This window comes from Lipophrys pholis (assembly GCF_963383615.2).
Source record: "Lipophrys pholis genome assembly, contig: SCAFFOLD_41, whole genome shotgun sequence".
NCBI lineage: Eukaryota > Metazoa > Chordata > Actinopteri > Blenniiformes > Blenniidae > Lipophrys > Lipophrys pholis.
Window position 1 is genome coordinate 16,229 of NW_028291851.1, and position 72,089 is coordinate 88,317.

The window sequence follows — 72,089 nt, forward strand, 5'->3', positions numbered from 1 at the left end:
ATGTGTTCACCGTATGTTCACCATGTGTTCACCGTGGAGGACTGACAGGGTTCATTTGTTCACCATGTGTTCACCATGTGTTCACCATAGTAACACCAGCAGCCAGGAATCCGACCCCAAGCTGAATTATGCAAACGGCCGCAAAACCCTGCATCATTGATGAGCAGCGTCGTCTTCAACCACTGACCAGGGAGAGACGGGCTGGGAGCCACGCTTCAGCTAGAGGAGCGCCACTTCCTGTCTGGACGGTCACATGACCTACAGGTCGTGTTCAGTTAGAGGAGCGCCACTTCCTGTCTGGACGGTCACATGACCTACAGGCCGTGTTCAGTCAGAGGAGCTCCACTTCCTGTCTGGACGGTCACATGACCTACAGGCCGTGTTCAGTCAGAGGAGCTCCACTTCCTGTCTGGACGGTCACATGACCTACAGGTCGTGTTCAGTTAGAGGAGCGCCACTTCCTGTCTGGACGGTCACATGACCTACAGGCCGTGTTCAGTCAGAGGAGCTCCACTTCCTGTCTGGACGGTCACATGACCTACAGGCCGTGTTCAGTCAGAGGAGCTCCACTTCCTGTCTGGACGGTCACATGACCTACAGGCCGTGTTCAGTCAGAGGAGCGCCACTTCCTGTCTGGACGGTCACATGACCTACAGGCCGTGTTCAGTCAGAGGAGCTCCACTTCCTGTCTGGACGGTCACATGACCTACAGGTCGTGTTCAGTCAGAGGAGCGCCAATTCAAGTGAACACACATCCGGTTCCTAATTAAGTGGTTAAGTTGCTGGTGATGAAGTTGCTGGTGGTTAGGTTGCTGATGATGAAGTTGCTGGTGGTTAGGTTGCTGATGATGAAGTTGCTGATGGTTCGGTTTCTGATGATTAAGTTGTTGGTGACGAAGTTGCTGGTGATGAAGTTCCTGGTGATGAAGTTGCTGGTGATTAGGTTGTTGGTAATAAAGTTGCTGGTGATGAAGTTGCTGGTGGTTAGGTTGCTGGTGAGGAAATTGCTGGTGATACAATTAATGGTGATTAAGTTGCTAGTGAAGTTGCTGGTGTTTATGTTGCTGGTGAAGAAGTTGCTGATGATGAAGTTAATGGTGATAAAGTTACTGGTGATGAAGTTGCTGGTGGTTAAGTTGTTGGTGATAAAGTGGCTGGTGATGAAGTTGTTGGTTGTTAAGTTGCTGGTGATGAAGTTGCTGATGGTTCGGTTTCTGATGATTAAGTTGTTGGTGATGAAGTTGCTGGTGATGAAGTTGTTGGTTGTTAAGTTGCTGGTGATGAAGTTGCTGGTTGTTAGGTTGCTGGTGATGAAGTTGTTGGTGATGTAGTTCCTGGTGATGAAGTTGCTGGTGATGAAGTGTTTGGTGATGAAGTTGCTGGTGATGGAAGTGTTTGGTGATGAAGATGCTGGTGATGACGTTGCAGGTGATGAAGTTGCTGGTGATGGAAGTATTTGGTGACGAAGTTGCTGGTGATGGGAGTGTTTGGTGATGAAGTTGCAGGTGATGAAGTTGCTGGTGATGGAAATGTTTGGTGATGAAGTTGCTGGTGATGGAAGTGTTTGGTGATGAAGTATTTGGTGATGAAGTTGCTGGTGATGGAAGTATTTGGTGATGAAGTTGCCGGTGATGGAAGTGTTTGGTGATGAAGTTGCTGGTGACCTACGAACTCTTGATATAACCCTAACCCTATTGAACAGTTTGTCCTCATCAGATCTGCATCGCCGCTGCACTCTGACCTTTTAACGATGGATCAGCTGCCAGACTCCAGTATTGATCCACCACAGACCGTATCGATTTAAATTTACTTTCAGTTCACTGTCATTGATTTATAAACGGTTCCTGTTTGGAAAAACGACTTTATAAAATACCTCAGAGGGAGATCAGGTCGGTCAAACTAAATGTTGCTGCGCTCAGGGCAATGACCGCAGCTAGGGTCTGCAGGGTGTCCAGGGTGTCCAGGGTCTGCAGGGTCTCCAGGGTCTGCAGGGTACCAGGGTCTGCAGGGTGTCCAGGGTCTGTAGGGTGTCCAGGGTCTCCAGGGTCTGCAGGGTGTCCAGGGTCTGTAGGGTGTCCAGGGTGTCCAGGGTCTGCAGGGTCTCCAGGGTCTGCAGGGTGTCCAGGGTCTGCAGGGTGTCCAGGGTCTGTAGGGTGTCCAGGGTCTCCAGGGTCTGCAGGGTGTCCAGGGTCTGTAGGGTGTCCAGGGTGTCCAGGGTCTTCAGGGTGTCCAGGGTCTGCAGCGTGTCCAGGGTCTGTAGGGTGTCCAGGGTCTGCAGGGTCTGCAGGGTCTGCAGGGTGACCAGGGTCTGCAGTGTGTCAAGGGTCTGCAGGGTCTGCAGGGTGTCCAGGGTATGCAGGGTCTGCAGGGTGTCCAGGGTCTGCAGTGTGTCAAGGGTCTGTAGGGTCTGCAGGGTCTGCAGGGTGTCCAGGGTCTGCAGGGTGTCCAGGGTCTCCAGGGTCTTCAGGGTGACCAGGGTCTGCAGGGTCTGCAGTGTCTCCAGGGTCTGCAGGGTGTCCAGGGTCTCCAGGGTCTGTAGGGTCTGCAGGGTGTCCAGTGTCTGCAGGGTGTCCAGGGTCTCCAGGGTGACCAGGGTGACCAGGGTCTGCAGGCTGCTGAGGGTCTGCAGGGTGTCCAGGGTCTGCAGGGTGTCCAGGGTCTGCAAGGTGTCCAGGGTCTGCAGGGTCTGCAGGGTGTCCAGGGTCTTCAGGGTGACCAGGGTCTGCAGGGTCTCCAGGGTCTGCAGGGTGTCCAGGGTCTGCAGGGTGTCCAGGGTCTGCAGGGTCTGCAGGGTAGCCAGGGTCTGCAGTGTGTCAAGGGTCTGCACAGAGTCCAGGGTCTGCAGGAAGTCCAGGGTCTGAAGGGAGTCCAGGTTCTGCTGGGTCTCCAAGGTTTTCTAGGGTCTCCATGGTCTCCAGGGTCTCCAGGGTGTCCCGGGTCTCCATGGTGTCCAGGGTGTCCAGGATTTCTAAGGTCTCCAGGATGTCCAGGGTCTACAGGGTGTCCTGGGTCTCCATGGTGTTCAGGGTGTCCAGGATGTCCAGGGGCTTCAGGTTGTCCAGGTTGCCCAGGATGTCCAGTTAATCCAGAATGTCCACGGGGTCCAGGGTCTCCAGGGGTCCAGGTTTTCCAGTTGGTCTAGGGTGTTCACGTTGTCCATGGTGTCCAGGGTCTGCAAGGTATCCAGGATGTTTAGGCTGTCCAGGTTCTCCAGTGTGTCCAGAGAGTCCAGGGTTTCCAGGGGGTCCCGGATTCCAGGGGTCCAGGGTTCCAGCTCTACAGGGTTCCAGGGAGTCAAGGGTGTCAAGGGTGTCAAGGGTGTCAAGGGGGTTCAGGGTGTCCAGGGTCCCAGGGTTTCCAGGGTGTGCAGGGTTCTATGGTCTCCAGGGATCAAGGGTCTCCAGGGTCTCCAGGGTGTCCAGGGTTCCAGGGATCCAAGGTCTCAAGGGTCTCCAGGTGTCCAGGATTCCAGGGTCTCCAGGGTGTCCAGGGTTCCAGGGTTTCCAGGATTCCAGGGTGTCTAGGGTTCCAGGGTCTCCAGGTTTCCAGAGTGTCCAGGGTTCCACGGTCTCCAGTGTCTCCAGGGTCTCCAGGGTTCCAGGGTTCCAAGGTTTCAGGGTTCCAGAGTTCCAGGGATCCAGGGTCTCCAGGGTCCCTAGGGTTCCAGGGTGTCAAGGGGGTTCAGGGGGTCCAGGGTCCAAGGGTTTCCAGGGTGTCCATGGTTTCATGGTCTCCATGGTTCCAGGGATCCAGGGTCTCAAGGGTCTCCAGCGTGTCCAGGATTCCAAGGTCTCTTGGATTCCAGAGTGTTTAGGGTTTCAGGGTGTCCAGGGTTCCAGGGATCCAAGGTCTCAAGGGTCTCCAGGTGTCCAGGATTCCAGGGTCTCCAGGGTTCCAGGGTGTCCAGGGTTCCAGGGTCTCCAGGGTTCCAGGGTTCTAGGGATCCAGGGATCCAGGGTCTACAGTGTCTCCAGGGTCTCCAGGATTCCAGGGATCCAGAGTCTCAAGGGTCTCCGGGGTCTCCAGGGTCCCCAGGGTTCCAGGGTTTCAGGGATCCAGGGTCTCAAGGATCTCCAGGGTCTTCAGGGTTCCAGGGTTTCAGGGTTCCAGGGTCACCAAGGTTCCAGGGCGTCCAGGGCGTCCAGTGCCCTGGTGCAGAGGGAAGTGGACTGTGGACTGTGGACTGTGGACTGCGCTCTTTGTTTTATCATTGAAACCAGTCCAGTGAAGGACCACTGTCTGTGGTAGTGAGGTGAAAGAGAGTACCACTGTCTGTGGTAGTGAGGTGAAGGAGTGAAGTACCACTGTCTGTGGTAGTGAGGTGAAGGAGTGAAGTACCACTGTCTGTGGCAGTGATGTAAAGGACCACTATCTGTGGCGGTGAGGTGAAGGAGTGAAGTACCACTGCCTGTGGCGGTGAGGTGAAGGAGTGAAGTACCACTGTCTGTGGCAGTGATGTAAAGGACCACTATCTGTGGCGGTGAGGTGAAGGAGTGAAGTACCACTGTCTGTGGTAGTGAGGTGAAGGAGTGAAGTACCACTGTCTGTGGCGGTGAGGTGAAGGAGTGAAGTACCACTGTCTGTGGTAGTGAGGTGAAGGAGTGAAGTACCACTGTCTGTGGCAGTGATGTAAAGGACCACTGTCTGTGGTAGTGAGGTGAAGGAGTGAAGTACCACTGTCTGTGGTAGTGAGGTGAAGGACCACTATCTGTGGCGGTGAGGTGAAGGAGTGAAGTACCACTGCCTGTGGCGGTGAGGTGAAGGAGTGAAGTACCACTGTCTGTGGCGGTGAGGTGAAGGAGTGAAGTACCACTGTCTGTGGCGGTGATGTAAAGGACCACTGTCTGTGGCGGTGAGGTGAAGGAGTGAAGTACCACTGTCTGTGGCGGTGAGGTGAAGGAGTGAAGTACCACTGTCTGTGGCGGTGAGGTGAAGGAGTGAAGTACCACTGTCTGTGGCGGTGAGGTGAAGGAGTGAAGTACCACTGTCTGTGGCGGTGAGGTGAAGGAGTGAAGTACCACTGTCTGTGGCAGTGATGTAAAGGACCACTGTCTGTGGCGGTGAGGTGAAGGAGTGAAGTACCACTGTCTGTGGCGGTGAGGTGAAGGAGTGAAGTACCACTGTCTGTGGCAGTGATGTAAAGGACCACTGTCTGTGGCGGTGAGGTGAAGGAGTGAAAGACCTCTGCTGATTGGTCAATGACCAACGTCACTCTGGACAAGCAGCAAAACACAGAACATTTACAGTTCAATGTGAAGTATAAACACTTCATTCTACTTCAAAGTGGTAAAACCTGTTTGACTAAAGTACTCTGAACATAGTACTCTCAAAAGCTTATTCAGAATATCCCAGTCTCCCTTCAAACTAGAGGAACCTTCTGGGTTCTTGTTTCACCATATCGCCCCCCTGTGGGGACTGATCCTTTATTTTAAAATCCTTTATTTTAAAGTCCTTTATTTTGAAATCCTTTATTTTAAAATCCTTTATTTTAAAGTCCTTTATTTTGAAATCCTTTATTTTAAAGTCCTTTATTTTGAAATAAAGAGTTTGCTGCTTGGCTGCAGCTTTTCCTTCAGTTGTTGTAAACTGAGGTAAACTTTGTCCTCCCTGGCCTTCTACCAACAAACCTCCGTCAGCAGCTCAAGAACCAGGTTCTAGTCCTGGTCCAGGACCACCCTCAGCACCAGTTCTTAGTCTTTCCACTGCCAAAGCCCCGGCCTATCAGGGGCTGAACTGCTGCTACGCTGGTCCCACTTCATAGCTGGACCAGAGAGGAGCCAGAGTGGGACCCGACATGTCATCTCCACATGGTTCTCTACAGTCTTGGCTCCGCCCTCACGTAGCTCTGGTTCTCTACAGTCTTGGCTCCGCCCTCACGTAGCTCTGGTTCTATACAGTCTTGGCTCCGCCCTCACGTAGCTCTGGTTCTCTACAGTCTTGGCTCCGCCCTCACATAGCTCTGGTTCTATACAGTCTTGGTTCCGCCCTCACGTAGCTCTGGTTCTCTACAGTCGAGGCTCCGCCCTCACATAGCTCTGGTTCTCTACAGTCGAGGTTCCGCCCTCACATAGCTCTGGTTCTCTACAGACTTGGCTCCGCCCTCACGTAGCTCTGGTTCTCTACAGTCGAGGCTCCGCCCTCACGTAGCTCTGGTTCTCTACTGTCGAGGTTCCGCCCTCACGTAGCTCTGGTTCTCTACAGTCTTGGCTCCGCCCTCACGTAGCTCTGGTTCTCTACAGTCGAGGCTCCACCCTCACGTAGCTCTGGTTCTCTACAGTCGAGGCTCCGCCCTCACGTAGCTCTGGTTCTCTACAGTCGAGGCTCCGCCCTCACGTAGCTCTGGTTCTCTACAGTCTTGGCTCCGCCCTCACGTAGCTCTGGTTCTCTACTGTCGAGGTTCCGCCCTCACGTAGCTCTGGTTCTCTACAGTCTTGGCTCCGCCCTCACGTAGCTCTGGTTCTATACAGTCTTGGCTCCGCCCTCACGTAGCTCTGGTTCTCTACAGACTTGGCTCCGCCCTCACGTAGCTCTGGTTCTATACAGTCTTGGCTCCGCCCTCACGTAGCTCTGGTTCTCTACAGTTGAGGCTCCGCCCTCACGTAGCTCTGGTTCTCTACAGTCGAGGCTCCGCCCTCACGTAGCTCTGGTTCTCTACAGACTTGGCTCCGCCCTCACATAGCTCTGGTTCTCTACAGTCTTGGTTCCGCCCTCACGTAGCTCTGGTTCTCTACAGACTTGGCTCCGCCCTCACGTAGCTCTGGTTCTATACAGTCTTGGCTCCGCCCTCACGTAGCTCTGGTTCTCTACAGTCTTGGCTCCGCCCTCACGTAGCTCTGGTTCTCTACAGTCTTGGTTCCGCCCTCACGTAGCTCTGGTTCTCTACAGACTTGGCTCCGCCCTCACGTAGCTCTGGTTCTCTACAGTCGAGGCTCCGCCCTCACATAGCTCTGGTTCTCTACAGTCTTGGCTCCGCCCTCACGTAGCTCTGGTTCTCTACTGTCGAGGTTCCGCCCTCACGTAGCTCTGGTTCTCTACAGACTTGGCTCCGCCCTCACGTAGCTCTGGTTCTCTACAGTCTTGGTTCCGCCCTCACGTAGCTCTGGTTCTCTACAGACTTGGCTCCGCCCTCACGTAGCTCTGGTTCTCTACAGACTTGGCTCCGCCCTCACGTAGCTCTGGTTCTCTACAGTCTTGGTTCCGCCCTCACGTAGCTCTGGTTCTCTACAGACTTGGCTCCGCCCTCACGTAGCTCTGGTTCTCTACAGTCTTGGCTCCGCCCTCACGTAGCTCTGGTTCTCTACTGTCGAGGTTCCGCCCTCACGTAGCTCTGGTTCTCTACAGACTTGGCTCCGCCCTCACGTAGCTCTGGTTCTATACAGACTTGGCTCCGCCCTCACGTAGCTCTGGTTCTATACAGTCTTGGCTCCGCCCTCACGTAGCTCTGGTTCTCTACAGTCGAGGCTCCGCCCTCACGTAGCTCTGGTTCTCTACTGTCGAGGTTCCGCCCTCACGTAGCTCTGGTTCTCTACAGTCTTGGCTCCGCCCTCACGTAGCTCTGGTTCTCTACAGTCGAGGCTCCACCCTCACGTAGCTCTGGTTCTCTACAGTCGAGGCTCCGCCCTCACGTAGCTCTGGTTCTCTACAGTCGAGGCTCCGCCCTCACGTAGCTCTGGTTCTCTACAGTCTTGGCTCCGCCCTCACGTAGCTCTGGTTCTCTACTGTCGAGGTTCCGCCCTCACGTAGCTCTGGTTCTCTACAGTCTTGGCTCCGCCCTCACGTAGCTCTGGTTCTATACAGTCTTGGCTCCGCCCTCACGTAGCTCTGGTTCTCTACAGACTTGGCTCCGCCCTCACGTAGCTCTGGTTCTATACAGTCTTGGCTCCGCCCTCACGTAGCTCTGGTTCTCTACAGTTGAGGCTCCGCCCTCACGTAGCTCTGGTTCTCTACAGTCGAGGCTCCGCCCTCACGTAGCTCTGGTTCTCTACAGACTTGGCTCCGCCCTCACATAGCTCTGGTTCTCTACAGTCTTGGTTCCGCCCTCACGTAGCTCTGGTTCTCTACAGACTTGGCTCCGCCCTCACGTAGCTCTGGTTCTATACAGTCTTGGCTCCGCCCTCACGTAGCTCTGGTTCTCTACAGTCTTGGCTCCGCCCTCACGTAGCTCTGGTTCTCTACAGTCTTGGTTCCGCCCTCACGTAGCTCTGGTTCTCTACAGACTTGGCTCCGCCCTCACGTAGCTCTGGTTCTCTACAGTCGAGGCTCCGCCCTCACATAGCTCTGGTTCTCTACAGTCTTGGCTCCGCCCTCACGTAGCTCTGGTTCTCTACTGTCGAGGTTCCGCCCTCACGTAGCTCTGGTTCTCTACAGACTTGGCTCCGCCCTCACGTAGCTCTGGTTCTCTACAGTCTTGGTTCCGCCCTCACGTAGCTCTGGTTCTCTACAGACTTGGCTCCGCCCTCACGTAGCTCTGGTTCTCTACAGACTTGGCTCCGCCCTCACGTAGCTCTGGTTCTCTACAGTCTTGGTTCCGCCCTCACGTAGCTCTGGTTCTCTACAGACTTGGCTCCGCCCTCACGTAGCTCTGGTTCTCTACAGTCTTGGCTCCGCCCTCACGTAGCTCTGGTTCTCTACTGTCGAGGTTCCGCCCTCACGTAGCTCTGGTTCTCTACAGACTTGGCTCCGCCCTCACGTAGCTCTGGTTCTATACAGACTTGGCTCCGCCCTCACGTAGCTCTGGTTCTATACAGTCTTGGCTCCGCCCTCACGTAGCTCTGGTTCTCTACAGTCGAGGCTCCGCCCTCACGTAGCTCTGGTTCTCTACAGACTTGGCTCCGCCCTCACGTAGCTCTGGTTCTCTACAGTCTTGGTTCCGCCCTCACGTAGCTCTGGTTCTCTACAGACTTGGTTCCGCCCTCACGTAGCTCTGGTTCTCTACAGACTTGGCTCCGCCCTCACGCCTCCTCCGTTGTGTGGTCAGCAGGGTGAAGATGAAGATTGACAGCAGCCTGACGATGCCGCTCCCCGAGGCGCTGGGCCTGAGCCAGGCCGGCCTGACCTTCTCCGTGGCCACTGAGGACGACTTCGAGGAGATTATGGCCATGAGCCAGGACATCTATGGAGGCCTGGATTACCTGCCCACCCGCTACAGCAGCTGGCTGCAGGAGAGCAACCGCACCGTCATCCTGGCCCGCAAGCAGGACAAAGTGGTGAGTTAATCCAGCAGGAGGAAGTGGTGAGTTAATCCAGCAGGAGAAAGTGGTGAGCTAATCCAGCAGGACTGGGGAGTTAATTCAGCAGGACTAGTGAGTTAATCCAGCAGGAGAAAGTGGTGAGCTAATCCAGCAGGACTGGGGAGTTAATTCAGCAGGACTGGTGAGTTAATCCAGCAGGAGGAAGTGGTGAGTTAATCCAGCAGGACAAAGTGGTGAGTTAATCCAGCAGGAGAAAGTGGTGAGCTAATCCAGCAGGACTGGGGAGTTAATTCAGCAGGACTAGTGAGTTAATCCAGCAGGAGAAAGTGGTGAGCTAATCCAGCAGGACTGGGGAGTTAATTCAGCAGGACTGGTGAGTTAATCCAGCAGGAGGAAGTGGTGAGTTAATCCAGCAGGACAAAGTGGTGAGTTAATCCAGCAGGAGAAAGTGGTGAGCTAATCCAGCAGGACTGGGGAGTTAATTCAGCAGGACTAGTGAGTTAATCCAGCAGGACAAAGTGGTGAGTTAATCCAGCAGGAGAAAGTGGTGAGCTAATCCAGCAGGACAAAGTGGTGAGTTAATCCAGCAGGAGGAAGTGGTGAGTTAATCCAGCAGGAGAAAGTGGTGAGCTAATCCAGCAGGACTGGGGCGTTAATTCAGCAGGACTGGGGAGTTAATTCAGCAGGACTAGTGAGTTAATCCAGCAGGAGAAAGTGGTGAGCTAATCCAGCAGGACTGGGGAGTTAATTCAGAAGAACTGGTGAGTTAATCCAGCAGGAGAAAGTGGTGAGCTAATCCAGCAGGACAAAGTGGTGAGTTAATCCAGCAGGAGGAAGTGGTGAGTTAATCCAGCAGGACAAAGTGGTGAGTTAATCCAGCAGGAGGAAGTAGTGAGTTAATCCAGCAGGACAAAGTGGTGAGTTAATCCAGCAGGAGGAAGTGGTGAGTTAATCCAGCAGGACAAAGTGGTGAGTTAATCCAGCAGGACAAAGTGGTGAGTTAATCCAGCAGGAGAAAGTGGTGAGTTAATCCAGCAGGAGAAACTGGTGAGTTAATCCAGCAGGACAAAGTGGTGAGTTAATCCAGCAGGAGGAAGTGGTGAGTTAATCCAGCAGGAGAAAGTGGTGAGTTAATCCAGCAGGAGGAAGTGGTGAGTTAATCCAGCAGGACAAAGTGGTGAGTTAATCCAGCAGGAGGAAGTGGTGAGTTAATCCAGCAGGACAAAGTGGTGAGTTAATCCAGCAGGAGAAACTGGTGAGTTAATCCAGCAGGAGAAAGTGGTGAGTTAATCCAGCAGGAGAAACTGGTGAGTTAATCCAGCAGGAGAAAGTGGTGAGCTAATCCAGCAGGACTGGTGAGTTGATTCAGCAGGAGGAGGTGGTCTTGCTGACCACAGCTTGAGATAGAGTCCTCCTACCCTCCTACCCTCCTGACCCCCCCTGACCCTCCTGACCCTCCTGACCCTCCTACCCGCCTGACCCTCCTACCCCCCTGACCCTCCTACCCCCCTGACCCTCCTGACCCTCCTGACCCTCCTGACCCTCCTACCCGCCTGACCCTCCTCACCTTCCTACCCTCCTACCCTCCTACCCTCCTACCCTCCTACCCTCCGGACCCTCCTACCCTCCTGACCCTCCTACCCCCCTGACCCTCCTCACCTTCCTACCCGCCTACCCTCCTACCCTCCTACCCTCCTACCCTCCTACCCTCCTGACCCTCCTACCCTCCTACCCTCCGGACCCTCCTACCCTCCTGACCCTCCTACCCTCCTGACCCTCCTAGCCGCCTGACCCTCCTACCCCCCTGACCCTCCTGACCCTCCTACCCTCCTACCCCCCTGACCCTCCTACCCTCCTGACCCTCCTACCCCCCTGACCCTCCTACCCTCCTGACCCTCCTACCCTCCTACCCTCCTGACCCTCCTACCCCCTGACCCTCCTACCCCCCTGACCCTCCTACCCCCCTGACCCTCCTGACCCTCCTACCCCCCTGACCCTCCTACCCGCCTGACCCTCCTGACCCTCCTACCCTCCTGACCCTCCTGACCCTCCTACCCCCCTGACCCTCCTACCCTCCTGACCCTCCTACCCCCCTGACCCTCCTACCCTCCTACCCTCCTGACCCTCCTGACCCTCGTGACCCTCCTACCCTCCTGACCCTCCTGACTCTCCTACCCTCCTGACCCTCCTACCCCCCTGACCCTCCTGACCCTCCTACCCCCCTGACCCTCCTACCCGCCTGACCCTGCTACCCTCCTGACCCTCCTACCCTCCTGAACCTCCTACCCGCCTGACCCTCCTACCCCCCTGACCCTCCTGACCCTCCTACCCTCCTGACCCTCCTACCCCCCTGACCCTCATACCCTCCTACCCTCCTGACCCTCCTGACCCTCCTACCCGCCTGACCCTCCTACCCTCCTACCCTCCTGACCCTCCTACCCTCCTACCCTCCTGACCCTCCTACCCCCCTGACCCTCCTACCCTCCTGACCCTCCTGACCCTCCTACCCTCCTGACCCTCCTACCCGCCTGACCCTCCTACCCCCCTGACCCTCCTACCCTCCTACCCCCCTGACCCTCCGACCCTCCGACCCTCCTACCCTCCTGACCCTCCTACCCTCCTGACCCTCCTGGCCCTCCTACCCTCCTGACCCTCCTGACCCTCCTGACCCTCCTACCCTCCTACCCTCCTACCCTCCTACCCTCCTGACCCTCCTGACCCTCCTACCCCTCCTACCCTCCTGACGCTCCTGACCCTCCTACCCGCCTGACCCTCCTACCCCCCTGACCCTCCTACCCTCCTACCCTCCTGACCCTCCTACCTCCTGACCCTCCTACCCCCCTGACCCTCCTGACCCTCCTACCCCCCTGACCCTTCTACCCTCCTGACCCTCCTGACCCTCCTACCCTCCTGACCCTCCTGACCCTCCTGACCCTCCTACCCTCCTACCCTCCTGACCCTCCTACCCTCCTGACCCTCTTGACCCTCCTACCCGCCTGACCCTCCTACCCCCCTGACCCTCCTACCCTCCTACCCTCCTGATCCTCCTACCCTCCTGACCCTCCTACCCCCCTGACCCTCCTGACCCTCCTACCCCCCTGACCCTTCTACCCTCCTGACCCTCCTGACCCTCCTACCCGCCTGACCCTCCTACCCCCCTGACCCTCCTACCCTCCTACCCTCCTACCCTCCTACCCTCCTGACCCTCCTACCCCCCTGACCCTCCTGACCCTCCTACCCCCCTGACCCTCTTGACCCTCCTACCCCCCTGACCCTGGAGGATCAGGGGGGTAGGAGGGTCGATTGCGGCTGTTATTTTCTTCCCAATTCGTGATTCGTATTTTGGTCATTTGTTCTAGGCCAGAAAATCCGATAACATGGTGTAATTCCTCTGAGTTCCCTGGAATGACGTAGTCAGGAAACTCCTCGTCCTCCATTTTGAATGTTTCACTTCCCCCAACATTCAGACCTTCTGTCTCCAGGACAGATTAAAACTCACTGGGGTTAGGGTTAGGGTTAGGGTTAGGGTTAGGGTTAGGGTTAGGGTTAAGGGGTTAGGGTTAGGGGGTTAGGGTTAGGGTTAGGGTTAGGGGGTTAGGGTTAGGGTTAGGGGGTTAGGGTTAGGGTTAGGGTTAGGGTTAGGGTTAAGGGGTTAGGGTTAGGGGGTTAGGGTTAGGGGGTTAGGGTTAGGGTTAGGGGGTTTGGGTTAGGGTTAGGGTTAGGGTTAGGGTTAGGGTTAGGGTTAAGGGGTTAGGGTTAGGGGGTTAGGGTTAGGGTTAGGGTTAGGGGGTTAGGGTTAGGGGGTTAGGGTTAGGGGGTTAGGGTTAGGGTTAGGGTTAGGGGGTTAGGGTTAGGGTTAGGGTTAAGGGGTTAGGGTTAGGGGGTTAGGGTTAGGGGGTTAGGGTTAGGGGGTTTGGGTTAGGGTTAGGGGGTTAGGGTTAGGGGGTTAGGGTTAGGGGGTTAGGGTTAGGGTTAGGGGGTTAGGGTTAGGGTTAGGGGGTTAGGGTTAGGCTTAGGGGGTTAGGGTTAGGGTTAGGGGGTTAGGGTTAGGGTTAGGGGGTTAGGGTTATGGTTAGGGGGTTAGGGTTAGGGTTAGGGGGTTAGGGTTAGGGTTAGGGTTAACCCTCAACACATAAAAACAACTTCAACAGATTCAGTGACGCTTTTGAAAGGTAAAACTACGTATTTATACCTCTATACCTATACCTATACCTCTATACCTACACCTCTATACCTATACCTGTATACCTATACCTCTATACCTCTATACCTATACCTATACATTTATACCTATACCTCTATACCTATACCTCTATACCTATACCTCTCTACCTATACCTCTATACCTATACCTCTATACCTATACCTCTATACCTATACCTCTCTACCTATACCTCTATACCTATACCTCTATACATATACCTCTATACCTATACCTATACCTCTATACCTATACCTCTATACCTATACTTATACCTCTATACCGATACCCCTATACCTATACCTCTATACTTATACCTTTACCTATACCTCTATACATATGCCTATACCTCTATACCTATACCTGTATACCTATACCTCTATACCTATATGTGTATACCTATACCTCTATACCTATACCTCTATACCTATACCTGTATACCTATACCTGTATACCTATACCTCTATACCTATACCTGTATACCTATACCTCTATACCTCTACCTCTATACCTATACCTGTATACCTATACCTGTATACCTATACCTGTATACCTATACCTACACCTCTATACCTATACCTGTATACCTATACCTCTATACCTATACCTCTATACCTATACCTATACCTGTATACCTATACCTGTATACCTATACCTCTATACCTATACCTGTATCCCTATACCTCTATACCTATACCTCTATACCTATACCTCTATACCTATACCTCTATACCTATACCTGTATACCTATACCTATACTTCTTTACCTATACCTGTATACCTATACCTTTATACCTATACCTGTATACCTTTACCTCTATACCTATACCTGTATACCTATACCTCTATACCTATAACTATATACCTATACCTCTATACCTGTATACCTATACCTCTATACCTATACCTCTATACCTATACCTGTATACCTATACCTGTATACCTATACCTATACCTCTATACCTGTATACCTATACCTCTATACCTATACCTCTATACCTATACCTGTATACCTATACCTGTATACCTATACCTATACCTCTATACCTATACCTGTATACCTATACCTCTATACCTATACCTCTATACCTATAACCCTATACCTATACCTGTATACCTATACCTCTATACCTATACCTATACCTGTATACCTATACCTGTATACCTATACCTGTATACCTATAACTCTATACCTATACCTATACCTGTATACCTATACCTGTATACCTATACCTCTATACCTATACCTGTATACCTATACCTGTATACCTATACCTCTATACCTATACCTGTATACATATACCTGTATACCTACACCTCTATACCTATACCTGTATACCTATACCTCTATACCTATACCCCTATACCTATACCTGTATACCTATACCTTTACCTCTATACCTGTATACCTATACCTCTATACCTGTATACCTATACCTATACCTTTATACCTATACCTGTATACCTATACCTGTATACCTATACCTATACCTGTATACCTATACCTCTATACCTATAACTGTATACATATACCTGTATACCTACACCTCTATACCTATACCTATATACCTATACCTCTATACCTATACTTCTATTAAGGATGAGTAGTAATTAGTTCTACTTCTACTCAGAGCTTTCTTATAAGTTTTGAAGCTATCCTTCCAGGCTATATAATCTATGTCTGTTTTTGTTGAACGCCAAGTTCTTTCTAATCTACGGGAGCGTTGTTTAAGCTGGCGGGTTGATGAGTTAAACCATGGGGAGGACTTTTCCTGTTTTTTCAGTTTCATTTTTTGAGGAGCTATGTCGTCTAGCGTTGTTTTTAGCATATCTGTCAGACTGTTTGTTAGGTATTCAATGTCTGAGCTAGCAACAGTATACGGGTCAGGAAGATCCACTACTGATTCTATAGCAGAGGGAATTCTTTCCTTGAATTTAGTTACTATGTTATCAGAGAGAGACCTGGTTAACACGGCTTTAACCGGAGGGTTAGAACTATTTAGAACAAAGTCAAAGGTTATTAAGAAGTGATCTGACAGGAAATCATAGTGAGGAGAGATGGTCAGATGCTCTATATTCAAACCATAGTTAGAATAAGGTCTAGGGTGTGGAGATGTTTCTGGGTAGGCCCGTCTACTACCTGAGAGAAACCTAGAGAGTCAAGTGTAGATCTAAAGCTGCACTGAAACTATCATTTTCTAGGTCAACATGAACATTGAAGTCTCCTACCATGATAACCTTATCTTTAGTCAGGTCTAGATCTGACAACAATTCAGAGAATTCAGTTAGAAAAAGTACCTCTACCTATACCTCTATACATATACCTCTATACCTATACCTGTATACCTATACCTCTATACCTATACCTCTATACCTATACCTCTATACCTATACCTCTATACCTATACCTCTATACCTATACCTGTATACCTATACCTCTATACCTATACCTGTATACCTATACCTCTATACCTATACCTCTATACCTGTATACCTATACCTCTATACCTATACCTGTATACCTATACCTCTATACCTATACCTCTATACCTATACCTGTATACCTATACCTGTATACCTATACCTCTATACCTATACCTGTATACCTATACCTGTATACCTATACCTCTATACCTATACCTGTATACCTATACCTATATCTGTATACCTATACACCTATACCTGTATACCTATACCTCTATACCTATACCTGTATACCTATACCTCTATACCTATATCTGTATACCTATATACCTATACCTGTATACCTATACCTCTATACCTATACCTGTATACCTATACCTGTATACCTATACCTCTATACCTATACCTGTATACCTATACCTATACCTCTATACCTATATCTGTATACCTATACACCTATACCTGTATACCTATACCTATACACCTATACCTATACCTGTATACCTATACCTATACCTCTATACCTATACTTGTATACCTATACCTCTATACCTATACCTGTATACCTATACCTATACCTGTATACCTATACCTGTATACCTATACCTGTATACCTATACCTCTCTTCCTATACCTATACCTATACCTCTATACCTATACCTCTATACCTATACCTATACATCTATACCTATACCTCTATACCCATACCTATACCTCTGTACCTATACCTCTATACCTATACCTCTATACCTATACCTCTATACCTATACCTCTATACCTATATACCTATACCTATATCTCTATCTCTATACCTATACCTATACCTATACCTATACCTATACCTATACCTATACCTATACCATATACTCTTTAGCCTCGTTTCCACAGTGCCCCTTGGTGCCGGTGCCGGTCGGGTGGGGTCGGCTATCTGTAACCAGACCCATATCAGTGCCGCGTTTCCATTACACGGGGTTCGGTTTGAAATGTAGGCGGGGTTATGAACGGTTGTGTAATCACGCAGGATGTGACGAAGTAGCGAGAAATGGTTACCAATGGTACTGGTTGATAACGGTTCTGAGTCAGTGGAAACGCACAACAACCGGTTCCGAACTGACCCGTACCGGCACCAAGGGGCACTGTGGAAACGAGGCTTTTCTTTTGGAACCTGGTGGTTCTTGATCCAAGAGGAGTACAGAAGTCCCTTAACAAGTCACCCTTCCCCCCAATCTAACCCTAACCCAAGGGTGAGGTGTGGACAAGTTGGTCTGGGCCTTCACCCTAGGCCTGTCCACCTTTGGTAATCCTACCAGGACTATGTGACCCCACCAGGTGATGCTACCAGGACTATGTGACCCCACCAGGTGACGCTACCAGGAGTATGTGACCCCACCAGGTGACTTCACCAGGTGATCCTACCAGGTGACCCCACCAGGTGACTTCACCAGGTGATCCTACCAGGTGACTTCACCAGGTGATCCTACCAGGTGACCCCACCAGGTGACTTCACCAGGTGATCCTACCAGGTGACCCCACCAGGTGACCCCACCATGTGACTTCACCAGGTGACCCTACCAAGTGACCCCACCAGGTGATCCTACCAGGTGACCCCACCAGGTGACTTCACCAGGTGACCCTACCAAGTGACCCCACCAGGTGACCCCACCAGGTGACTTCACCAGGTGACCCTACCAAGTGACCCCACCAGGTGACCCTACCAAGTGACCCCACCAGGTGACCCTACCAAGTGACCCCACCAGGTGACCCTACCAAGTGACCCCACCAGGTGACCCCACCAGGTGACTTCACCAGGTGACCCTACCAAGTGACCCCACCAGGTGACCCCACCAGGTGACTTCACCAGGTGACCCTACCAAGTGACCCCACCAGGTGATCCTACCAGGTGACCCCACCAGGTGACCCCACCATGTGACTTCACCAGGTGACCCTACCAAGTGACCCCACCAGGTGATCCTACCAGGTGACCCCACCAGGTGACCCCACCAGGTGACTTCACCAGGTGACCCTACCAAGTGACCCCACCAGGTGACCCCACCAGGTGACTTCACCAGGTGACCCTACCAAGTGACCCCACCAGGTGACCCTACCAAGTGACCCCACCAGGTGACCCCACCAGGTGACTTCACCAGGTGACCCTACCAAGTGACCCCACCAGGTGACCCCACCAGGTGACTTCACCAGGTGACCCTACCAAGTGACCCCACCAGGTGATCCTACCAGGTGACCCCACCAGGTGACCCCACCAGGTGACTTCACCAGGTGACCCTACCAAGTGACCCCACCAGGTGACCCTACCAAGTGACCCCACCAGGTGACCCTACCAAGTGACCCCACCAGGTGACCCTACCAGGTGACCCCACCAGGTGACCCTACCAAGTGACCCCACCAGGTGACCCTACCAGGTGACCCCACCAGGTGACCCTACCAGTAGCATGGCTCTGGAGGTCAGTAGGCCACAAAAGCAGGGCCAGAGTCCAGGAAGGAATGATAAGGAGAATATTGATCCTGGTTGTATTAAATCTTTTCAGTTGCCCCGTCAGGATTCACCTGGTTAGGAATTAAAGTTCCCCTCAAAGTTAATCAACTCTATTAGAAACTATTGATCCCCTGACACTAGACCTCAAACTTTAACCAGCTGGAGGAACCTGCCGGTTGTAGAATCAGTCTCATGAAGAGTCTTCCATCCCACGTCTCTGCTGTGTGTGGTTCTGAACCCAGAGGAGGTTCAGGTTGGTGTGAAGCCTTGCCTCCTCTTCAGGAAGCCTGAAGCTGCGCAGATCAACACTTAGACCTAAACCAAATGATTCCAGGTCCAGGGTCTCGGACAGTCGCCCCCTGCTGTCCTAGGTTACAAGGAAAAGCACGAGACGGTGGCAGATCATCTCCAGTCGTTATGCACCGTCACCAATATTGATCCGCGCTGCTGCACCGTCACGTTCTCTCACCAATCCGTCAGGAATGTGGTGGATTTAGTGATGAGCGATGTGGGCAGCCGCCCAGGGCTCAATCTGTGAAGGAGCGTCTGATGGAGGCGCTGGTGTTCGCCTGGGGCGTAAAACAAGTCCGGTCCACCACTGGGTCCATATGTGGCTTCACACACACCCACTGGGTTCTACCATCAGTGGCTGAACAGTTCACACGCCCCAGATTGCTCCACAGTGGTTCCTCAGTCGGTTCCTCAGTCGGTTCCCTACTGGTTCTGGTAATTCTGGTTCTATGCTGGTTCTGGTAATCTGGGTTCTCTTCTGGCTGTAGTCATCCTGGTTCTCTCTGCTGGTTCCAGATTGCTCTGGAGTCGGTGTGTGTGATCGACGATGGCGAGACGATGCTGGTGGAGGGTCTTCGTGTGGCTCCTCAAGAACGAGGTAAAGGTGTGGCTGGGGTTCTGCTGCGGTTCTGCTCGGACCTGGTCAAGTCCAAGTACCCCGAGGTGAAAGTGACCCGCCTGACCCGTGATGACCAACTGGGACCCAAAGACTTCCAGAAGTACCGGGTCATCACCAAGCAGGTAGGGTGTCACCGCCCTTCAGGTCTGGCCTGGTACTGCCAGGCTCTGCCAGTTTCATGTGGTCTTGATGTGTCCAGGGGATCCTGCTGGTGCGCTTCAGGGCCGAGGAGGTCCAGGTCCGCCTGTCTGAGCTGGGTCCTGTGGGGGACCTCCAGTCCTCCCGGTCCGGCCGGTCCCCTGTGCGTCTGGACCCCTCTGCGGTGCAGCGGCTGTACGTGACCTCTGACCTCATGCAGGGCGTCCTGCCCAACGCCACCATTATTCAGGACTGGCAGCCCTTCAAGCCGTCGCTTAGCAACATGAGCATCCTGCTGAAGAAGGACATCGACTGGCTGGTGGACGATGAGCAGCGCCCCTCGGTGGCCAGCCTGTGCACCTTCCCCTTCAGGGTCCCGATAGGAGACGACTGGTGAGTGTCGGTCCGACTGTTCCTGCAGGACTAGTCCAAACTCTAACCCGAGGGGGGAGGGGTCATTGCAGTGCGCCTGTTGCTTAGCAACGCTGGCTTCAGGACCCTGGCAGGAGGAAACTTCCTGCAGCTCGTGTTTGGTGAAGTTCTGCTGGAGACATTTTATTCTGGCGAGATGTCAGAAATTCTTCCTCCATCAGGTTTAGCAGCTTCATCACTCTGAGCTGAAACTGAAACACAATCAGCTGATTGGTCGTTTGAAGCACCTGGAAGGATCGTACCGTCAGGTCGTTTGAAGGTCATACCATCAGGACGTTTGAAGGTCGTACCGTCAGGTCGTTTGAAGGTCATACCATCAGGACGTTTGAAGGTCGTACCGTCAGGTCGTTTGAAGGTCGTACCGTCAGGACATTTGAAGGTCATACCATCAGGACGTTTGAAGGTCATACCATCGGGACATTTGAAGGTCGTACCATCAGGACGTTTGAAGGTCATACCGTCAGGACATTTGAAGGTCATACCGTCAGGTCGTTTGAAGGTCATACCATCAGGACGTTTGAAGGTCGTACCGTCAGGTCGTTTGAAGGTCGTACCGTCAGGTCGTTTGAAGGTCATACCATCAGGACGTTTGAAGGTCATACCATCGGGACATTTGAAGGTCATACCGTCAGGACGTTTGAAGGTCATACCATCACATTTGAAGGTCATACCATCAGGACGTTTGAAGGTCATACCATCAGGACGTTTGAAGATCGTACCGTCAGGTCGTTTGAAGGTCATACCATCGGGACATTTGAAGGTCATACCATCAGGACGTTTGAAGGTCATACCATCGGGACATTTGAAGGTCATACCATCAGGACATTTGAAGGTCAAACCATCAGGACATTTGAAGGTCATACCATCAGGACGTTTGAAGGTCGTACCGTCAGGACGTTTGAAGGTCGTACCGTCAGGACATTTGAAGGTCATACCGTCAGGACATTTGAAGGTCGTACCGTCAGGACATTTGAAGGTCGTACCATCAGGACGTTTGAAGGTCATACCATCAGGACGTTTGAAGGTCATACCGTCAGGACATTTGAAGGTCGTACCGTCAGGACATTTGAAGGTCGTACCATCAGGACGTTTGAAGGTCATACCATCACATTTGAAGGTCATACCATCAGGACGTTTGAAGGTCATACCATCAGGACGTTTGAAGGTCGTACCGTCAGGACGTTTGAAGGTCGTACCGTCAGGACATTTGAAGGTCATACCGTCAGGACATTTGAAGGTCGTACCATCAGGACATTTGAAGGTCGTACCGTCAGGACATTTGAAGGTCGTACCATCAGGACGTTTGAAGGTCATACCATCAGGACGTTTGAAGGTCATACCATCAGGACATTTGAAGGTCAAACCATCATGACATTTGAAGGTCATACCATCAGGACATTTGAAGGTCAAACCATCAGGACATTTGAAGGTCATACCATAACATTTGAAGGTCATACCATTTGAAGGTCATACCATCAGGACATTTGAAGGTCATACCATCAGGACATTTGAAGGTCAAACCATCAGGACATTTGAAGGTCATACCATAACATTTGAAGGTCATACCATCAGGACGTTTGAAGGTCGTACCATCACATTTGAAGGTCATACCATCAGGACATTTGAAGGTCAAACCGTCAGGACATTTGAAGGTCGTACCGTCAGGACATTTGAAGGTCATACCATCAGGACATTTGAAAGTCATACCATCACATTTGAAGGTCATACCATCAGGATGTTTGAAGGTCGTACCATCACATTTGAAGGTCGTACCATCAGGTCGTTTGAAGGTCGTACCATCAGGACATTTGAAGGCCATACCATCAGGACATTTGAAGGTCATACCATCAGGACATTTGAAGGTCATACCTTCAGGACATTTGAAGGACATACCATCAGGACATTTGAAGGTCATACCTTCAGGACATTTGAAGGTCAAACCATCAGGACATTTGAAGGTCAAACCATCAGAACATTTGAAGGTCATACCATCAGGACATTTGAAGGTCAAACCATCAGAACATTTGAAGGTCATACCATCAGGACATTTGAAGGTCATACCTTCAGGACATTTGAAGGTCATACCATCAGGACATTTGAAGGTCAAACCATCAGGACATTTGAAGGTCATACCATAACATTTGAAGGTCATACCATCAGGACGTTTGAAGGTCGTACCATCACATTTGAAGGTCATACCATCAGGACATTTGAAGGTCAAACCGTCAGGACATTTGAAGGTCGTACCGTCAGGACATTTGAAGGTCGTACTGTCAGTACATTTGAAGGTCATCCCATCAGGACATTTGAAAGTCATACCATCACATTTGAAGGTCATACCGTCAGGATGTTTGAAGGTCGTACCATCACATTTGAAGGTCGTACCATCAGGACATTTGAAGGTCAAACCATCAGAACATTTGAAGGTCATACCGTCAGGACATTTGTAGGTCATACCGTCAGGACATTTGAAGGTCGTACCATCACATTTGAAGGTCATACCGTCAGGACATTTGAAGGTCATACCGTCAGGACATTTGAAGGTCATACCATCAGGACATTTGAAGGCCATACCGTCAGGACATTTGTATGTCATACCATCAGGACGTTTGTAGGTCATACCATCAGGACGTTTGAAGGTCATACCATCAGGACATTTGAAGGTCATACCATCAGGACATTTGAAGGTCATACCGTCAGGACATTTGTAGGTCATACCATCAGGACGTTTGAAGGTCATACCATCACATTTGAAGGTCATACCATCAGGACATTTGAAGGTCATACCGTCAGGACATTTGTAGGTCATACCATCAGGACGTTTGAAGGTCATACCATCACATTTGAAGGTCATACCATCACATTTGAAGGTCATACCATCAGAACATTTGAAGGTCGTACCATCAGAACATTTGAAGGCCATACCATCAGAACATTTGAAGTTCATACCATCAGGACATTTGAAGGTCATACCATCAGAACATTTGAAGGTCATACCGTCAGGACATTTGTAGGTCATACCGTCAGGACATTTGAAGGTCGTACCATCACATTTGAAGGTCATACCGTCAGGACATTTGAAGGTCATACCGTCAGGACATTTGAAGGTCATACCATCAGGACATTTGAAGGCCATACCGTCAGGACATTTGTATGTCATACCATCAGGACGTTTGTAGGTCATACCATCAGGACGTTTGAAGGTCATACCATCAGGACATTTGAAGGTCATACCATCAGGACATTTGAAGGTCATACCGTCAGGACATTTGTAGGTCATACCATCAGGACGTTTGAAGGTCATACCATCACATTTGAAGGTCATACCATCAGGACATTTGAAGGTCATACCGTCAGGACATTTGTAGGTCATACCATCAGGACGTTTGAAGGTCATACCATCACATTTGAAGGTCATACCATCACATTTGAAGGTCATACCATCAGAACATTTGAAGGTCGTACCATCAGAACATTTGAAGGCCATACCATCAGAACATTTGAAGTTCATACCATCAGGACATTTGAAGGTCATACCATCAGAACATTTGAAGGTCATACCGTCAGGACATTTGAAGGTCATACCGTCAGGACATTTGAAGGCCGTACCGTCAGGACATTTGAAGGTCATACCGTCAGGACATTTGAAGGCCGTACCGTCAGGACATTTGAAGGTCATACCATCAGAACATTTGAAGGTCATACCGTCAGGACATTTGAAGGTCATACCGTCAGGACATTTGAAGGCCGTACCGTCAGGACATTTGAAGGTCATACCGTCAGGACATTTGAAGGCCGTACCATCATCGTACCGTCTTGACTCAAGGTGCCTCTGTAAGTGAGACTTTGTCTATGTTGTCTTCCTCCACCAGACCCTGAATAACTGATGTTTTGGTTCCACGCTGATGATTCAGATGACCTTTGACCTTGGTTTGAATGAATGTCTCAGAATACTAACGCTGATGTTTGTGATGCAGGACGTTGATTCCCTGTCTCCCACTGAAGCTCTGTGTTTGAACCAGGTACTACCTGAATATCGACATGTTCGGTAAAGACCTGGTCCTGGTCCGCCAGCAGTTCCTGAGCCACCTGCTTCGCCACACCTCCACCCTGAAGGGTCACGTGATGTGCCAGATGTTCCTTGAGCCGGCGCTGTGGCAGCCCATGGTGGAGTTCTGCCAGAGCGTCCTGAGCGTGGAGCTGGTGAAGGAGTACACCGAGCAGTGCGTAGTGGAGTCCGACGTGGCCTAGTGGCCGGAGGCGGCGGAGCGGAGCAGCGATGAAGGTCAAGAACAGAATGAAGAAGGGACACGGCTGGATTCCACTCAAGAGACAAACACTGAGGAGCTAGAAACCAAGAAACTAACGTCGTCTAACTAAACAAAACCTCAGAACCAAGAAACAACGCAAACACACAGCATGGACTGGGTCGGGTCAGGGTCAGGGTCAGGGTCAGGGTTAAAGTCAAGGTTAACGTTAGGGTCAGGGTCAGGGTTAAAGTCAAGGTTAACATTAGGGTCAGGGTCAGGGTCAGGGTTAAAGTCAAGGTTAACATTAGGGTCAGGGTCAGGGTCAGGGTTAAAGTCAAGGTTAACGTTAGGGTCAGGGTCAGGGTTAAAGTCAAGGTTAACATTAGGGTCAGGGTTAAAGTCAAGGTTAACGTTAGGGTCAGGGTCAGGGTTAAAGTCAAGGTTAACGTTAGGGTCAGGGTCAGGGTTAAAGTCAAGGTTAACGTTTGGGTCAGGGTTAAAGTCAAGGTTAACGTTAGGGTCAAGGTTAAAGTCAAGGTTAACGTTAGGGTCAAGGTTAAAGTTAGGGTCAGGGTTAAAGTCAAGGTTAAAGTTAGGGTCAAGGTTAAAGTCAAGGTTAACGTTAGGGTCAGGGTCAGGGTTAAAGTCAAGGTTAAAGTTAGGGTCAGGGTTAAAGTCAAGGTTAACGTTAGGGTCAAGGTTAAAGTTAGGGTCAGGGTTAAAGTCAAGGTTAAAGTTAGGGTCAGGGTTAAAGTCAAGGTTAACGTTAGGGTCAGGGTTAAAGTCAAGGTTAAAGTCAAGGTTAAAGTCAAGGTTAACGTTAGGGTCAGGGTTAAAGTCAAGGTTAACGTTAGGGTCAGGGTTAAAGTCAAGGTTAAAGTCAAGGTTAAAGTCAAGGTTAACTTTAGGGTCAGGGTTAAAGTCAAGGTTAACGTTAGGGTCAGGGTTAAAGTCAAGGTTAACGTTAGGGTCAGGGTTAAAGTCAAGGTTAAAGTTAGGGTCAGGGTTAGTGGCCAGTGCATCAGACTAACGTGTTCATGGTAGTTGAGGTCCTCTGAAACTTCTCTGATGACTTTGATGAGACTACAAGCTGACGAACAGGCGTCAGCTGAACCTGGTTCATCGTGTCAGCTGGACCTGGTTCATCGTGTCAGCTGGACCTGGTTCATCGTGTCAGCTGGACCTGGTTCATCATGTCAGCTGGACCTGGTTGTTTGGATTTTTGTGAGTTCAGCTCCATGCTGTGTGTTTCTGTCAGTAGCCAGAAAGTGATGAGGATGAGAAGTGATAAGGATGATAAGTAATGATGAGGATGAGAAGTGATGAGGACGAGTCATGGCGATGAGAAGTGATGATGATGAGAAAGGTTGATGAGTGACGAGGAGTGATGATGAGTTATGAAGATGAGAAGTGATGAGGATGAGAGCAATTATGATGATGAGTTATAATGAGGACTGATGAGGATGAGAAACAATGGTGATGAGGAGTGATGATGAAGAGAAGTGATGATGAGTTATGAGGATGAGAAGTGATGATGATGAGGGGTGATAAGGAAGACGATTGATGATGATGAGAAGTGATGATGAGGATGAGAGTGACCATAATGACGAGGAGTGATGATGAGAAGCAAACACGATGAGTGATGAGGAGTGATAATGAAGAGAAGCGAGGATGATGAGTGATGGTGAGTGATGAGGAGTGATCAGGAGTGATGATGAGGATGAGTGACGAATGATGAGGATGAGGAGTGATAATGAAGAGATGCAATGATGATGAGTGATAAGGAGTGATAAGGATGAGTGATGATGATAAGTGATGCGGATAATGATAATAAGTGATGGTGATGACGAGTGCTCATGATAGTGGAGTGATGAGGATGAGAAGTGATGAGGAGTGATGATGATGAGACGTGATGATGACGAGTGATGAGGATGAGTGATGAGGATGAGTGATGAGGAGTGGTGATGATGATGAGTGATAATGAGGAGTGGTGATGATGATGAGTGATAATGAGGAGTGATGATGATGACTGATGGGGATGAGGAGTGATGATAAGTGATGATGATGACTGATGAGGATGAGTGATGATGAGAAGTGATGAGGATGATTATAATGATGTTTGATGATGATGAATGAGGATGATGAGTGATGAGGATGAGAAGGTTTCTCATACTGGGAACTGATCAATGAGCAGCAGCCCTGCAAGGCTGAGGAGGAGGAGGAGGAGGAGGAGGAGGAGGAGGAGGAGGAGGAGGAGGAGGAAGAAGCTTCGGAGCGTCTCAGACCGTCTCGTCTCTTCTGTCTGTAAATATCCAACTAAAACTCAACGTCTGATTGGTCGCTGAATCTGCACAAGTCCAACGGCACTTTATTGAAACACGCCACAGTTTGAGTCGACAGATCAAGTGAAAGAATCAAACCGGGAGATTAGCGGATCCAAACGCTCTTACGTCCTTTTGTTTTTCTCTTGGGGATCGATTGTGAAACGATCGTGAAACGATCGTGTTCCGACGCTAAACGTGTGAGAAGTCCTCCTCCAGTCTTAACTTCTGTCTTTCTTCATTTCAGATAATCCACTGTACAGATAAATGTCTTACTAATTTAAGATTTGACTGAAATGATGCAATAAAGCGGTAAACTTCTGGAGCTGGAAGTGACACGCCGGCCAGGTCTTCTAGATTAAGGAGCAAACTGCTGGAGCTTCTGTTGAACAGTTGAGGAGGCTTCATCTGGCAGGAAGCAGCTTCAGGAAAACCAGTTCAATCAACCATTCACTTCAATGTTTCACTGAAACGTCTCCATGTTACTCAGACTGGACCCATCAGTCATTATGGGCCTTCAAACCACCACCAGTGCTCCTAATCCTAATCCCAATCTTAATCATGATCCTAATCCCAATCCTAATCCTGTTCCTAATCCTAATCTTAATCATGATCCCAGTACCAATCCTAATCCTGATCCTAATCCCAATCCTATTACTGATCCCAATCCTAATCCTGATACTAATCCCAATCCTAATCCTGTTCCTAATCCTACTCATGATCATAATCCTAATCCTGACTCTAATCTTAATCTTAATCCTGATCCGTATCCTAATCCTATACTGCGATTAACATACCAGGTTATCTCTGTTACCTAGATTAACATACCAGGTTATCTCTGTCACCTGGATTAACATACCAGGATATCTCTGTTACCTAGATTAACATACCAGGTTATCTCTGTTACCTGGATTAACATGCCAGGGTATCTCTGTTACCTGGATTAACATACCAGGATATCTCTGTTACCTGGATTAACATACCAGGATAGCTCTCTGTTACCTAGATTAACATACCAGGATTGCTCTGTTACCTGGATTAACATACCAGGATATCTCTGTTACCTGGATTAACATACCAGGATAGCTCTCTGTTACCTAGATTAACATACCAGGATTGCTCTGTTACCTGGATTAACATACCAGGATATCTCTGTTACCTGGATTAACATACCAGGATAGCTCTCTGTTACCTGGAATAACATACCAGGATATCTCTTTGTTACCTAGATTAACTAACCCAGACATTCTGGATCCTGATCAGCATTAACAGGAAGCAGGTTATCGACTCACTAGTTCAACCAGAGTTTCCCTCCAGGATCAGAGCGTTCACCTGAAAGGGGCGGAGCTTGCAGCGTGTGACCAATCACAGAGGGAGAAACCCTGCAGAGCAGCTGACTTTACCATAGAGGAGCAGTTAATCTCTGAGATTATGAAGAATTCAAATCCATCCAGCAGCTCAAAGCAACACTGCTGCTGCAGCCAGAACCAGAACCTTCCTGACTAGTTAATCCTGACTTGGTGAGATTAGAGCAGATTAATTCATGGGACAATAGAACCGGAGTCACTTTCACTTTATTCCAGCAGAACGGTTCCAGGCAGAGCTTCCTCACTGCTCTTCTTTTACTTTACATTTTACCTCCACTGGTTCTGAGGCGGAGGTTCTGAGGCGGAGGTTCTGAGGCGGAGGTTCTGAGGAGGAGGTTCTGAGGCGGAGGTTCTGAGGCGGAGGTTCTGAGGAGGAGGTTCCTCAATGTGAGTGTGGTTCCTGTTGGAATATTAATTCATCACCGTGACGACAGGAGAAGTTCTGCTTCCATTAATTCATGGTTCTGCAGTTCTGTCAGCGTCAGCATTATTATTAATCTCATTATTCCAGATCAACCCTCGAGGAGCCAAACAGACCTGGAACAAGAACCAGAACAAGAACCAGAACCAGAACAAGAACAAGAACAAGAACAAGAACAAGAACAAGAACAAGAGCAAGAACCAGAACCTCCTTCAAAGCCTCAGAGACCAGGATTTATTGGGTTCTGTCAAAAAGATTGTTCTAGATACGTTCTCCTCTCCTCTCCGCTGCAGCTCAGCGCTGAACCTGCCCACCAATCACCATCAGTTAAGAACAGGCGGGGCATTTTCCAAGAGACCTGATTGGTCAGGAGGCGGAGCTTTACACTCACTGTGATCTTATCCAGAACATATCCTGCTCCGGAGCAGGTTAGACATTCAGAGTCAGTTACCATGGTGATTTATCCTGGGAAGAAGTGAACCAGCGTCGTAGGAGTTAATCCTGAAGTTACCTCCAGAAGAGGAAACCAGAGTTAATCCTGAAGTTACCTGGATAAGAGAAAACCACAGTTAATCCAGAAGTTACCTACATAAGAAAAAAACAGACATAATCTTGAAGTTACCTCCATAAGTGAAAGCCAAAGTTAATCCTGAAGTTAATCCAGTAGTGAAAAAACAGAGTTATTCCAGAAGTTTATCCACAACAGAAAACCAGAGTTAATCCAGAAATTAATCCATAAGAGAAAAACCAGAGTTAATCCTGAATTTACCTCCATAAGAGAAAACCAGAGTTAATCCAGAAGTTAATTCATAAGAGAAAACCAGAGTTAATCCAGAAGTTAATTCATAAGAGAAAACCAGAGTTAATCATGAAGTTACCTCGATAAGAGAAAACCACAGTTAATCCTGAAGTTACATCCAAAAGACAAAACCACAGTTACTCCAGAAGTTACCTAGATAAGAGAAAACCAGACATAATCCTGACGTTACCTCCATAAGAAAAAACAGAGTTAATCCTGAATTTAATCCAGAAGAGAAAACCAGAGTTAATCCTGAAGTTTATCCATCAAACAAAACCAGAGTTAATCCTGAAGTTACCTGGAGAAGAGAAAACCAGAGTTAATCCTGAATTTACCTCCAGAAGAGAAAACCAGAGTTAATCCAGAAGTTAATTCAGAAGACAAAACCAAAATTAATCCAGTCGAGAAAAACCACAGTTAATCCTGAAGTTCATCCATAACAGAAAACCAGAGTTAATCTAGAAGTTAATCCATAAGAGAAAACCAGAATTAATCCTGAAGTTAATCCATAACAGAAAACCAGAGTTAACCCTGAATTTAATCCATAATAGAAAACCAGAGTTAATCCTAAAGTTAACTGGATAAGAGAAAACCAGAGTTAATCCTGATGTTACCTCCAGAAGAGAACACCAGAGTTAATCCTGAAGTTAATCCATAAAACAAAACCAGAGTTAATCCTGAAGTTAATCCAGAAGAGAATACCAGAGTTAATCCTGAAGTTAATCCATAAAACAAAACCAGAGTTAATCCTGAAGTTAATCCATAAAACAAAACCAGAGTTAATCCTGAAGTTAATCCATAAAACAAAACCAGAGTTAATCCTGAAGTTAATCCATAAAACAAAACCAGAGTTAATCCTGAAGTTACCTGGAGAAGAGAAAACCAGAGTTAATCCTGAAGTTAATCCATAAAACAAAACCAGAGTTAATCCTGAAGTTACCTGGAGAAGAGAAAACCAGAGTTAATCCTGAAGTTAATCCATAAAACAAAACCAGAGTTAATCCTGAAGTTAATCCATAAAATCAAACCAGAGTTAATCCTGAAGTTACCTAGAGAAGAGAAAACCAGAGTTAATCCTGAAGTTAATCCATAAAACAAAAGCAGAGTTAATCCTGAAGTTACCTGGAGAAGAGAAAACCAGAGTTAATCCTGAAGTTAATCCATAAAACAAAAGCAGAGTTAATCCTGAAGTTACCTAGAGAAGAGAAAACCAGAGTTAATCCTGAAGTTAATCCATAAAACAAAAGCAGAGTTAATCCTGAAGTTACCTGGAGAAGAGAAAAGCAGAGTTAATCCTGAAGTTAATCCATAAAACAAAAGCAGAGTTAATCCTGAAGTTACCTAGAGAAGAGAAAACCAGAGTTAATCCTGAAGTTAATCCATAAAACAAAAGCAGAGTTAATCCTGAAGTTACCTGGAGAAGAGAAAACCAGAGTTAATCCTGAAGTTAATCCATAAAACAAAAGCAGAGTTAATCCTTTCTGATGAATGATTATTGATCCTAAACTGAATGATCACACTCATCAAACAGTGTGATGACATGAATGCTGAGCAGAAGTTACCTTTTTATCTCTGGTCTGGGACTTCATAATCCCAACTAATCCAGGGCCTGCAGGTCAGTCAGTGGCCACATTCTGTCTCAGCATGAGTTCCTGCAGCTCAGCTCTGACATCACTTCCTGATGACGGTCAAATCATCTTCATCCTCTGAGCAGCTCGTCTTCCCACACACACACACACACACACACACACACACACACACACACACACACACACACACACACACACACACACACACACACACACACACACACACACACACACACACACACACACACACACACACACGACAACTGTTGGCAGATCTAATCCAGATCTAATCCAGATCTAATCCAGATCTAATCCAGATCTAATCCAGATCTAATCTAGGGCAACTAGAGTTTAAGTTTTAGATTCCAGGATAAATAAAAGCTATAAATATATTTTTGTTGTATTTTTTCACAGTAATATAAAGTACATGTAAATACTGTGAATACTGAGTGAGAGTACTGAAGATGAAGGGATGGAGCGCTGAACTGGACCGGCGCTCGGTTCTGATGATCCACCACTGCTTCCAGAACTAATGAGAACCATCGCAAGATCATTCTGAGAGGTTCTCATGCTGAATGTCAACACACACACACACACACACACACACACACACACACACACACACACACACACACACACACACACACACACACACACACACACACACACACACACACACACACACACACACACACACCACGTTATGATAATGATCATGAAGCAGCAGATTTTAAACAGACTTTCAGTGTGAGAACCAGTTTTATTATTATTAATAATAATAATAATAAATATGATGATGATGATGATGATGATGATGATGATGATGATGCATTCTATTTGTAGTGGTATTTTTCAGATTAACCCTGCAGAGTCTTCATAGTTTTTGGTTTGACCAAGTGGGATAAAAAACAAAAAGTGAGTCTTTTAAATAAAGGGAGGAAGCAGAACAAAGTCCAATAACACACAGAGTGTTTCTCCACTGCCTGTCCACTGACCGTCCATTGCAGGGGACGGTCAGTGGACGGGCAGCGTGCGCTGGAGGGAAGCTCAGAGAACAAGTGCCAAATTACTGCTCAACTTCCAGTTCCAACTAATCCAGCTGGTTAAACTAGAGTGACCCACAAACAGCTCAAACTCTGAAGGCCACTGCAGATATCCTCCTCCACCTGGGTCCAGGTGACGGAGACATCCTCCTCCACCCTGTTGGTCCAGGTGACGGAGATATCCTCCTCCACCTGGGTCCAGGTGACGGAGACATCCTCCTCCACCCTGTTGGTCCAGGTGACGGAGATATCCTCCTCCACCTGGGTCCAGGTGACGGAGATATCCTCCTCCACCTGGGTCCAGGTGACGGAGACATCCTCCTCCACCTGGGTCCAGGTGACGGAGATATCCTCCTCCACCTGGGTCCAGGTGACGGAGATATCCTCCTCCACCCTGTTGGTCCAGGTGACGGAGATATCCTCCTCCACCCTGTGTGAGGGTCTGTGGCCCCACTGTGGTCGACCTCACACTGCCCAGTTCTTCTGACTGCACAGACTGAACCCTACAACTACCACTACTACCACAAGTACCACCACAACTACCACTACTACCACAACAAGTACCACCACAACTACTACTACTACCACAACAAGTACCACCACAACAACCACTACTACCACAAGTACCACCACAACTACCACTAGTACCACAACAACGACCACCACAACAACCACAACAACCACTACAACCACGACCACCCCAACACCAACTACCACTACTACCTCAAGTACCACCACAACTACCACGACCACCACAACAACAACCACTACCACCACAACTACAACTACCACAACAACCACTACTACCACAACAACAATGACCACCACAAGAACCACTACTACAACAATAACAACAACCACCACCACAACAACTACGACAACAACTACCACCACCACAACAACCAACACAACTGCAACAACAACTACGACAACGACCACAACAGCAACCACTGCCCCAACAACTACAACAGCAACTACAACTATGACAATAACAACTATGACAACTACCACCACCATAACAACTCCGACAACAAAAACTACCACCACAACTTCAACAGCAACTACAACTATGACAATAACAACAACTATGACAACAACCACTACCACCAAAACAACTACGACAACTACCACCACCACAACAACTCTGACAACAACAACTACCACCACAACAATTACCGCTACAACAACCACCGCCACAACAACTACCAGCACAACTCCTATGACAATAACAACTACAACAACCACCACCCAACAATGACAACAACCACTACCACCACAACAACTACAACAGCAACTACAGCTACGACAACAACCACTACCACAACAACAACCACTACTGCCACAACAACAGTTACCACAACTACCACTACAACAACAGCTACCACCACAATAACAACAACTACCACCACAATAACTACAACAACAACTACCACAACAACAACTACCACCATAACAACAACTACCACCACAACAACTACCGCCACAAAAACCACTGCCACAACAACTACGACAACCACCACCACAACAACTGCAACAACTACCACCACATCAATTATGACAACCACCGCCACAACAAGTACGACAACAACCACTACCACCACAACAACTACAACAGCAACTACAGCTACGACAACAACCACTACCACCACAACATTAACAACTACCACCACACCAACCACAACAAGCACGATGTGGAAAGGCTGGACGAGCCTTCATGGGTTTGACTGTAGACGGTGTGATCAGTCCACCTGAGAATCAATTACTGTCCAGATCAATAACCTGCTGATGGACAGTGCTGCCACCTGGTGGGCTGTGTTGAATTAACCTATTTCCTGAATCACTGAACAAGCCATGAGGTTAGCAGGTTAGCGGGTGAGTGGATTAGCAGGTTAATGGGTTAGCAGTTTAGCAGGTAGCAAGTTGGTGGGTTAGCAGGTTAGTGGGTTAGCAGATTAGCACGTTAGGGGGTTAGCTGGACGCTAGGTTAGCGGGATAGCGGGTTTGCATATTAGCGGGTTAGCGGGAAAACAGAGTGCACTTTACTTACTTTGGCAATAATCCGAATCTCCCATCTCCTGTAAAGTAGCATCGACGCCCGAGGAAACGATGCAACAAAGCGTGAGTTTGCTCTTCAGCGTTGAGTCGTTTCACTCCGCGAGTGTTTAATGATAAATAAAGTCTATTTTGTAGAAGACGAGCAGACGAAGGAGTGGAAGCGAGTTCGAGCTGAAGTAGCAGGTTCAGGTTTGTTAAACCAACAGATTAAAAACCACTGGTACCGTTGGCGTGCTCGTTTTTAGTTTTTTAGTAATTCCACGTTGTGAGACGTCAGACTTGAACTCTTTAATGTAGTAACTAGAGACCTTGAAGACTAACGTTCTTGGAGATATGGAGTGCTGCGCCCAAGCAGTGAGATGATAGAGATGTATAGACTTCAAAGATGATGCTTTTATTTTGAAATGCTCTTGGACTTTGTACATGAACCTTCCTGTTATATTTTGAAATGCTCTCTGTCTGTACATGAATCTTCCTGTTTTATTTTGAAAAGCTGTCTGTACATGAACCTTCCTGTTTTATTTTGAAATGCTCTCTGTCTGTACATGAATCTTCCTGTTTTATTTTGAAAAGCTATCTGTACATGAACCTTCCCATTTTATTTTGAATTGCTCTATCTGTACATGAACTTTCCTGTGTTATTTTGAAATTCTCTGCAGGTACATGAACCTCCCCGTTGTGTTGCTGACATCATGAACATGAACAAACTCAATCTGGTGTATTTTAAGTAAAGACCAGTGACAAGTGTGTTTTCTTTCATGTTGAGTCCCGCAGGCTCTCATGTTATGTTACAACCTATGTTACAACGCTACACCACAAGGCGTCACCACAATGCTACACCACGTTACACCACAATGCTACACCACGTTACACCACAATGCTATACCACGTTACACCACAATGCTACACCACAATGCTACACCACGTTACACCACAATGCTACACCACGTTACACCACAATGCTATACCACGTTACACCACAATGCTACACCACAATGCTACAACACAATGCTACACCACAATGCTACAACACAATGCTACACCACAATGCTACAACACAATGCTACACCACAATGCTACACCACGTTACACCACAAGGCGTCACCACAACGCTACACCACAATACACCACAACGCTACACCACGTTACACCACAAGGCGTCACCACAACGCTACACCACGTTACACCACAACGCTACACCACGCTACACCACAACGCTACACCACATTACACCACAATGTCACACCACCACATTACACCACAATGCTACACCACGTTACACCACAAGGCGTCACCACAACGCTACACCACATTACACCACAATGCTACACCACGTTACACCACAACGCTACACCACAATGCTACACCACGTTACACCACAAGGCGTCACCACAATGCTACACCACGTTACACCACAACGCTACACCACAACGCTACACCACAATGCTACACCACGTTACACCACAACGCTACACTACAACGCTACACCACAACACTACACCACAACGCTACACCACGTTACACCACAATGCTACACCACGTTACACCACAATGCTATACCACGTTACACCACAATGCTACACCACAATGCTACAACACAATGCTACACCACAATGCTACACCACGTTACACCACAATGCTACACCACGTTACACCACAATGCTACACCACGCTACACCACAATGCTACACCACAACGCTACACCACGTTACACCACAATGCTACACCACAACGCTACACCACGTTACACCACAATGCTATACCACGTTACACCACAATGCTACACCACGTTACACCACAATGCTACACCACAATGCTACAACACAATGCTACACCACGTTACACCACAATGCTACACCACGTTACACCACAATGCTACACCACGCTACACCACAACGCTACACCACGTTACACCACAATGCTACACCACAACGCTACACCACGTTACACCACAATGCTATACCACGTTACACCACAATGCTACACCACAATGCTACACCACGTTACACCACAAGGCGTCACCACAACGCTACACCACAATACACCACAACGCTACACCACAATGCTACACAACGTTACACCACAACGCTACACAACGTTACACCACAATGCTACACCACGTTACACCACAACGCTACACCACGTTACACCACAAGGCGTCACCACAACACTACACCACGTTACACCACAATGTTACACCACAATGTTACACCACGTTACACCACAAAACTACACCATGTTACACCATGCCACACCACAGCGCTACAAGTTACACCACAACGCTAGACCACAATGCTACATCACAATGCTACACCACAACGTTACACCATAACATTACTCAACAGTGTGTCGGGTCTCAATGTTACACCACAAAGTTACACCACATTACTCCACAATGCTACACCACAATGTTACACCACAATGTCACACCACCACATTACACCACAATGCTACACCACGTTACACCACAAGGCGTCACCACAACGCTACACCACAATACACCACAACGCTACACCACGTTACACCACAAGGCGTCACCACAACGCTACACCACGTTACACCACAACGCTACACCACGCTACACCACAACGCTACACCACATTACACCACAATGTTACACCACAATGTCACACCACCACATTACACCACAATGTTACACCACAAGGCGTCACCACAACGCTACACCACGTTACACCACAACGCTACACCACAACGCTACACCACGCTACACCACAACGCTAAATTACATTACACCACAATGCTACACCACGTTACACCACAAGGCGTCACCACAACGCTACACCACATTACACCACAATGCTACACCACGTTACACCACAACGCTACACCACAATGCTACACCACAATACACCACAAGGCGTCACCACAATGCTACACCACGTTACACCACAACGCTACACCACAATGCTACACCACGTTACACCACAACGCTACACCACGTTACACCACAACGCTATACCACAATGCTACACCACGTTACACCACAACGCTATACCACACTACACCACAAGGCGTCACCACGTTAAACCACAATGCTACACCACAATGTTACACCACAATGCTGCACCACATTACACCACAATGCTACACCACAATGTTACACCACAATGCTACACCACGTTACACCACAATGCTACACCACGTTACACCACAAGGCGTCACCACAAGGCGTCACCACAACGCTACACCACGTTACACCACAACGCTACACCACAATGCTACACCACGTTACACCACAACGCTACACCACGTTACACCACAACGCTACACCACGTTACACCACAAGGCGTCACCACAACACTACACCACATTACTCCACAACGCTACACCACAATGTCACACCACAATGCTACACCACAATGTTACACCACAATGTCACACCACCACATTACACCACAATGTTACACCACAATGCTACACCACAATGTTACACCACAATGCTACACCACAATGCTACACCACAATGTCACACCACAATGTTACACCACAATGTTACACCACAACGCTACACCACAATGTCACACCACAACGCTACACCACAATGCTACACCACAATGTCACACCACAATGTTACACCACAATGTTACACCACAACGCTACACCACAATGTCACACCACAACGCTACACCACAACGCTACACCACAATGTTACACCACAATGTTACACCACATTACACCACATTACACCACAATGTTACACCACGTTACACCACAACGCTACACCACGTTACACCACAAGGCGTCACCACAACACTACACCGTGCTACACCACAACGCTACACCACAATGTTACACCACGTTACGTCATAATGCTCTACCACAATGTTACACCACAATGTTACACCACGTTACACCACAACACTACACCAAAACGCTACACCATGTTACACCATGCCACACCACAGCGCTACAAGTTACACCACAACGCTAGACCACAACACTACATCACAATGCTACACCACAACGTTACACCACAACATTACTCAACAGTGTGTCGGGTCTCAATGTTACACCACAAAGTTACACCACATTACTCCACAACGCTACACCACAATGTCACACCACAATGCTACACCACAATGTTACACCACAATGTCACACCACCACATTACACCACAATGTTACACCACAATGCTACACCACAATGTTACACCACAATGCTACACCACAACGCTACACCACAATGTCACACCACAATGTTACACCACAATGTTACACCACAACGCTACACCACAATGTCACACCACAACGCTACACCACAATGCTACACCACAATGTCACACCACAATGTTACACCACAATGTTACACCACAACGCTACACCACAATGTCACACCACAACGCTACACCACAATGCTACACCACAACGCTACACCACAATGTTACACCACAATGTTACACCACAATGTTACACCACATTACACCACAATGCTACACCACAATGCTACACCACATTACACCACAATGCTACACCACAATGTTACACCACAATGCTGCACCACATTACACCACAATGCTACACCACAATGTTACACCACAATGCTGCACCACATTACACCACAATGCTACACCACATTACACCACAATGTTACACCACAATGCTACACCACAATGTTACACCACAATGCTACACCAAAATGTTACACCACAATGCTACACCACAATGTTACACCACAATGTTACACCACAATGTTACACCACAATGTTACACCACAATGTTACACCACAATGCTACACCACATTACACCACAATGCTACACCACAATGTTACACCACATTACACCACAATGTTACACCACAACGCTACACCACAATGTTACACCACAATGTTACACCACAATGCTACACCACATTACACCACAATGCTACACCACAATGTTACACCACATTACACCACAATGTTACACCACAATGCTACACCACAATGTTACACCACAATGTTACACCACAATGTTACACCACAATGCTACACCACATTACACCACAATGCTACACCACAATGTTACACCACATTACACCACAATGCTACACCACAATGCTACACCACAATGCTGCACCACATTACACCACAATGCTACACCACAATGCTACACCACATTACACCACAATGCTACACCACAATGTTACACCACAATGCTACACCAAAATGTTACACCACAATGCTACACCACAATGTTACACCACAATGTTACACCACAATGCTACACCACAATGCTACACCACATTACACCACAATGCTACACCACAATGCTACACCACAATGCTACACCACAATGCTACACCACAATGTTACACCACAATGCTGCACCACATTACACCACAATGCTACACCACAATGTTACACCACAATGCTACACCAAAATGTTACACCACAATGCTACACCACAATGCTACACCACAATGTTACACCACATTACACCACATTACACCACAATGTTACACCACAATGCTACACCACAATGTTACACCACATTACACCACATTACACCACAATGTTACACCACAATTCTACACAACATTACACCACAATGCTACACCACATTACACCACATTACACCACAATGCTACACCACATTACACCACATTACACCACAATGTTACACTACAATGCTACACCTTTGAATGTTACACCACAATGCTACACCTTTGAATGTTACACCACATTACACCACAATGCTACACCACAATGTTACACCACATTACACCACATTACACCACAATGTTACACCACAATGCTACACCACAATGTTACACCACATTACACCACATTACACCACAATGCTACACCACATTACACCACAATGTTACACTACAATGCTACACCTTTGAATGTTACACCACAATGCTACACCTTTGAATGTTACACCACATTACACCACAATGCTACACCACATTACACCACATTACACCACAATGTTACACCACAATGCTACACCTTTGAATGTTACACCACATTACACCACAATGCTACACCACATTACACCACATTACACCACATTACACCACAATGTTACACCACAATGCTACACCTTTGAATGTTACACTGTCTCATTCACCCGGGACGATGCCGCAGGTTCAGCCTCGCCGCAGCTTCAGCCTCTCGGGCTCAGCTCAGTAATACTGATGAGAAACAGATTTAACCACAAAACATTGACCCCAATCAGAGAATCTACGATCGACAATCTGACTGAATGAATGAATGAATGAATGAATGAATGAATGAATGAATGAATGAATGAATGAATGAATGAATGAATGAATGAATGAATGAATGTCAAAACAGTGGTGGGGGGCAGTCATAGAAAGACTTCATACAAATGAATGGAAATGGAAACCTAGAGTAGAGTTTTACTGTGTGTGTGTGTGTGTGTGTGTGTGTGTGTGTGTGTGTGTGTGTGTGTGTGTGTGTGTGTGTGTGTGTGTGTGTGTGTGTGTGTGTGTGTGTGTTATTTTTTGTTTAGTGGGATCATCAAACTTCTTCCCCAGTTTCCTCAAATCTTCCAAAACCCTTGGAGTTATTCTTGTCCATCATTCTTGCACAACATTTCGTAGTACTTTTCTGTTTTGAAAACTCAAAGTACAATGTTGTGCTGATCGCCGTCACCATCGTCATCCTGGCAGTTTCCAGAGGGTCTCAGTTTGTTGCTCTGTCCAGAGAAAAGGCGAGAGGAAGTCCCAGTCAGGAAAACGTCTGTTTTACCAGTCAGAAGAAAATGTGGTTAAAGTTGGCTGTTTGGGTTGTTATCAAGTAATGCCTCAAACTGGTTTAGGATTGACAATTGAGAATTTACAGTACATATTATTATAATAATTAGTGACCTGGGTGCTGCATATACATTGTCCACAAGGTGGCGGTGTTGTCCTGTAAGTCTATGGTGTGTCTGAGCTGATTTCTGGAGCGCTGATAGTGAAATAAAAGTGAGTAGGTGTGGTGATTGGGTTATTCAGGAGCAATTTTGCCTGAATTGATAAGTATATTTTCAGTTTCCACATTTCTTTCTGACATAACGGGCGTGATTGTTTTTTCTTAGCTTCTGTTCCCCCCCCCCCCCCCCCCAAAAGGAAAAGGGGTTCCTATTGAGTGTGGGGGTTCAATCGCTGCTGACGTCGCTGGGTTTTTCTATATTTGAGCAATTCAGTAACTCATCGCATTTAGTTATCTTGTGTTATTTTGACGGGGTGATTTTGTTTCCTCAGTGATGGAGATATGGGAAACAAAACCGTTTTTGGGAAGGGTTCCATAAATCTCACTCCTATACTACAACTGGGAAGGGGCAGAGCAAGGGCTTGGTTTACCCCAAGGGCATCTACTGAGTGATGATTCCAACACTCAGAGGCTGAAGGGTGGCAACCAAACGGAGGAACTTCTGACCGGCAGAGCATCACAAACTGGGCTCTCCATTGGGGAGAGCATAGCTTCTTCCATTGAGTCTCGCTTAGACTGTGGACCAGGACCTGGAATGGGTGGGACAGTGGGCAATGCTTCAGGGTTCAGGAGTGGGAAGCAGTGATGAGGACTTCCATCAAGAAGAAGGGGATTCCTGGAGCAGGACAAGTGGAGGAGGTTCTAGGTGAACTTGTGGGGGGGTTAGGACGGGCATACGGAGCCCGCCATCTGTGTCTCTGTCCACAGGTCCAGACCTGGGCTGACTTTGTGCCATGTTGCCCAGCGCAGGTGAAAGCCCTGTGCACTACTGGCTCAGACTAAACAGAGCCATGGAGGGGACCGAGGACTGTCTTAAGAGACAGAATAAGATGTTTGACAATCTGTCTCAAGACCTGGTTTCGATGTTGGTACGCCATTGTCCTGATCCCGAGCTTTCTCTCATAATCAAGTGTAAACGAGGAAACAGTGGACAGCTGCTGATGTTTCTGAGAAGCTTGTTGAAGACAGTAGAGCCTCAAACCTTCACCACCGTGGACAGTGATCACTGCAGGGACTGCTCAGCATCAGGAAGTCAACGCTTGTGAGCATCATGTGACACCTGATAAGAACATTGTTTTGAAGCCTCCAGTGTCTTGAGGAGCATCTCGTACCCATGCTGGAGCGTGTCCTGGAGCAGCAACACAGACAGTCTGGACTGAAGATAGTCTGTCTGCCAGAGTGGGTGTGAACAGAGGGAACTGGGGTGCAGACCCACTTTTCAGAAGATTCAGACACTGAAGCAACATGACGAGTTGTACTACCAGAGTGTAATACTGACGAGTTGTACTACGAGAGTGTAATACCTGGTGGTAGGGGGCCAGTCAGAGCCTGGCTCTACAGGGGGTCTATGGCCTGAACCCTGAGCTCCACTGTTATGTCTCAGTTGTTAAAAGACGCAGTGTTGAAGGTACCGACCTTGGAGTCCACTGACGTTGTCCTGACTGGATGTGGGGGTTGAAAGACCAAACCAGCTGGTGTGTGGGACCTGGACCTGGAGCTCTAGGACTGTCAGGCGTTGTTGATGGTCAGAGTGGATCTCATCATTGGTAGCAGTCTGTTGAGATACCTGGTTCCTAACGTGGAGGTGAACGGCAGCCCCACTTCATATGATGACAGATGTGTTGGTCAGAATAAGCTCCTGAGTTTGATGGCCGGGTGGAGGAGACATCGGGGTGAACAGAGGCTGAACAGCGCCCCCCCAGGACAGAGTCGGGACTGTAAAGTTAAAGAGAGCTGTTACCTTGGAGCCTGTGGCCGAACACTTGGTCTGGGGAAAGTTGCAACAATGGAATGGTGGTTTAGCTGGTAGCACAGTGGTGATGGAGCCTACAAGATCAAGGTGAAGACCGAGGAGAGTCACCATTGGAAGAAGTGTCACCACAGTGGTGTTACCGTGGGACGATGGCCGATGTACCTCAATGTGAGGAAGTGGAAACCTTTAGCCCTCCTGAAGCCACCAGTGACCTGCAGTCCAGCATGCAGCAGAATGTCCACCCCAGTCTGTCACTATGGGAACCACAGCTTAGTCTCAGAGACCTCCACCCTGCCCGCCCACCCCTGGCCAAAGGAGCCCTGTACCCGGCCGGACCCCTGGGATCCAGTGCTGCACAGCTCAGGCTTGTCTGATGTGGATGTTGACTCTTGTGAAGGGACACCTCCTACCAAACAGACTAATCAGTCTTATAGCTGAGTACCACACCGTCTCCTCCAGGGACAGGTTGGACAAAGCTACAGTGTCTTCACTTGGTTTGGGTTGTAGATGAGAAACCATCTAACCAGTGTGAAAGACTGAGACTGGTGCTGATGAGATGGAGGATGGAGAAATCCTCAGGAAATCCAGGAGTGAGTTTGCACCCCGCTCCGTCTTAGTTTGGAGGAAGTCAGGAGACATGAGGGTGTGTCAGAAGGATGCTCACCCTCGTCCTCATCCAGCAGATGCTCTGGCTGCGTTGGGTGGTAACGTGTTTTTCTCAGGATCTCAGGTCGGGGTACTATGATGTGGAAGTACATGAGGCAGACGGGTTTACAGCTTTCATATCAGCATTCGGATCGTATGAGTACAATCGGATACCTGAAGGACTGTGTACCCGTCCTGCAACGCTCCTGAGGATGATGCTGAGCAGTCTGCGGTGTTGTCTAGAGGACGTCCTGGTGTTTGTCCCTCTGGGTATCTGGCCTTGGAACAGTTAGAGACGGTCTTTCAGAGATTCAAGGTGCAAAACGCCGATAAACTGCAATACATAACTGTCAATATACTGCAATACTGCAATACATAACTGTCAATAAACTGCAATACTGCAATACATAACTGTCAATAAACTGCAATACATAACTGTCAATATACTGCAATACTGCAATACATAACTGTCGATATACTGCAATACATAACTGTCAATAAACTGCAATACTGCAATACATAACTGTCAATAAACTGCAATACATAACTGTCGACATACTGCAATACATAATTGTCAATATACTGCAAATGATCGTACTTGTGCAATAATTCTCAGTAACCACGGTGCAATCTAACCATCGGCCACTTTCACTCTTATATTTTGTTAGGAGTCTGAATCTTTTTGCCACTTCTAGATCTAGTTAAGTTAAGGTTAGTTAATAGTTTATATTATACTTTCTACCTTTTCTACCTTTTCTGTAACTCATCTTTGTTATCCTCTGTGTGCTGCTCCTCTTCTATTAAACTTCCCTGTCCGAGTCATCCTAAGGATTAATAAAGCTGAGTCTACAGTCTACAGTCTACGGTCTACGGTCTACGGTCTACGGTCTACGGTCTACGGTCTACCGTCTACAGTCTAAAGTCTAAAGTCTAAAGTCTACGGTCTAAAGTCTACAGTCTACCGTCTACAGTCTACAGTCTACAGTCTACCGTCTACGGTCTACGGTCTACGGTCTACGGTCTACGGTCTACCGTCTACCGTCTACAGTCTACCGTCTACAGTCTAAAGTCTACAGTCTACAGTCTAAAGTCTAAAGTCTAAAGTCTACGGTCTAAAATCTAAAGTCTACCGTCTACGGTCTACTGTCTACAGTCTACCGTCTACAGTCTAAAGTCTACAGTCTACAGTCTAAAGTCTAAAGTCTAAAGTCTACGGTCTAAAGTCTAAAGTCTACCGTCTACCGTCTACAGTCTACAGTCTACCGTCTACGGTCTACGGTCTACGGTCTACCGTCTACTGTCTACAGTCTAAAGTCTACAGTCTACAGTCTAAAGTCTAAAGTCTAAAGTCTACGGTCTAAAGTCTAAAGTCTACAGTCTACCGTCTACAGTCTACAGTCTACAGTCTACCGTCTACGGTCTACGGTCTACGGTCTACCGTCTACAGTCTAAAGTCTACAGTCTAAAGTCTAAAGTCTACAGTCTAAAGTCTACAGTCTACCGTCTACCGTCTACAGTCTACCGTCTACAGTCTACAGTCTACAGTCTAAAGTCTAAAGTCTACAGTCTACCGTCTACCGTCTACCGTCTAAAGTCTACAGTCTAAAGTCTAAAGTCTAAAGTCTACAGTCTACCGTCTACCGTCTAAAGTCTACAGTCTAAAGTCTAAAGTCTACAGTCTAAAGTCTACAGTCTACAGTCTAAAGTCTAAAGTCTACAGTCTACCGTCTACCGTCTAAAGTCTACAGTCTAAAGTCTAAAGTCTACAGTCTAAAGTCTACAGTCTACAGTCTACCGTCTACAGTCTACCGTCTACCGTCTACCGTCTAAAGTCTACAGTCTAAAGTCTAAAGTCTAAAGTCTACAGTCTAAAGTCTACAGTCTAAAGTCTACAGTCTACCGTCTACAGTCCACAGTCCACAGTCCACAGTCTACAGTCAACAGTCTAAAGTCTACAGTCTACCGTCTACAGTCTACAGTCTACAGTCTACAGTCTAAAGTCTACAGTCTACCGTCTACAGTCTACCGTCTACAGTCTACAGTCCACAGTCTACAGTCAACAGTCTACAGTCTAAAGTCTACGGTCTAAAGTCTAAAGTCTACAGTCTATAGTCTACGGTCTACAGTCTACAGTCTAAAGTCTACAGTCTAAAGTCTACAGTCCACACTCTACAGTCTAAATTCTACAGTCTAAAAACTTCAGTATACGGTCTACAGTCGAAAGTCTACAGTCTAAAGTCCACAGTCTACAGTCCACAGTCTAAAGTCTACGGTCTACAGTCTAAAGTCTACGGTCTAAAGTCTACAGTCCACAGTCTACAGTCTAAGTCTACAGTTGAAAGTCTACAGTCTAAAGTCTACACTCTACAGTCTATAGTCTAAAGTCCATAGTATACCGTCTACAGTCTAAAGTTTACAGTCTAAAGTCTACACTCTAAAGTCTACACTCTACAGTCTAAAGTCTACACTCCACAGTCTACACTCCACAGTCTACACTCCACAGTCTACACTCTACAGTCTAAAGTCTACACTCCACAGTCTACACTCCACAGTCTACACTCTGCAGTCTAAAGTCTACACTCTACAGTCTACACACTACAGTCTATAGTCTACACTCTACAGTCTAAAGTCTACACTCCACAGTCTACAGTCTACAGTCTAAAGTCTACACTCTACAGTCTACACACTACAGTCTAAAGTCTACACTCTACAGTCTACACTCTACAGTCTAAAGTCTACACTTTACAGTCTATAGTCCAAAGTATCCAGTCTACAGTCTACAGTCTACACTCTACAGTCTAAAGTCTACAGTCCACAATCTACACTCCACAGTCTACAAGCCACAGTCTACACTCTACAGTCTACACTCTACAGTCTAAAGTCTACACTCCACAGTCTACACTCCACAGTCTACACTCTACAGTCTAAAGTCTACACTCTACAGTCTACACTCTACAGTCTAAAGTCTACACTTTACAGTCTATAGTCCAAAGTATCCAGTCTACAGTCTACACTCTACAGTCTACACTCTACAGTCTAAAGTCTACAGTCCACAATCTACACTCCACAGTCTACACTCCACAGTCTACACGCCACAGTCTACACTCTACAGTCTACACTCTACAGTCTAAAGTCTACACTCCACAGTCTACACTCAACAGTCTACACTCTACAGTCTAAAGTCTACACTCTACAGTCTACACACTACAGTCTATAGTCTACACTCTACAGTCTAAAGTCTACACTCTACAGTCTACACTCTACAGTCTAAAGTCTACACTTTACAGTCTATAGTCCAAAGTATCCAGTCTACAGTCTACACTCTACAGTCTACACACTACAGTCTATAGTCTACACTCTACAGTCTACACTCTACAGTCTACACTCTACAGTCTAAAGTCTACACTCCACAGTCTACACTCCACAGTCTAAACTCCACAGTCTACACTCTGCAGTCTAAAGTCTACACTCTACACACTATAGTCTATAGTCTACACTCTACAGTCTACACTCTACAGTCTAAAGTCTACACTCCACAGTCTACACTCTACAGTCTAAAGTCTACACTCGACAGTCTACACACTACAGTCTACACTCTACAGTCTACACTCTACAGTCTAAAGTCTACACTCTACAGTCTACACACTATAGTCTATAGTCTACACTCTACAGTCTACACTCTACAGTCTAAAGTCTACACTCCACAGTCTACACTCCACAGTCTACACTCTACAGTCTAAAGTCTACACTCTACAGTCTACACACTACAGTCTACACTCTACAGTCTACACTCTACAGTCTATAGTCTACACTCCACAGTCTACACTCTACAGTCTAAAGTCTACACTCTACAGTCTACAGTCTACACACTACAGTCTACACTCTACAGTCTACACACTACAGTCTACACTCTACAGTCTACACACTATAGTCTATAGTCTACACTCTACAGTCTACACTCTACAGTCTAAAGTCTACACTCCACAGTCTACACTCCACAGTCTACACTCTACAGTCTAAAGTCTACACTCTACAGTCTACACACTACAGTCTACACTCTACAGTCTACACTCTACAGTCTATAGTCTACACTCCACAGTCTACACTCTACAGTCTAAAGTCTACACTCTACAGTCTACAGTCTACACACTACAGTCTACACTCTACAGTCTACACTCTACAGTCTATAGTCTACACTCTACAGTCTACACTCTACAGTCTATAGTCTACACTCTACACTCTACAGTCTACACACTAAAGTCTACACTCTACAGTCTACACTCTACAGTCTAAAGTCTACACTCTACAGTCTAAAGTCTACACTCCACAGTCTACACTCTACAGTATACACTCCACAGTCTACACTCGACACTCTACAGTCTAGACTCTACAGTCTACACTCTATAGTCTATAGTCTACACTCCACGGTCTACACTCCACAGTCTACACTCGACACTCTACAGTCTACACTCTACAGTCTAAAGTCTACACTCCACAGTCTACACTCTACAGTATACACTCCACAGTCTACACTCCACGGTCTACACTCTACAGTCTACAGTCTACAGTCTATTGTTACTGGGTGATTGTGACTATGATTTCATGTATGCATCCTTCTCTGTGACAGATGGTGGACAGACTGATAGAAAATGTATTCTTGTGTGTGTTATGAATTGTTATGGTTCCGTGGTTTGTTGGTTCTGTTTGTTCCTGGGATGTTCAGCGTGCAAGGTGAGTTTAGGAATGTCCCGCAGGAATCCTCAGTATATGCTGCTGCCAAGCGGCCAGCAGTGTCGGTTCACCGGAGGCGTGCAGCAGGAGGGTTCTCCAGGACAGCACAGTGTATAAGACTGTATATTATTACTTGTACTTGTTCATTATGTCATGCTGTGTGTATTTTAAAGTACCGGAGTGTTGGTCTCCAGTTTAAATGTCTATATGCTAAATAATGAGTGTTCCTGTTTATAGTGTGCTGCGTGTAGAGAACCCTAAGCGAGCCGGGAACCTGACCAGCGCATGTTCCTTTTCATATCCAGGACATTAAACGGTGACACAAAGAACGTTCCAGCCTCCCGTCTTCATTCACCAGAATACAGAACGCAGAGTCGAGCAGCTTGTTTGAGCCAGCCAGCCACCAGCAGCGAAGTGTAGCTGAGCATGGTTCCACGCTGCCTCTGGGGAACAACTACTGACTAAACCTTGCTGGGTTCCACGCTGCCTCTGGGGAAAAACTAGAGACTAAACCTTGCTGGGTTCCACGCTGCCTCTGGGGAAAAACTACAGACTAAACCTTGCTGGGTTCCACGCTGCCTCTGGGGAAAAACTACAGACTAAACCTTGCTGGGTTCCACGCTGCCTCTGGGGAACAACTACAGACTAAACCTTGCTGGGTTCCACGCTGCCTCTGGGGAAAAACTACAGACTAAACCTTGCTGGGTTCCACGCTGTCTCTGGGGAACAAGTACAGACTAAACCTTGCTGGGTTCCACGCTGCCTCTGGGGAACAACTACAGACTAAACCTTGCTGGGTTCCACGCTGCCTCTGGGGAAAAACTACAGACTAAACCTTGCTGGGTTCCACGCTGCCTCTGGGGAACAACTACAGATTAAACCTTGCTGGGTTCCACGCTGCCTCTGGGGAACAAGTACAGACTAAACCTTGCTGGGTTCCACGCTGCCTCTGGAGAACAACTACAGATTAAACCTTGCTGGGTTCCACGCTGCCTCTGGGGAACAAGTATGACGAAACCTTGCTGGGTTCCACGCTGCCTCTGGGGAAAAACTACAGACCAAACCTTGCTGGGTTCCACGCTGCCTCTGGAGAACAAGTAAAGGCTAAACCTTGCTGGGTTCCACGCTGCCTCTGGAGAACAACTACAGATTAAACCTTGCTGGGTTCTACGCTGCCTCTGGGGAAAAACTACAGACCAAACCTTGCTAGGTTCCACGCTGCCTCTGGGGAACAAGTAAAGGCTAAACCTTGCTGGGTTCCACGCTGCCTCTGGAGAACAACTACAGATTAAACCTTGCTGGGTTCCACGCTGCCTCTGGGGAACAAGTAAAGGCTAAACCTTGCTGGGTTCCACGCTGCCTCTGGAGAACAACTAAAGATTAAACCTTGCTGGGTTCGACGCTGCCTCTGGGGAACAAGTATGACTAAACCTTGCTGGGTTCCACGCTGCCTCTGGGGAACAAGTACAGACTAAACCTTGCTGGGTTCCACGCTGCCTCTGGGGAAAAACTACAGACTAAACCTTGCTGGGTTCCACGCTGCCTCTGGGGAAAAACTACAGACTAAACCTTGCTGGGTTCCACGCTGCCTCTAGGGAACAAGTACAGACCAAACCTTGCTGGGTTCCAAGCTGCCTCTGGGGAACAACTAGAGACTAAACCTTGCTGGGTTCCACGCTGTCTCTGGGGAACAAGTACAGACTAAACCTTGCTGGGTTCCACGCTGCCTCTGGGGAACAACTACAGACTAAACCTTGCTGGGTTCCACGCTGCCTCTGGGGAAAAACTACAGACTAAACCTTGCTGGGTTCCACGCTGCCTCTGGGGAACAACTACAGATTAAACCTTGCTGGGTTCCACGCTGCCTCTGGGGAACAAGTACAGACTAAACCTTGCTGGGTTCCACGCTGCCTCTGGAGAACAACTACAGATTAAACCTTGCTGGGTTCCACGCTGCCTCTGGGGAACAAGTATGACGAAACCTTGCTGGGTTCCACGCTGCCTCTGGGGAAAAACTACAGACCAAACCTTGCTGGGTTCCACGCTGCCTCTGGAGAACAAGTAAAGGCTAAACCTTGCTGGGTTCCACGCTGCCTCTGGAGAACAACTACAGATTAAACCTTGCTGGGTTCTACGCTGCCTCTGGGGAAAAACTACAGACCAAACCTTGCTAGGTTCCACGCTGCCTCTGGAGAACAACTACAGATTAAACCTTGCTGGGTTCCACGCTGCCTCTGGGGAACAAGTAAAGGCTAAACCTTGCTGGGTTCCACGCTGCCTCTGGAGAACAACTAAAGATTAAACCTTGCTGGGTTCCACGCTGCCTCTGGGGAACAAGTATGACTAAACCTTGCTGGGTTCCACGCTGCCTCTGGGGAACAAGTACAGACTAAACCTTGCTGGGTTCCACGCTGCCTCTGGGGAAAAACTACAGACTAAACCTTGCTGGGTTCCACGCTGCCTCTGGGGAAAAACTACAGACTAAACCTTGCTGGGTTCCACGCTGCCTCTAGGGAACAAGTACAGACCAAACCTTGTTGGGTTCCAAGCTGCCTCTGGGGAACAACTAGAGACTAAACCTTGCTGGGTTCCACGCTGTCTCTGGGGAACAAGTACAGACTAAACCTTGCTGGGTTCCACGCTGCCTCTGGGGAACAAGTACAGACTAAACCTTGCTGGGTTCCACGCTGCCTCTGGGGAAAAACTACAGACTAAACCTTGCTGGGTTCCACGCTGCCTCTGGGGAAAAACTACAGACTAAACCTTGCTGGGTTCCACGCTGCCTCTAGGGAACAAGTACAGACCAAACCTTGCTGGGTTCCAAGCTGCCTCTGGGGAACAACTAGAGACTAAACCTTGCTGGGTTCCACGCTGTCTCTGGGGAACAAGTACAGACTAAACCTTGCTGGGTTCCACGCTGCCTCTGGGGAACAAGTACAGACTAAACCTTGCTGGGTTCCACGCTGCCTCTGGGGAAAAACTACAGATTAAACCTTGCTGGGTTCTACGCTGCCTCTGGGGAAAAACTACCGACTAAACCTTGCTGGGTTCCACGCTGCCTCTGGGGAACAAGTACAGACTAAACCTTGCTGGGTTCCACACTGCCTCTGGGGAACAAGTACAGACTAAACCTTGCTGGGTTCCACGCTGCCTCTGGGGAACAAGTATGACTAAACCTTGCTGGGTTCCACGCTGCCTCTGGGGAACAACTACAGACCAAACCTTGCTGGGTTCCACGCTGCCTCTGGAGAACAACTACAGATTAAACCTTGCTGGGTTCCACGCTGCCTCTGGGGAACAAGTATGACTAAACCTTGCTGGGTTCCACGCTGCCTCTGGGGAACAAGTAAAGGCTAAACCTTGCTGGGTTCCACGCTGCCTCTGGGGAACAAGTATGACTAAACCTTGCTGGGTTCCACGCTGCCTCTGGGGAACAACTACAGACCAAACCTTGCTGGGTTCCACGCTGCCTCTGGGGAACAAGTAAAGGCTAAACCTTGCTGGGTTCCACGCTGCCTCTGGGGAACAAGTATGACTAAACCTTGCTGGGTTCCACACTGCCTCTGGGGAACAAGTACAGACTAAACCTTGCTGGGTTCCACGCTGCCTCTGGGGAACAAGTATGACTAAACCTTGCTGGGTTCCACGCTGCCTCTGGGGAACAACTACAGACCAAACCTTGCTGGGTTCCACGCTGCCTCTGGAGAACAACTACAGATTAAACCTTGCTGGATTCCACGCTGCCTCTGGGGAACAAGTATGACTAAACCTTGCTGGGTTCCACGCTGCCGCTGGGGAACAAGTAAAGGCTAAACCTTGCTGGGTTCCACGCTGCCTCTGGGGAACAAGTATGACTAAACCTTGCTGGGTTCCACGCTGCCTCTGGGGAACAACTACAGATTAAACCTTGCTGGATTCCACGCTGCCTCTGGGGAACAAGTATGACTAAACCTTGCTGGGTTCCACGCTGCCTCTGGGGAAAAACTACAGACTAAACCTTGCTGGGTTCCACGCTGCCTCTGGGGAACAAGTATGACTAAACCTTGCTGGGTTCCACGCTGCCTCTGGGGAACAACTACAGACTAAACCTTGCTGGGTTCCACGCTGTCTCTGGGGAACAAGTACAGACTAAACCTTGCTGGGTTCCACGCTGCCTCTGGGGAACAAGTATGACTAAACCTTGCTGGGTTCCACGCTGCCTCTGGAGAACAACTACAGATTAAACCTTGCTGGTTTCCACGCTGCCTCTGGGGAACAAGTAAAGGCTAAACCTTGCTGGGTTCCACGCTGCCTCTGGAGAACAACTACAGATTAAACCTTGCTGGGTTCTACGCTGCCTCTGGGGAACAAGTACAGATTAAACCTTGCTGGGTTCCACGCTGCCTCTGGGGAACAAGTAAAGGCTAAACCTTGCTGGGTTCCACGCTGCCTCTGGAGAACAACTACAGATTAAACCTTGCTGGGTTCCACGCTTCCTTTGGAGAACAACTACAGACTAAACCTTGCTGGGTTCCACGCTGCCTCTGGGGAACAAGTACAGACTAAACCTTGCTGGGTTCCACGCTGCCTCTGGAGAACAACTACAGATTAAACCTTGCTGGGTTCCACGCTGCCTCTGGGGAACAAGTAAAGTCTAAACCTTGCTGGGTTCCACGCTGCCTCTGGGGAACAAGTATGACGAAACCTTGCTGGGTTCCACGCTGCCTCTGGGGAAAAACTACAGACCAAACCTTGCTGGGTTCCACGCTGCCTCTGGAGAACAAATACAGATTAAACCTTGCTGGGTTCCACGCTGCCTCTGGGGAACAACTACAGACCAAACTTTGCTGGGTTTCACGCTGCCTCTGGAGAACAACTACAGATTAAACCTTGCTGGGTTCCACGCTGCCTCTGGGGAACAAGTATGACTAAACCTTGCTGGGTTCCACGCTGCCTCTGGGGAACAAGTATGACTAAACCTTGCTGGGTTCCAAACTGCCTCTGGGGAACAAGTACAGACCAAACCTTGCTGGGTTCCACGCTGCCTCTGGGGAACAAGTACAGACTAAACCTTGCTGGGTTCCACGCTGCCTCTGGGGAACAACTACAGACTAAACCTTGCTGGGTTCCACGCTGCCTCTGGGGAAAAACTACAGACTAAACCTTGCTGGGTTCCACGCTGCCTCTGGGGAACAACTACAGACTAAACCTTGCTGGGTTCCACGCTTCCTCTGGGGAACAAGTACAGACTAAACCTATCTGGGTTCCACGCTGCCTTTGGGGAACAAGTAAACCTTGCTGGGTTCCACGCTGCCTCTGGGGAACAACTACAGACCAAACATTGCTGGGTTCCACGCTGCCTCTGGAGAACAACTACAGATTAAACCTTGCTGGGTTCCACGCTGCCTCTGGGGAACAAGTAAAGGCTAAACCTTGCTGGGTTCCACGCTGCCTCTGGAGAACAACTACAGATTAAACCTTGCTGGGTTCTACGCTGCCTCTGGGGAACAACTACAGACCAAACCTTGCTGGGTTCCACGCTGCCTCTGGAGAACAACTACAGATTAAACCTTGCTGGGTTCCACGCTGCCTCTGGGGAACAAGTAAAGGCTAAACCTTGCTGGGTTCCACGCTGCCTCTGGGGAACAAGTATGACTAAACCTTGCTGGGTTCCACGCTGCCTCTGGGGAACAAGTAAAGGCTAAACCTTGCTGGGTTCCACGCTGCCTCTGGGGAACAAGTACAGACTAAACCTTGCTGGGTTCCACGCTGCCTCTGGGGAACAAGTATGACTAAACCTTGCTGGGTTCCACGCTGCCTCTGGGGAACAAGTATGACTAAACCTTGCTGGGTTCCACGCTGCCTCTGGGGAACATGTAAAGGCTAAACCTTGCTGGGTTCCACGCTGCCTCTGGGGAACAAGTACAGACTAAACCTTGCTAGGTTCCACGCTGCCTCTGGGGAAAAACTACAGACTAAACCTTGCTGGGTTCCACGCTGCCTCTGGAGAACAACTACAGATTAAACCTTGCTGGGTTCCACGCTGCCTCTGGGGAACAAGTAAAGGCTAAACTTTGCTGGGTTCCACGCTGCCTCTGGGGAACAAGTATGACGAAACCTTGCTGGGTTCCACGCTGCCTCTGGGGAAAAACTACAGACCAAACCTTGCTGGGTTCCACGCTGCCTCTGGGGAACAAGTATGACGAAACCTTGCTGGGTTCCACGCTGCCTCTGGGGAACAAGTAAAGGCTAAACCTTGCTGGGTTCCACGCTGCCTCTGGAGAACAACTACAGATTAAACCTTGCTGGGTTCCACGCTGCCTCTGGGGAACAACTACAGATTAAACCTTGCTGGGTTCCACGCTGCCTCTGGGGAACAAGTATGACTAAACCTTGCTGGGTTCCACGCTGCCTCTGGGGAACAAGTAAAGGCTAAACCTTGCTGGGTTCCACGCTGCCTCTGGGGAACAAGTATGACTAAACCTTGCTGGGTTCCACGCTGCCTCTGGGGAACATGTAAAGGCTAAACCTTGCTGGGTTCCACGCTGCCTCTGGGGAACAACTACAGACCAAACCTTGCTGGGTTCCACGCTGCCTCTGGAGAACAACTACAGATTAAACCTTGCTGGGTTCCACGCTGCCTCTGGGGAACAAGTATGACGAAACCTTGCTGGGTTCCACGCTGCCTCTGGGGAAAAACTACAGACCAAACCTTGCTGGGTTCCACGCTGCCTCTGGAGAACAAGTAAAGGCTAAACCTTGCTGGGTTCCACGCTGCCTCTGGAGAACAACTACAGATTAAACCTTGCTGGGTTCTACGCTGCCTCTGGGGAAAAACTACAGACCAAACCTTGCTGGGTTCCACGCTGCCTCTGGAGAACAACTACAGATTAAACCTTGCTGGGTTCCACGCTGCCTCTGGGGAACAAGTAAAGGCTAAACCTTGCTGGGTTCCACGCTGCCTCTGGGGAACAAGTATGACTAAACCTTGCTGGGTTCCACGCTGCCTCTGGGGAACAAGTACAGACTAAACCTTGCTGGGTTCCACACTGCCTCTGGGGAACAAGTACAGACTAAACTTTGCTGGGTTCCACGCTGCCTCTGGGGAACAAGTATGACTAAACCTTGCTGGGTTCCACGCTGCCTCTGGGGAACAACTACAGACCAAACCTTGCTGGGTTCCACGCTGCCTCTGGAGAACAACTACAGATTAAACCTTGCTTGGTTCCACGCTGCCTCTGGGGAACAAGTATGACTAAACCTTGCTGGGTTCCACGCTGCCTCTGGGGAACAAGTAAAGGCTAAACCTTGCTGGGTTCCACGCTGCCTCTGGGGAACAAGTATGACTAAACCTTGCTGGGTTCCACGCTGCCTCTGGGGAACAAGTAAAGGCTAAACCTTGCTGGGTTCCACGCTGCCTCTGGAGAACAACTACAGATTAAACCTTGCTGGGTTCTACGCTGCCTCTGGGGAACAAGTACAGATTAAACATTGCTGGGTTCCACGCTGCCTCTGGGGAACAAGTATGACGAAACCTTGCTGGGTTCCACGCTGCCTCTGGGGAAAAACTACAGACCAAACCTTGCTGGGTTCCACGCTGCCTCTGGAGAACAAGTAAAGGCTAAACCTTGCTGGGTTCCACGCTGCCTCTGGAGAACAACTACAGATTAAACCTTGCTGGGTTCCACGCTGCCTCTGGGGAACAACTACAGACCAAACCTTGCTGGGTTCCACGCTGCCTCTGGGGAAAAACTACAGACCAAACCTTGCTGGGTTCCACGCTGCCTCTGGAGAACAACTACAGATTAAACCTTGCTGGGTTCCACGCTGCCTCTGGGGAACAAGTAAAGGCTAAACCTTGCTGGGTTCCACGCTGCCTCTGGGGAACAAGTATGACTAAACCTTGCTGGGTTCCATGCTGCCTCTGGGGAACAAGTACAGACTAAACCTTGCTGGGTTCCACACTGCCTCTGGAGAACAACTACAGATTAAACCTTGCTGGGTTCCACGCTGCCTCTGGGGAACAAGTATGACTAAACCTTGCTGGGTTCCACGCTGCCTCTGGGGAACAAGTAAAGGCTAAACCTTGCTGGGTTCCACGCTGCCTCTGGGGAACAAGTATGACTAAACCTTGCTGGGTTCCACGCTGCCTCTGGAGAACAACTACAGATTAAACTTTGCTGGGTTCCACGCTGCCTCTGGGGAACAAGTAAAGGCTAAACCTTGCTGGGTTCCACGCTGCCTCTGGAGAACAACTACAGATTAAACCTTGCTGGGTTCTACGCTGCCTCTGGGGAACAAGTACAGATTAAACATTGCTGGGTTCCACGCTGCCTCTGGGGAACAAGTATGACGAAACCTTGCTGGGTTCCACGCTGCCTCTGGGGAAAAACTACAGACCAAACCTTGCTGGGTTCCACGCTGCCTCTGGAGAACAACTACAGATTAAACCTTGCTGGGTTCCACGCTGCCTCTGGGGAACAACTACAGACCAAACCTTGCTGGGTTCCACGCTGCCTCTGGAGAACAACTACAGATTAAACCTTGCTGGGTTCCACGCTGCCTCTGGGGAACAAGTATGACTAAACCTTGCTGGGTTCCACGCTGCCTCTGGGGAACAAGTAAAGGCTAAACCTTGCTGGGTTCCACGCTGCCTCTGGGGAACAAGTATGACTAAACCTTGCTGGGTTCCACGCTGCCTCTGGGGAACAACTACAGACCAAACCTTGCTGGGTTCCACGCTGCCTCTGGAGAACAACTACAGATTAAACCTTGCTTGGTTCCACGCTGCCTCTGGGGAACAAGTATGACTAAACCTTGCTGGGTTCCACGCTGCCTCTGGGGAACAAGTAAAGGCTAAACCTTGCTGGGTTCCACGCTGCCTCTGGGGAACAAGTATGACTAAACCTTGCTGGGTTCCACGCTGCCTCTGGGGAACAAGTAAAGGCTAAACCTTGCTGGGTTCCACGCTGCCTCTGGAGAACAACTACAGATTAAACCTTGCTGGGTTCTACGCTGCCTCTGGGGAACAAGTACAGATTAAACATTGCTGGGTTCCACGCTGCCTCTGGGGAACAAGTATGACGAAACCTTGCTGGGTTCCACGCTGCCTCTGGGGAAAAACTACAGACCAAACCTTGCTGGGTTCCACGCTGCCTCTGGAGAACAAGTAAAGGCTAAACCTTGCTGGGTTCCACGCTGCCTCTGGAGAACAACTACAGATTAAACCTTGCTGGGTTCCACGCTGCCTCTGGGGAACAACTACAGACCAAACCTTGCTGGGTTCCACGCTGCCTCTGGGGAAAAACTACAGACCAAACCTTGCTGGGTTCCACGCTGCCTCTGGAGAACAACTACAGATTAAACCTTGCTGGGTTCCACGCTGCCTCTGGGGAACAAGTAAAGGCTAAACCTTGCTGGGTTCCACGCTGCCTCTGGGGAACAAGTATGACTAAACCTTGCTGGGTTCCATGCTGCCTCTGGGGAACAAGTACAGACTAAACCTTGCTGGGTTCCACACTGCCTCTGGAGAACAACTACAGATTAAACCTTGCTGGGTTCCACGCTGCCTCTGGGGAACAAGTATGACTAAACCTTGCTGGGTTCCACGCTGCCTCTGGGGAACAAGTAAAGGCTAAACCTTGCTGGGTTCCACGCTGCCTCTGGGGAACAAGTATGACTAAACCTTGCTGGGTTCCACGCTGCCTCTGGAGAACAACTACAGATTAAACTTTGCTGGGTTCCACGCTGCCTCTGGGGAACAAGTAAAGGCTAAACCTTGCTGGGTTCCACGCTGCCTCTGGAGAACAACTACAGATTAAACCTTGCTGGGTTCTACGCTGCCTCTGGGGAACAAGTACAGATTAAACATTGCTGGGTTCCACGCTGCCTCTGGGGAACAAGTATGACGAAACCTTGCTGGGTTCCACGCTGCCTCTGGGGAAAAACTACAGACCAAACCTTGCTGGGTTCCACGCTGCCTCTGGAGAACAACTACAGATTAAACCTTGCTGGGTTCCACGCTGCCTCTGGGGAACAACTACAGACCAAACCTTGCTGGGTTCCACGCTGCCTCTGGAGAACAACTACAGATTAAACCTTGCTGGGTTCCACGCTGCCTCTGGGGAACAAGTATGACTAAACCTTGCTGGGTTCCACGCTGCCTCTGGGGAACAAGTAAAGGCTAAACCTTGCTGGGTTCCACGCTGCCTCTGGGGAACAAGTATGACTAAACCTTGCTGGGTTCCACGCTGCCTCTGGGGAACAAGTACAGACTAAACCTTGCTGGGTTCCACGCTGCCTCTGGGGAACAAGTACAGACTAAACCTTGCTGGGTTCCACGCTGCCTCTGGGTGATGGAGGAATGCTGAAGAGGTGATGGAGAAAACCTGGAGCGGTGATGGAGGAATCCTGGAGAGGTGATGGAAGAATGCTGGAGAGGTGATGGAGGAAGTGTCACACTGTGGAGCGGTGATGGAGGAACCATGAGAAGGTGATGGGGGAATCCTGGAGAGGTGATGGAGAAACCATGGAAAGGTGATGGAGGCATCCTGGAGAAGTGATGGAGGAACTATAGAGGGGTGATGGAGGAAATCTGGAGAGGTGATGGAGGAATCCTGGAGAGGTGATGGGGAAATCCTGGAGAGGTGATGGAGGAACCCTGGAGAGGTGAAGGAGGAATCCTGGAGAGGTGATGGAGGAATGCTGGAGAGGTGATGGAGGAACCCTGGAGAGATGATGAAGGAATCCTGGAGCGGTGATGGAGGAATGCTGGAGAGGTGATGGAGGAACCCTGGAGAGATGATGAAGGAATCCTGGAGCGGTGATGGAGGAATGCTGGAGAGGTGATGGAGGAACCCTGGAGAGGTGATGGAGGAATCCTGGAGAGGTGATGGAGGAATGCTGGAGAGGTGATGGAGGAACCCTGGAGAGGTGATGGAGGAACCCTGGAGAGGTGATGGAGGAATCCTGGAGAGGTGATGGAGGAACCACGGAGAGGTGAAAGACGAAATCTGGAGAGGTGATGGAGAAACCATGGTGAGGTGATGGAGAAACCATGGTGAGGTGATGGAGGAACCTTGGAGAGGTGATGGGGGAATCTATAAGAGAAAACCAGAGATAATCCTGAAGTTTACTAGATAAGAGAAAACCAGAGTTAATCCTGGAGTTACCTAGGTAAGAGAAAACCAGAGTTAATCCTGAAGTTACCTGGATAAGAGAAAACCAGAGTTAATCCTGAGGTTTACTAGATAAGAGTAAACCAGAGTTAATCCTGAAGTTACCTAGATAAGAGTAAACAAGAGTTAATCCTGAAGTTATCTAGATAAGAGTAAACCAGAGTTAATCCTGAAGTTACCTAGATAAGAGTAAACCAGAGGTAATCCTGAAGTTACCTGGAAAAGAGTAAACCAGAGTTAATCCTGAAGTTACCTAGATAAGAGTAAACAAGAGTTAATCCTGAAGTTACCTGGAAAAGAGTAAACCAGAGTTAATCCTGAAGTTACCTAGATAAGAGTAAACCAGAGTTAATCCTGAAGTTACCTAGATAAGAGAAAACCAGAGTTAATCCTGAAGTTATCTCCAAAAGGGAAAATCCAGCGTCGTAGTACAGACCTCTGAATTAATGGAGCCACAGAGTGAGCATGAACACTTTACTGCATGTAATACACACTGCATGGTGAGAGAGGGGCGAGCTACACTAATGTAATACACACTGCATGGTGAGAGAGGGGCGAGCTACACTAATGTAATACACACTGCATGGTGAGAGAGGGGCGAGCTACACTAATGTAATACACACTGCATGGTGAGAGAGGGGCGAGCTACACTAATGTAATACACACTGCATGGTGAGAGAGGGGCGAGCTACACTAATGTAATACACACTGCATGGTGAGAGAGGGGCGAGCTACACTGGTGAGAGAGGGGCGAGCTACACTAATGTAATACACACTGCATGGTGAGAGAGGGGCGAGCTACACTAATGTAATACACACTGCATGGTGAGAGAGGGGCGAGCTACACTAATGTAATACACACTGCATGGTGAGAGAGGGGCGAGCTACACTAATGCAATACACACTGCATGGTGAGAGAGGGGCGAGCTACACTAATGCAATACACACTGCATGGTGAGAGAGGGGCGAGCTACACTAATGTAATACACACTGCATTGAGAGAGAGGGGCGAGCTACACTAATGTAATACACACTGCATGGTGAGAGAGGGGCGAGCTACACTAATGTAATACACACTGCATGGTGAGAGAGGGGCGAGCTACACTAATGTAATACACACTGCATGGTGAGAGAGGGGCGAGCTACACTAATGTAATACACACTGCGTGGTGAGAGAGGGGCGAGCTACACTAATGTAATACACACTGTGTGGTGAGAGAGGGGCGAGCTACACTAATGTAATACACACTGTGTGGTGAGAGAGGGGCGAGCCACGGTGAGAGAGGAGTGAAATAAAATAAAATAAAATACTCACAGTAACTATGTACTCTATAAGAGGAAGTTTTAGTCACAGACTTATCTTAAAGAATTAATAACATACTTTGCATGCAGTCCTTTCTGATGACACCAGGGGGCGCTCAGCCCTGTGCTGCTGATGACTAGTCGCCCGTGGACGTTATAACTTCTGTTGTAAAAGTGAACTCAGTAAACCCGCCGACCGGAAATGGACGCTCTTACTCTGAAGGGCAGAAACGGGAACCCAGTTGTTGTAAACAAACGAAGATAGAATACGCTCTCTCTCTCTCTCTCTCTCTCTCTCTCTCTCTCTCTCTCTCTCTCTCTCTCTCTCTCTCTCTCTCTCTCTCTCTCTCTCTCTCTCTCTCTCTCTCTCAGAGAGCAGGTCAGCGGTCACCGACAGCAGGAGAAGCTCAGTGCAACTCGGTTTGTTCCTTTGATCAACTCAGTGAGTAACTTACTGTGTGTGTGTCTGTAGTGTGTGTGTCTGTAGTGTGTCTGTAGTGTGTGTGTAGTGTGTGTGTCTGTAGTGTGTGTGTCTGTAGTGTGTGTGTCTGTAGTGTGTCTGTAGTGTGTGTGTCTGTAGTGTGTGTGTCTGTAGTGTGTGTGTAGTGTGTGTGTCTGTAGTGTGTGTGTCTGTAGTGTGTCTGTAGTGTGTGTGTCTGTAGTGTGTCTGTAGTGTGTGTGTCTGTAGTGTGTGTGTCTGTTTGTGTGTGTCTGTAGTGTGTCTGTGCGCGTGTGTGTGTAATGTGTGTGTGTGTTTGTGTGTGCGTGTGTGTTTGTGTATGTCTGTAGTGTGTGTAATGTGTGTGTGTGTCTGTAGTGTGTCTGTGCACGTGTGTGTAATGTGTGTGTGTGTTTGTGTATGTCTGTAGTGTGTGTGTGTTTGTGTGTGTAATGTGTGTGTGTGTCTGTAGTGTGTCTGTGCGCGTGTGTGTAATGTGTGTGTGTGTGTGTGTTGTTGACCCGACCTTTGTATTGAGGAAAAAGATCAAATCTAATCTAATCATTAGTAGTGTGGGCATAGACATACACACATAGACATACACACATAGACATACACACATAGACATACACACATAGACATACATACATAGACATACATACATAGACATACACACATAGACATACACACATAGACATATACACATAGACATACACACATAGACATACACACATAGACATATACACATAGACATACACACATAGACATATACACATAGACATACACACATAGACATACACACATAGACATATACACATAGACATACACACATAGACATACACACATAGACATACACACATAGACATATACACATAGACATATACACATAGACATACACATAGACATATACACATAGACATATACACATAGACATACACACATAGACATACACACATAGACATACACACATAGACACACACATAGACATACACACATAGACATACATACATAGACATACACACATAGACATACACACATAGACATACACACATAGACATATACACATAGACATACACACATAGACATACACACACAGACATACAAACATAGACATAGACTATAGACATACACACATAGACATACACACATAGACATACACACATAGACACACACATAGACATACACACATAGACATACACACATGGACATACACACATAGACATACACACATAGACATATACACATAGACATACACACATAGACATACACACACAGACATACACACATAGACATACACACATAGACATACACACGTAGATATAGACTATAGACATAGACTATAGACATACACACATAGACATACACACATAGACACACACATAGACATACACACATAGACATACACACATGGACATACACACATAGACATACACACATAGACATATACACATAGACATACACACATAGACATACACACACAGACATACACACACAGACATACAAACATAGACATAGACTATAGACATACACACATAGACATACACACATAGACATACACACATAGACATACACACCTTTAGACATACACACATAGACATACACACATAGACATACACACCTTTAGACATACACACATAGACATAGACACATAGACATACACACATAGACATACACACATAGACATACATACATAGACATACATACATAGACATACACACATAGACATACACACATAGACATACACACACAGACATACAAACATAGACATAGACTATAGACATACACACATAGACATACACACATAGACATACACACCTTTAGACATACACACATAGACATACCTACCTTTAGACATACACACATAGATATACACACATAGACATACCTACCTTTAGACATACACACATAGACATACACTCATAGACATACACACATAGACACACACATAGACATACACACATGGACATACACACATAGACATACACACATAGACATACACACATAGACATATACATTAGACGCCGCACAGCCTGTGTCCGCCCAGCGCTCCGATACGTCAGAGCGGCCGCCATCTTGTGAGGGGCAAGTCTGCCCCGTCAGCCTAAACAAGTCTGTGTGACAGCGACGTGTTTCTGAAGGAAACCAGGCAAATATACATTTACAGGACGGTGAGGAATCATTGCTCTCATTTTTAATCTATTAAATTAAAAAGTATTTCATTTATATATTTATTTAATGTAGCATACTAATAGAAAGTCCAGAGAGGACATGGAAGCAGTCTGAAGATGGGACATTGGGACGCTGTCCTCTCCTTTTAGAGCAACATGATGGAGCCATGACAACAATATATAAAGTCTTTATTTACACACAATGGGACATTTATGGACAATGAACATGTACATTATAAAGTTATTACTTTTTTGTGGAACAATTTTAGATTCTTTTTAACATATTTACACACAATAACATATTTACCTATTATTCTTTCATTTATTTGTACATAGTTACCTTTAATATTACATAGAAAATACTAGTTAGATATTTACCTATTCCATATTTATTTACTGACACATTTATCTATTATTCCATATTATATGACATATTCTCTTCTAGCTCTTCAGTTATTAGATGTTTCCCTCTCAGTTCCTCCAGAAGACCCCCCACTGTGCTCTTTGCCCTCCGTTCTCCATCTCTTCATTCCTCTCCTCTCTTCTCAGACTCTCCACCTCGGCCATGGCTTCACTGAGTCTGGCTGTCAGAGCATCAGGACATGTGGGCAGTGATAGGAGAGGTCCTAGTGAGGACCAGATGGACCTGTTCAGAGTCCTGTGTTATCACATTCATTCACTGCTTGTTCAACGTGCAACCAGTTGATCTGCTCTCCTAATCAATATATATAATAATACTGTCTGTGTACATGTCAGTATGTCTAACAGGAGTGAGGGGTGACATGTTGCTCAGCTGTTTGAGAACAGCCAGACAGAACTTCCTACTGGGACCAGGCTGAGGTTCTCCTGCTGGAACAGGCGGGGAACAGTACACTGACTGGTTCTGAGGTTCTCCTGCTGGAACAGGCGGGGAACAGTACACTGACTGGTTCTGAGGTTCTCCTGCTGGAACAGGCGGGGAACAGAACACTGACTGGTTCTGAGACGCTGGTTCTTTAGAAATGTAATCTTCTCCACACTGTAACTAAAAGAGCCTCCGTCAGATGAACCCAATAGACCTTGATATTGTTGTTGTTGTTTGAGGGCGAGCTTCAGCCAGGGACTAGAGAGAACCAGGGCTCCAGCTCATGTGTGTATATGTCTATGGTCTAGTGTGTATATGTCTATGGTCAAGTGTGTATATGTCTATGGTCTAGTGTGTATATGTCTGTGGTCCAGTGTGTATATGTCTATGGTCTAGTGTGTATATGTCTATGTTCTAGTGTGTATATGTCTATGGTCTAGTGTGTATATGTCTATGGTCTAGTGTGTATATGTTATGGTCCAGTGTGTATATGTCTATGGTCTAGTGTGTATATGTCTATGGTCCAGTGTGTATATGTCTATGGTCTAGTGTGTATATGTCTATGGTCTAGTGTGTATATGTCTATGGTCCAGTGTGTATATGTCTATGGTCTAGTGTGTATATGTCTATGGTCTAGTGTGTATATGTCTGTGGTCCAGTGTGTATATGTCTATGGTCTAGTGTGTATATGTCTATGTTCTAGTGTGTATATGTCTATGGTCTAGTGTGTATATGTCTATGGTCTAGTGTGTATATGTTATGGTCCAGTGTGTATATGTCTATGGTCTAGTGTGTATATGTCTATGGTCTAGTGTGTATATGTCTATGGTCTAGTGTGTATATGTTATGGTCCAGTGTGTATATGTCTATGGTCCAGTGTGTATATGTCTATGGTCCAGTGTGTATATGTCTATGGTCTAGTGTGTATATGTCTATGGTCTAGTGTGTATATGTTATGGTCCAGTGTGTATATGTCTATGGTCCAGTGTGTATATGTCTATGGTCTAGTCTGTATATGTCTATGGTCTAGTCTGTATATGTCTGGGGCGGGGCTTGTGCCCGTGCCTTCCTTGTAGTGGCCCATTCTGATTGGCTGTGAGAATCACCACAGTGAGAATCACCACAGTGAGAATCACCACAGTGAGAATCATCACAGTGAGAATCACCACAGTGAGAATCACCACAGTGAGAATCCCAGTGAGAATCACCACAGTGAGAATCACCACAGTGAGAATCACCACAGTGAGAATCCCAGTGAGAATCACCACAGTGAGAATCACCACAGTGAGAATCATCTCTTGTCTTTCCCTCTGAATTTCCAGGTGAGAAAGAGTGAATAAATCAACCGTCTCTGATATAACAGCTTTTCTCAAACAGTCGTTAACCTTTACTTTATCCAGTGGTGATAAGCCACTTAGAACCATGGTTCTAAGGGTTCTAATCTGGAGGGATTTGAATCGATTTAAGTTCATTTACCTAAAGTTAATAAAGGTTGAACTCTGATTGGACAGGTATGGACACACTGATGTGTCCTCCAGTCAGAGTGTCCCTGTTTACCTTCACGCTCCAACTCACCAGGACACGTCCCACAGGGACTGGATGGAGCAGGTGTGCAGCTCCTCATTAACATAATCCTCCAGGTCAAAGTTCAGTCCAATGTCCTCCCTGTCCTTCCTTTAACTAGTCTCATCAACCCGGCGTCAGCAGGGACAGGTAACCTCTGTTCAAACGGTAGTGGAGCTCCGTAGGTGGGTTAACTTTAATGTCAAGATGACACCTGGTTAAAGTTAACCCAGTTTAGAACAACAAGATAACACCTGGTTAAAGTTAACCCAGTTTAGAACAAGATAACATCTGGTTAAAGTTAACCCAGTTTAGAACAACAAGATAACACCTGGTTAAAGTTAACCCAGTTTAGAGCAACAAGATAACACCTGGTTAAAGTTAACCCAGTTTAGAACTACAAGATAACACCTGGTTAAAGTTAACCCAGTTTAGAACAAGATAACATCTGGTTAAAGTTAACCCAGTTTAGAACTACAAGATAACACCTGGTTAAAGTTAACCCAGTTTAGAGCAACAAGATAACACCTGGTTAAAGTTAACCCAGTTTAGAACAACAAGATAACACCTGGTTAAAGTTAACCCAGTTTAGAACAACAAGATAACACCTGGTTAAAGTTAACCCAGTTTAGAACAAGATAACATCTGGTTAAAGTTAACCCAGTTTAGAACAACAAGATAACATCTGGTTAAAGTTAACCCAGTTTAGAACAACAAGATGACACCTGGTTAAAGTTAACCCAGTTTAGAACAACAAGATAACATCTGGTTAAAGTTAACCCAGTTTAGAACAACAAGATAACACCTGGTTAAAGTTAACCCAGTTTAGAACAAGATAACACCTGGTTAAAGTTAACCCAGTTTAGAACAACAAGATAACATCTGGTTAAAGTTAACCCAGTTTAGAACAACAAGATGACACCTGGTTAAAGTTAACCCAGTTTAGAACTACAAGATAACACCTGGTTAAAGTTAACCCAGTTTAGAACAAGATAACATCTGTTTAAAGTTAACCCAGTTTAGAACAACAAGATAACACCTGGTTAAAGTTAACCCAGTTTAGAACTACAAGATAACACCTGGTTAAAGTTAACCCAGTTTAGAACAAGATAACATCTGGTTAAAGTTAACCCAGTTTAGAACAACAAGATGACACCTGGTTAAAGTTAACCCAGTTTAGAACTACAAGATAACACCTGGTTAAAGTTAACCCAGTTTAGAACTACAAGATAACACCTGGTTAAAGTTAACCCAGTTTAGAACAAGATAACATCTGGTTAAAGTTAACCCAGTTTAGAACAACAAGATAACACCTGGTTAAAGTTAACCCAGTTTAGAACAACAAGATAACACCTGGTTAAAGTTAACCCAGTTTAGAACAACAAGATAACACCTGGTTAAAGTTAACCCAGTTTAGAACTACAAGATAACACCTGGTTAAAGTTAACCCAGTTTAGAACAACAAGATGACACCTGGTTAAAGTTAACCCAGTTTAGAACTACAAGATAACACCTGGTTAAAGTTAACCCAGTTTAGAACAACAAGATGACACCTGGTTAAAGTTAACCCAGTTTAGAACAACAAGATGACACCTGGTTAAAGTTAACCCAGTTTAGAACTACAAGATAACACCTGGTTAAAGTTAACCCAGTTTAGAACAACAAGATAACACCTGGTTAAAGTTAACCCAGTTTAGAACAACAAGATAACACCTGGTTAAAGTGAACCCAGTTTAGAACAACAAGATAACACCTGGTTAAAGTGAACCCAGTTTAGAACAACCGGGCCCTGGTTGTCTCTTTATGGTTCTCATGTTGTGTCTCCATGGTTCTCATGGTTCCAGGCTCCAGGATGCAGCAGCTGCTGGCAGACCTTCCCTCGGGGCCGCTGGACGTCTACAGGAAGACGTCGTCCTTCGACTGGAAGCAGATGTGTCTTTTCTTAGACGGACAGGAAGTTGTGAAGTTCAAGGTGCGACTGCTTCCTGTGGCTAACGCTAACGGCTAAGACAAGACAAACACTAACATTACTCCAATAACTACAGTAATTATAAACTACAGTAACTATTAACTACAGTAACTCCAATAACTACAGTACCTCTTAACTACAGTAACTCCTGGTGACGGAGGTGGTGACTGAGGTCTTTCTCCTGGTGAGGGAGGTGTTTCTCCTGGTGAGAGGTGTTTCTCCTGGTGAGAGGTGTTTCTCCTGGTGAGGGAGGTGTTTCTCCTGGTGACGGAGGTGTTTCTCCTGGTGAGAGGTGTTTCTCCTGGTGAGAGGTGTTTCTCCTGGTGAGAGGTGTTTCTCCTGGTGAGAGGTGTTTCTCCTGGTGAGGGAGGTGTTTCTCCTGGTGAGAGGTGTTTCTCCTGGTGAGAGGTGTTTCTCCTGGTGAGGGAGGTGTTTCTCCTGGTGACGGAGGTGTTTCTCCTGGTGACGGAGGTGTTTCTCCTGGTGACGGAGGTGTTTCTCCAGGTGAGAGGTCTTTCTCCAGGTGAGGGAGGTGTTTCTCCTGGTGAGAGGTGTTTCTCCTGGTGACAGGTCTTTCTCCAGGTGACGGAGGTGTTTCTCCTGGTGACAGGTCTTTCTCCAGGTGAGGGAGGTGTTTCTCCTGGTGAGAGGTGTTTCTCCTGGTGAGAGGTGTTTCTCCTGGTGAGAGGTGTTTCTCCTGGTGAGAGGTGTTTTTCCTGGTGACGGAGGTGTTTCTCCTGGTGAGAGGTGTTTCTCCTGGTGACAGAGGTTTTTCTCCTGGTGAGAGGTCTTTCTCCAGGTGACGGAGGTGTTTCTCCTGGTGAGAGGTCTTTCTCCAGGTGACGGAGGTGTTTCTCCTGGTGACAGGTCTTTCTCCTGGTGAGAGGTGTTTCTCCAGGTGACGGAGGTGTTTCTCCTGGTGAGAGGTGTTTCTCCTGGTGACAGAGGTTTTTCTCCTGGTGAGAGGTCTTTCTCCAGGTGACGGAGGTGTTTCTCCTGGTGACAGGTCTTTCTCCTGGTGAGAGGTGTTTCTCCAGGTGACGGAGGTGTTTCTCCTGGTGAGAGGTGTTTCTCCTGGTGACAGAGGTTTTTCTCCTGGTGAGAGGTCTTTCTCCAGGTGACGGAGGTGTTTCTCCTGGTGACAGGTTTTTCTCCTGGTGACAGGTTTTTCTCCTGGTGAGAGGTGTTTCTCCTGGTGAGGGAGGTGTTTCTCCTGGTGACAGGTTTTTCTCCTGGTGAGAGGTGTTTCTCCTGGTGAGGGAGGTGTTTCTCCTGGTGAGGGAGGTGTTTCTCCTGGTGACAGGTTTTTCTCCTGGTGAGGGAGGTAGTGACGGTGGTGTTTCTCCTGGTGACGGAGGTAGTGACGGAGGTGTTTCTCCTGGTGAGGGAGGTGTTTCTCCTGGTGACAGAGGTTTTTCTCCTGGTGAGAGGTGTTTCTCCTGGTGACAGGTTTTTCTCCTGGTGAGGGAGGTAGTGACGGTGGTGTTTCTCCTGGTGACGGAGGTAGTGACGGAGGTGTTTCTCCTGGTGAGGGAGGTGTTTCTCCTGGTGAGAGGTGTTTCTCCTGGTGAGGGAGGTGTTTCTCCTGGTGACAGGTTTTTCTCCTGGTGAGAGGTCTTTCTCCTGGTGAGAGGTGTTTCTCCTGGTGAGGGAGGTGTTTCTCCTGGTGACAGGTTTTTCTCCTGGTGAGGGAGGTAGTGACGGTGGTGTTTCTCCTGGTGACGGAGGTAGTGACGGAGGTGTTTCTCCTGGTGAGGGAGGTGTTTCTCCTGGTGACAGAGGTTTTTCTCCTGGTGAGAGGTGTTTCTCCTGGTGACAGGTTTTTCTCCTGGTGAGGGAGGTAGTGACGGTGGTGTTTCTCCTGGTGACGGAGGTAGTGACGGAGGTGTTTCTCCTGGTGAGGGAGGTGTTTCTCCTGGTGACAGAGGTTTTTCTCCTGGTGAGAGGTGTTTCTCCTGGTGACAGGTTTTTCTCCTGGTGAGGGAGGTAGTGACGGTGGTGTTTCTCCTGGTGACGGAGGTAGTGACGGAGGTGTTTCTCCCCACAGCAACATGTGTTCAGGACTCTGGAGAACGACCCGCTGTTCGCCCGTCAACCTGGCGAAGATGTTTCCATGGAGATGAAGAGAGAGCTCACCTTCTTAAGGTACGTCCTGAACAACCAGGCTCCTCCATAATCTCCTTCATCATCTCCTCCATCATCTCTTCCTGCAGGGTGAAGCAGCTGCTCCGCTACAACTTCCTGTCTGAGGAGGAAGTGATGTCAGACCCCTGGAAGGGTGTGGCACTGCAGGACTCGCTGGGAATGTATGACTGGGCCATGTCAGCCAAGGCCTCGCTGCACACCGGGGTGAGTGGCCTGGTCCTACAGGTCGGTCTCTGGTCCTACAGGTCCTACAGGTCGGTCTCTGGTCCTACAGGTCGGTCTCTGGTCCTACAGGTAGGTCTCTGGTCCTACGGGTCGGTCTCTGGTCCTACAGGTCCGTCTCGTCCGTCTCTGGTCCTACAGGACCTACAGGTCGGTCTCTGGTCCGACAGGTCGGTCTCTGGTCCTACAGGTAAGTCTCTGGTCTCTGGTCCTACAGGTCGGTCTCTGGTCCTACAGGTCGGTCTCTGGTCCTACTGGTCCTACAGGTCGGTCTCTGGTCCTACTGGTCCTACAGGTTGGTCTCTGGTCTTACAGGTTGGTCTCTAGTCCTACAGGTTGGTCTCGTCAGTACTCGTTACCTTGGTGTCATATCAGTACTCATTACCTTGGTGTCACGTCAGTACTCGTTACCTTGGTGTCACATTAGTACTCATTACCTTGGTGTCACGCCAGTACTGTTACCTTGGTGTCACATTAGTACTCGTTACCTTGGTGTCACATCAGTACTCGTTTCCTTGGTGTCACATTAGTACTCGTTACCTTGGTGTCACATCAGTACTCGTTACCTTGGTGTCACATCAGTACTCGTTACCTTGGTGTCACATTAGTACTCGTTACCTTGGTGTCACATCAGTACTGTTACCTTGGTGTCACATCAGTACTCGTTACCTTGGTGTCACATCAGTACTCCTTACCTTGGTGTCACATTAGTATTCGTTACCTTGGTGTCACATCAGTACTGTTACCTTGGTGTCACATCAGTACTCGATACCTTGATGTCACATTAGTACTCCTTACCTTGGTGTCACATCAGTACTCGTTACCTTGGTGTCACATTAGTACTCGTTTCCTTGGTGTCACATCAGTACTCGTTACCTTGGTGTCACATTAGTACTCGTTACCTTGGTGTCACGTCAGTACTGTTACCTTGGTGTCACATCAGTACTGTTACCTTGATGTCACATTAGTACTCGTTACCTTGGTGTCACATTAGTACTGTTACCTTGGTGTCACATTAGTACTCGTTACCTTGGTGTCACATCAGTACTGTTACCTTGGTGTCACATTAGTACTGTTACCTTGGTGTCACATTAGTACTCGTTACCTTGGTGTCACATTAGTACTCGTTACCTTGGTGTCACGTCAGTACTGTTACCTTGGTGTCACATCAGTACTGTTACCTTGGTGTCACATTAGTACTGTTACCTTGGTGTCACATTAGTACTCGTTACCTTGGTGTCACATTAGTACTCGTTTCCTTGGTGTCACATCAGTACTCGTTACCTTGGTGTCACATTAGTACTCGTTTCCTTGGTGTCACATCAGTACTCGTTACCTTGGTGTCACATTAGTACTCGTTACCTTGGTGTCACATTAGTACTCCTTACCTTGGTGTCACATCAGTAGTGTTACCTTGGTGTCACATCAGTACTGTTACCTTGGTGTCACATTATTACTCGTTACCTTGGTGTCACATTAGTACTGTTACCTTGGTGTCACATTAGTACTCGTTACCTTGGTGTCACATCAGTACTGTTACCTTGGTGTCACATTAGTACTGTTACCTTGGTGTCACATTAGTACTCGTTACCTTGGTGTCACATTAGTACTCGTTACCTTGGTGTCACATCAGTACTGTTACCTTGGTGTCACATCAGTACTGTTACCTTGGTGTCACATTAGTACTCGTTACCTTGGTGTCACATTAGTACTCGTTACCTTGGTGTCACATCAGTACTGTTACCTTGGTGTCACGTCAGTACTGTTACCTTGGTGTCACGTCAGTACTGTTACCTTGGTGTCACATCAGTACTGTTACCTTGGTGTCACATCAGTACTGTTACCTTGGTGTCACATCAGTACTGTTACCTTGGTGTCACATCAGTACTGTTACCTTGGTGTCACATCAGTACTGTTACCTTGGTGTCACATTAGTACTCGTTACCTCGACATGTCTGTTTGGTCCCGTTGTCCCTTCACTCCCTGATGTTTCCACTAAAAGACGTTTTGTGTTTCAGATGTTTGCAGGAACTGTTTCCAGCACGGGATCCAGTCGCCATGACGACTTTGTAAAAAGTGCTAAAGACATGACGGTAGGATGCTTCATTCCTTCTATAGACTTTCTCATAGACCTCAGGAAGACTCAGTCCACTCGGCATGAGAAGATGAGAAGTTTCTCTTCACCTCTTTCTCAGATCTTCGGATGCTTCGCACTGACTGAGGTCAGTCATGGCAGCAACACCAGAGCCTTGAGAACCACTGCGACCTATGACCCCTCCACCCAGGTAACACACACAGTTTGTGATCTTCTTCTTCTTCTTCTCTCCTCCAAGAGTTTGTGATGTTCTTCTTCTTCTTCTTCTTCTTCTTCTCTCCTCCAGGAGTTTGTGATGTTCTTCTTCTTCTCTCCTCCTGGAGTTTGTGATGTTCTTCTTCTTCTTCTCTCCTCCAGGAGTTTGTGATGTTCTTCTTCTTCTTCTCTCCTCCAGGAGTTTGTGATGTTCTTCTTCTTCTCTCCTCCAGGAGTTTGTGACGTTCTTCTTCTTCTCTCCTCCAGGAGTTTGTGACGTTC

At 47.8% G+C, this 72,089-nt stretch overlaps 2 protein-coding genes across 3 annotated transcripts in view; both read left to right on the top strand.

Moving 5' to 3' along the window:
• Nucleotides 1-8,987: 8,987 nt before the first annotated feature.
• On the top strand, nt 8,988-32,225 carry nat16 (N-acetyltransferase 16; the record flags this gene model as incomplete). Its single annotated transcript, XM_080494132.1, has 6 exons — nt 8,988-9,206; nt 19,118-19,342; nt 19,420-19,751; nt 23,813-24,032; nt 31,690-31,986; nt 32,076-32,225. 6 exons carry the CDS (start codon nt 8,988-8,990, stop codon nt 32,223-32,225), a joined length of 1,443 nt encoding a protein of 480 aa, XP_080350258.1.
• Nucleotides 32,226-60,393: 28,168 nt separating this feature from the next.
• Nucleotides 60,394-72,089, top strand: part of acox3 (acyl-CoA oxidase 3, pristanoyl) — a 37,647-nt gene continuing 25,951 nt past the window's right edge. The window contains exons 1-6 of one of the 2 annotated variants that reach the window (XM_080494136.1): nt 60,394-60,587; nt 67,026-67,153; nt 69,198-69,295; nt 69,364-69,499; nt 71,536-71,610; nt 71,713-71,802. In XM_080494136.1, the coding sequence (XP_080350262.1) occupies nt 67,034-67,153; nt 69,198-69,295; nt 69,364-69,499; nt 71,536-71,610; nt 71,713-71,802 (519 nt within the window). In that variant the 5' untranslated portion in view covers nt 60,394-60,587; nt 67,026-67,033. Of the gene's footprint in view, nt 60,610-67,025; nt 67,154-69,197; nt 69,296-69,363; nt 69,500-71,535; nt 71,611-71,712; nt 71,803-72,089 lie in introns of both variants that reach the window. The other variant, XM_080494135.1, reaches the window with a different exon arrangement.